Source organism: Hyaena hyaena, unplaced genomic scaffold (assembly GCF_003009895.1).
Source record: "Hyaena hyaena isolate Hyena2069 unplaced genomic scaffold, ASM300989v1 scaffold_474, whole genome shotgun sequence".
In the NCBI taxonomy this organism is placed as follows: Eukaryota; Metazoa; Chordata; class Mammalia; order Carnivora; family Hyaenidae; genus Hyaena; species Hyaena hyaena.
Window position 1 is genome coordinate 1,286,634 of NW_024081104.1, and position 69,804 is coordinate 1,356,437.

At 48.5% G+C, this 69,804-nt stretch overlaps 3 protein-coding genes across 6 annotated transcripts; 1 reads left to right on the forward strand and 2 right to left on the reverse strand.

The window, feature by feature from the left end:
- Window positions 1–26,879: 26,879 nt before the first annotated feature.
- COMMD5 (COMM domain containing 5) lies at window positions 26,880–29,121 on the forward strand. Of its 2 annotated transcripts, none has more exons than XM_039254013.1 (2): window positions 26,880–26,959; window positions 28,200–29,121. In XM_039254013.1, the coding sequence occupies exon 2, from the start codon at window positions 28,253–28,255 to the stop codon at window positions 28,925–28,927; it is 675 nt and encodes a 224-aa protein (XP_039109944.1). In that variant the 5' UTR covers window positions 26,880–26,959; window positions 28,200–28,252; the 3' UTR covers window positions 28,928–29,121. The 2 variants fall into 2 exon arrangements, with proteins under 2 accessions (XP_039109944.1, XP_039109945.1); XM_039254014.1 differs by having other exon boundaries at window positions 26,892–26,959; window positions 28,206–29,121.
- Window positions 29,122–34,993: 5,872 nt separating this feature from the next.
- Window positions 34,994–49,552, reverse strand: ZNF7 (zinc finger protein 7). Of its 3 annotated transcripts, none has more exons than XM_039254118.1 (5): window positions 49,078–49,552; window positions 47,672–47,714; window positions 47,171–47,297; window positions 42,982–43,098; window positions 34,994–39,142 (listed from the first exon to the last, which is right to left on the reverse strand). In XM_039254118.1, the coding sequence occupies exons 2-5, from the start codon at window positions 47,696–47,698 to the stop codon at window positions 37,344–37,346; spliced, it is 2,070 nt and encodes a 689-aa protein (XP_039110049.1). In that variant the 5' UTR covers window positions 47,699–47,714; window positions 49,078–49,552; the 3' UTR covers window positions 34,994–37,343. The 3 variants fall into 3 exon arrangements, with proteins under 3 accessions (XP_039110049.1, XP_039110050.1, XP_039110051.1); XM_039254119.1 differs by lacking the exon at window positions 49,078–49,552 and adding an exon at window positions 48,674–48,890; XM_039254120.1 differs by lacking the exon at window positions 42,982–43,098.
- Window positions 49,553–56,427: 6,875 nt separating this feature from the next.
- ZNF517 (zinc finger protein 517) lies at window positions 56,428–62,382 on the reverse strand. Its single transcript, XM_039254107.1, is given in 9 exon segments — window positions 56,428–56,771; window positions 56,774–57,010; window positions 57,013–57,480; window positions 58,253–58,354; window positions 58,357–58,365; window positions 58,651–58,777; window positions 59,194–59,346; window positions 59,460–59,583; window positions 61,762–62,382. Coding segments are annotated over 8 exon segments (1,458 nt in total). The 5' UTR covers window positions 59,493–59,583; window positions 61,762–62,382; the 3' UTR covers window positions 56,428–56,442.
- Between the last annotated feature and the right edge of the window lie 7,422 nt (window positions 62,383–69,804).

The window sequence follows — 69,804 nt, forward strand, 5'->3', positions numbered from 1 at the left end:
TTAACTGAGGAACAAGGGGGAGAAGAAGGGGGGAAATGGGAGGCAAACCATGAGAGACTCTTGAATGCTGACAAAAACTGAGGACTGATGGATGTGGGGGGGAGGAGGGATGGGCATGGAGGAGGGCACTTGTGGAGATGAGCACTGGGGGTTATGTGGAAACTAATTTGACAATAAACTATTTGTAAAAAAAAAAAATTCTGGGTTTTATGTGAAAGACTACATAGTGAATTGTAACTACACTGTGAAACTTAAGTATGTAAATTGTAATCTTTAGGGAAATCACTATAAAAATGCAAACAGATAACTTAAAAAGCAAACAGGCAAAATGGAATTCTAAAAAATATTCAAATAACCCAAATAAAGGCAAGAAAGCACTGAGGAACACAAAACAGATAAGTGTAAAGTAAGAAATGTTATTCACAAATGCCTTTCTGAATTGTTTCAATAATTACACTAAATATTAATAGACTAAGCACTCCACATAAAAGACAAGAATTGTCAAGATGGGCTTAAAATTGTTTTTTAAAAAAGGACCCATCTGCATGCTAAGAGACTGACTTAAAGTACAGACCCAGCTAGGTTAGATTACAAGGTTGGGAAAAGATATGTATGGGGCACCTGGGTGGCTCAGGTCATGCTCTCATGGTTTGTGAGTGTGAGCCCCACATCAGGCTCTGCTGTCAGTGCAGAGCCTGGTTCAGATCCTCTACACCCCCTGTCCACTCTCTGCTCCTCCCCTGCAAGCACTTTCTCTCTCAAAAATAAATAAAACGTTAAAAACAAAAAAGACATACTGGGGCACCTGGGTGGTTCAGCTGGTTAAACATCCAACTGTGGCTGAGATAATGATCTTACAGTTCATGAGTTTGAGCCCCGCATCAGGCTCTCTGCTGTCACCCAGAGCCACTTGGGATCTTCTGTCCCCCCCTTTCTCTTCCCCTCTCTCACTGGCTCTCTCTGTCAAAATAAATGAATAAACTTAAAAAAAAAAAACAAAAGACCATGGGGCATGTGGGTGGCTCAGTTGGTTGAGCGTCCAACTTTGGCTCAGGTAATGATCTCACAGTTCGTGGGTTTGAGCTCTGCATCGGGCTCTGTGCTGACAGCCAGCTCAGAGCCTGGAGCCTGTTTTGGATTCTGTGTCTCCCTCTGTCTCTGACCCTCCCCTGCTCATGCTCTCTCTCTCACAGAAATAAATAAAACATTAAAAATTTTTTAAAAAAATAAAATAAACTTCATTTTTAAAAAAAGACCTACTATGCTAACAGTAAGCATAAGAAAGCTGGAGATGCTATGTTAGCATCCAATAAAATATATTTCAAAACAAAATGTATTATCAGAGATAAAGAGGGACACTTGGTGATGATAATCATAAATGTGAATGAGCCAGATAACAAAGCTTCAAAATACATTAAGCAAACAAAAATAATAAAGGGGGGAACAGATAATTTTACAATTATATTTCAATATTTTAACATGCCTCTCTCAGCAACTGAAAGAACTAGACAAAAACTCAGCTAAGACACAGAAGATGTGAACACCATCAATACCTTCTCTTAATTGATCTGTACATAGTCCCGTAACAGAAGAATACCCATTCTTTTAAAGTTCACAGGGTAGATTTACCAGGATAGACCAAATTTGGGGTCATATAACAAGAGTAAATAAGTATAAAAAGAATGAAATCAAGCTTCTGCACAGCAAAGGAAACAACCCAGAAAATAATAGGCAACCAACGGAATGGGAAAAGATAGTTGCAAACGACATATCAGATAAGGGGTTAATATCCAGAATCTATAAGGAACTCACCAAACTACACGCCCGAAAAACAAACAACCCAGTGAAGAAATAGGCAGAAGATATGAACAGACACTTCTCCAAAGAGGACATCCAGATGGCCAACAGACACATGAAACGATGCTCAGCATCCCTCCTCATCAGGGAAATACAAATCAAAACCACACTGAGATACCACCTCACGCCAGTCAGAGTGGCTAAAATGAGCAAATCAGAGAACTCTAGATGCTGGCGAGGATGTGGAGAAACGGGCACCCTCCTACACTGTTGGTGGGAATGTAAACTGGTACAGCCCCTCTGGAAAACAGTGTGGAGGTTCCTCAGGAAACTAACAATAGAACTCCCTTATGACCCAGCAATAGCACTGCTAGGAATTTACCCAAGGGATACAGAAATGCTGAGGCATAGGAGCACATGTACCCCAATGTTCATAGCAGCACTCTCCACAATAGCTAAAACATGGAAAGAGCCTAAGTGTCCATCAACAGATGAATGGATCAAGAAGATGTGGTTTATCTATACCATGGAATACTACATGGCAATGAGAAACAATGAAATCTGGCCATGTGTAGCAACATGGATGGACCTTGAGGGTGTTATGCTGAGCGAAATAAGTCAGGCAGAGAAGGACAAATACCATATGTTTGCACGTATAGGAGGATTAGGAGGAACTTGACGGAGGAACAAGGGGGAGAAGAAGGGCGGAAATGGTGGGGGAAAGGGAGAGAGGCAAACCATGAGAGACTCTTGAATGCTGACAAAAACTGAGGACTGATGGATGTGGGGGGGAGGGGGGGTGGGCATGGAGGAGGGCACTTTGTGGATGAGCACTGAGTGTTATGTGGAAACTAATTTGACAATAAACTATTTGTAAAAAAATAAATAAATAAATAAAATAAAATAAAGTACAAAAAAAAAAAAAAAGAATGAAATCATACAGAGTATGTTTTTGACCACAACAGAATTAAATTAAAATTAATAACAATAAGGTAACTAGGAAAACATTAGCTATTTGGAAATTAAATACATGTCCAAATAATCAGTAGGTCAAAGAAGGAATCACAAGAAAAAGTAGATAATATTTTGAACTAAAAGATAATGGGGGCGCCTGGGTGGCTTAGTCAGTTAAGCGTCCGACTTTCGCTTAGGTCATGATATAGCGGTTCGTGGTTTCGAGCCCCACGTCGGGCTCTGTGCTGACTGCCAGCCCAGAGCCTGGAGCCTGTTTCAGAGTCTGTGACTCCCTCTCTCTCTGACCCTCCCCTGCTCACCCTGTCTCTCTCTCTCTCCTATAAATAAATAAAAACATTTTTTAAAAAAGATAATGAAAATGCAACATAGTACATATTAAAAATTTGTGGGATGTATCTAAACCTGTGCTTAAAGAAAATGTGTAACTTTAAATGCCTATAAGAAATATCTCAAACCAATAATAAAGCTTCTACCTTTAGAAACTACTGGTTTCATACAACCAGTTTTGAATGTGGACAAATTTGGGGCATATTACTCATAACAGCCTTTCTGAATAAACTACTATAAGATAAACTCTACCCAGGGCACCTGAGTGGCTCACTCAGTCGTTTAAATGTTCAACTTTGGCTCAGATCATGATCTCAAGGTTTGTGAGTTCGAGCTCTGCATTGGGCTCTGTGCTGACAGCTCAGAACCTGGAGCTGCTTCAGAGTCTGTGTCTCCCTCTCTCTCTGCCCCTCCTCCCCCACTCGCATTCTGCTCACATGAGCTCTCTCTCTCTCAAAAAGAAATAAACATTAAAAAATAAAAAGATAACTCTATTCAACCAAGAGATGATGGAGAACATTTTTGGGAAAGGACTGGGAGAAACAAGTAATACACTTAACTATAGATCTAAGGCACTAACAAAGGTGGGAGTATGAGTTAGGGAATGTTCTTTGCCAGTCTTTCTAGTAAGCACCCTCCTTTCAGTAAGCCTCTTTCTGCTGCATTCCTTGAGATATGCCACTCAAAAGGCATAGAGTTTTAGCCTTTTTTTTTTCCTTATTAGAGGCAGCCAAGGAATGCTAGATTTTGTGTTCAGGATTGAGAGGTCCCGGGTCCAGTACCTGCTCTGTTTCAGAGTTGCTGGATCAGATGGTAACTCTATTTTTAATTTTTTGAGTAACTGCTTTCCATAGCAACTGCCCCATTTTATACTCCTACCAACAGTGCATAAGTGTTCAGATTCCTCCACATCCTTGTCAACATTTGTTCTTGTCCTTCCTTCCTTCTTTCCGTCCTCCATTCTCTCCTTCCTTCCTTCTCTCTTTCTCCTTCCTTCCTTCCTTCCTTCCTTCCTTCCTTCCTTCCTTCCTTCCTTCCTTCCTTCCTATTCTTCCTCCTTCTTCAAAAACCACACTAATGGGTGTGGGCCAGTATCTCAATGTGGTTTTGATTTGCATTCTCCTAATGATTAGTGATACCGCACATCTTTTCCTGTGCTTATGGGCCATTTGTACATCTTATTTGGAGTAAAGCCAATTCAAATCTTTTGCCTATTTACAAATCAGGTTGTCATGGATTTTTTTGTTGTTGTTTTCATTGTTTTAGGAGTCAACCATATAATCTGGATATTACTCCCTTGTCAGATCTATGATTTCTAAGTATAGCTCCCATTTTATGTGTTGCCATTTTACTATGCTGATAGTGTTTTTGATGCACAATTACAATTGTTTTTTCATGAAGTCAGATTTGTCTATTTTTTCATTTGTTGGCTGTTGCCTTTGTTGTCATATCCAAGAAATCTCCGGCAAATCCAATGGCATGAAGCTTTTGTCCTATGTTGTTTCTAAAAGTTTTATAGTTTTAGGTCTTACATTAAGGTCTTTGATCCATTCTGAGTTAATTTTTTTTTGTAAAGTTTATTTATTTTGAGAAAGAGGGAGAAAATGGGGGAGGTGCAGAGAGAGGGAGAGAATTCCAAGCAGGCTCTGCACTGACAGCACAGAGAGAGAGAGCACACGAACAGGGGAGGGACAGAGAGAAAGGGAGACAGGATCTAAAATGGGCTCTGCGCTCACAGCAGACCACCCAATGTCAGGCTCAAACTCAGGAAACACAAGATCATGACCCAAGCCAAAGTTGGGCGTTTAACCAACTGAGCCGCCCAGGAGCCCCTCCCCTGGGTGTTTTTAATCATGAAAAGTTATTGATTTTTATCAAATGCTTTTTCTGCCTCATAGTGATCATGTAGGTTTTTTTCTCCTTCATTCTTGTGATGTAGTGTATTACATTGATTGGTTTTTGTATGTTGAAACACCCTTGCATTCCAGGAATAAATCCCAATTGGTCATGGTATATAATAGTTTTAATATACTGCTGAATTCAGCTTGCTAGTATTTTATTGAGAGTTTTTGCATCATTGTTTATAAGGAATATTGATTTTTAGTTTCCTTGTAGTGTCTTGTCTGGCTTTGGTGTCCGGCTAATGCTGGTTTCAAAAAATGAGTTAGGAAGTGTTCTCTTCTCTTCAAACGTTTTGAAAAGTTTGAGAAGGACTGGTGTTATTTCTTCTTTAAATGTTCTATGGAATTCACCAGGGAAGGCCTGAGGTCCATGTTTTTCTTTGTTGGGAGATTTTTTTCTTGGTGTTTCAGTGTCTTTGGTAGTTATGAGATGTCAGAGTCCAGCTTTGGTCAGGTCCAGGGATCCCTGAAGGATGGATGGTGTCGGCAAGGGAGGAATGAGAGAGGCGCAAGATTCTTTCTGGTCACCAGCCAGGCCTCTCCACACTGTCTGAGACTCAACTTTATTTTATGATTTAGTGTTTGGGGTACAGCACATAAGTGGCAGTCTGATGATAAATTCTTTTATCAGTAAAAACTTTCCAGAACATTGATATGCAAAAGGTGGGGAACAGCCCAGAAGTGGCATTCTGATGATAAATCCCTTGATCAGTAAAGATTCTCCAGAACATTGTTATGTAAAAGTATGGGGAACAGCCCAGAGGTGGCATTAGCATAGTAAAGGCAAAAGTTAGTTCTTTGTGAACAGAGGTCAACAGCCAGCTCATCGCTTAATAGGAGCTATTAAGAAAAACAGGTATTTCAGGAACACAATCTTGCTCCCATAACCATAAAAGAAGAAGTTCCTACAGTAGGATCCTTCACAAAGTGCAATCAGCATATCAAGGCCAGAGTGAGTCACTCCTAATACCAATTAACAAGGTGACTTGGAGGTTGGTACTCAAGCAGAAACAACTGGGTGGGGGTGTATATAGGTCGCCATCTGACGGTAGGAGTCCGTGCAACTTACTTAACCTCACGAGGAGTTCTTTCTCAACCTGTGAGTTCAGAAAACGGCTCCCAATAATGAGGCCTATTCAGATTTTTTATTTCTTCATGAGTTAGTCTGAGTAGGTTTTGTGTTTCTAGGAATTTGTCCATTTTGTATAGGCTATCCAATTTATTGGAATACAGTTGTTCACAGTACTCTCCTATAATCCTTTTTATTTCTATATAATTAGTAGCAACGTCCTCATTTTCATTTCTGACTTTAGTAACTTGAGTCTTCTTTCTTTTTTCTTAGTCCATTTATGTAAAGATTTCTCACTTTTGGTCTTTCAAAGAACCAGGTTTAGATTTCATTGATTTTCTCTATTGTTTTTCTATTCTCTATATCATTTATCTCTGCTATAATCTTTATTATTTCCTTTCTTCTGCTAGTTTTGGGTTTAGTTTTTTTTTTTCTTTTCTAGTTCCTTAAGTTGTAAAGTTAGATTGTTGATTTGAGATTTTTCCTGTTTTTTAATATAAGCATTTATAGCAATATATTCTCCCTTAGCACATTTTTGCTGCATCTTATAAATTTGGTGTGTTGTGGTTTCATTTTTATTCATCCCTAAGTATTTTTCTAATATCCTGTGATTTCTTCTTTGATACATTGATGGTTTAACACTGTGTTGTTTGGGGTGCCCTGGTGGCTCATTGAGTTAAGCGTCTGAGTCTTGATTTTGGCTCAGTTCATGAAATCACTGTTTGTGGGTTCGAACCCCAGTTTGGGCTCTGCACTGACAGCACAGAGCCTACTTGGGATTCTCCCTTCCTCTCTTTCTGCCCTTCCCCCACTCATCCTCTTTTTCAAAATAAATAAACTTTAAAAACATAAATAAAAATGTGTGGATTTCAACAAATTTGTGAATTTCCCAATTTCCCTGCCTTTATTGATTTTTAAATTCATCCAAATGTGGTTGGAGAAGTTACTATGTATGAGATCTATTTTTTAAAAATCTATCAATACCTAATTTGTGGCTTAACTTGTGGTATGTCCTGGGAAGTGTCCCAAGTGCACTAGAGAAGAATGTGTGTGCTGTTGTTGGGTGCAGTGTTCTGTATGTGTTAGATCTAGTTAGATTACTGTGTTGTTCAAGGGTTCTTTCTTTATCTAACTTCTGCCTGGTTGTTTTATCCATTACTGAGAGTAGAGTATGGAGGACTATTTCTCCCTTTAATTCTGTTAATTTTATTTCATAATTTAATCCTGTTATAAAGTACATAAATTGTTTATAATTATTCTATGTTCTTGCTATATTGAAATTCTTATTAATACCTAATGTCCTTTGTCTTATAAACTTTTTTGATTTAAAGTCTATTTTGTCTGATATTAGTATAGCCATTTTTGTTCTCTTTGGTTATTTCCATGGAATGTCTTTTTTCATCCTTTCACTCTCAGCCTATTTGTATCTTTGGATCTAAGGTGAGTCTCTTGTAGACAGTATATAGTTGGATCATGTTTTTTAAATCCTTTCTGCCAATCTCTGTCTTTTGTTTGGAGAGTTTAATTCATGTATATTTAAAGTAATTACTGTTAAGAAGGAACTTATTTTGGTCATTTTGCTATTTGTTTTCCAGATGTCTTTTCGTTTCAACTTTTTCAAAGCTTTTATTTTTTTATAGTTTATTTAGTTTTGAAAGAGAGTGTGAGCATGAGCAAGGGAGGGGCAGAGAGGGGAACAAAGGATCTGAAGAGTGCTGACAGCAGCGAGCCCAATGTGGGACTTGAAACTACCAACCGTGAGATCATTTCCTGAGCTGGTTGGACGCTTAACCAACTGAGCCACACAGGCACCTCTATTTTTATTTATTCATTTATTTTTTAATGTTTATTTTTGAGAGACACAAAGAGAGTGTGAGCAGGGGAGGCGCAGAAAGAGGAGACACAGAATCTGAAGCAGGCTCCAGGCTCTGAGCTCAGCACAGAGCCCAATGCAGGGCTCCAACTCATGAACTGTGAGATCATGACCTGAGCTGAAGTCGGATGCTTAACCAACTGAACTACCCAGGTGCCCCTATTTTTTTATTTTTAATGTCTACTTATTTTTGAGAGACAGACCATGAGTGGAGCACAGGCCGTCAGAGAGGAGGACAGAGGATCTGAAGCGGGCTCTGCACCAACAGCAGTGAGCCTGATGTGAGGCTTAAACTCATGAACCATGAGGTCATGACCTGAGCTGAAACTGGACGCTCAACCGAGCCACTTGGCACCCCTCTAAATGCTTTGTACGTTTTGACGCTCATTTCATGCATTACTGTCTTTTTCGTGGATAGTTGATTTTTTGTAGCGAAATGTTTAAATGCCTTTCTCATTTCCTTTTGTGTATTTTTTATAGGTATTTTCTTTGTGATTACTATAGGGGTTACATTTAACATCCTAAAGTTATAACATTCTAATTTGAATTTATACAAGCTTATAAAAACTCTGCTCCTTTACAGCTCCATCCCAGCATTTCAGTTAATGATATGAGAAAACAAATGTGGAGTTAAAAACAAAAGTTACAAGAATACTTTTAGACTAAACTTTGTTTTTAAAAATGTATTTGTTATCTTAATCATGTAGAAAACAAAAAATGAAGTTGCAAACTATTGTTACAATAATACTAGAATTTATAATTGCCCCAAGTATTTATCATTACTGGGTTCTTTATTCTTTCATTTGGATTTGAGTTACTATCTAGTGTCCTTTCAAATCAATCGGCAGGACTTTGTTAGCATTTCTTGCAGGACAGCCCTAATAATAGCAAACTTCCTCAGCTTTTGTTTTTCTGAGCATATTTTAATTTATCCCTCACTTCTGAAGAACAGTTTGTCTAGATATAGGAGTCTTGGTTGACATTTTTCTTTTACCACCTGAATATATCAGCTCATTGCCTTCTGGCCTCCAAAGTTTCTGATGAGAAATCTGCTGATAATATTAAGGATCCATTTTATGTGATGAATTGCTTCTTTTTTGTTCCTTTCATGATTTTGTCTTTGTCTTTTGAAAGTTTTGGTTATAGGGGTGCTTGGGTGGCTGAGTTAAATGTCTGACTTCAGCTCAGGTCATGATCTCACAGTTCATGGGTCCAAACCCTATACTGGGCTCTGTGCTGACAGCTCAGACCCTAGAACCTGCTTTGGATCTTTTGTCTCCCTCTCTCCCTGCCCTTCCCCTGCGCTCTCTCTCTCTCTCTCAAAAATAAATAAAAACATTAAAATTTTTAAAAAAGAAAAGTTTGATTATAATGTATCTCTGTTTGGGTCTCTTTGAATTAATCTTATTTGGAGTTCACTGAGCTTGTTGAACGTCTATAGTCATGTCTTTCATCAAATTTGAGGAGTTTTCAACCATTATTTCTTCAAATATTCTCTTTGTCCTTCCTGTCTCTTTTCTCTTTCTGGGAATCCAACAGTGCATATGTTGGTCCTCTTGATGGTATCCCACAGATCCTTTAGGCTCTGGTAACTTTTCTTCAATCTCTTTTCTTTCTGTTTCTCAGACTCAAAAATTTCTATTTTCCTATCTTCAAGTTCACTGATTCTTCTGCATGTTCAAGTCTGTCTTTGAATCCCGCTAGTGAATTTTTCACGTTAGTTACTGAAAGAAGCCACTCCAGACCTTCTTTCTGCTTTTTAGTGTTCTCTTTATTTATATTTATTTGTTCATACATTCTGTTCTTCATTTTCTCCATGTCATCCTTCAGTTCTTTGAGCATCTTTTAGACAATTGTTTTAAAGTCTTTTTCCAGTAGATCCACAATTAGGTCTTTTTCAAGAACAGTTTCTGTTGATTTCTTTTTTCCTTTAAATGGGCCATACTTTCTTTTCTTTGTGTGCCTTGTGACTTTTTATTGAAAACTTGACATTTGAGGGGCACCTGGGTGGCTTAGTCGGTTAAGCATCCAACTTTCGCTTAGGTCATGATCTCACGGTTCGTGAGTTCGAGCCCTGCGTCGGGCTCTGTGCTGACTGCCAGCTCAGAGCCTGGAGGCTGTTTCGGTCTGTGACTCCTTCTCTCTCTGACCCGCCCCTGCTCACGCTGTCTCTGTCTCTCTCTCCTAGAAATAAATAAAAATATTTAAAAAAATAAATAAATGAAAACTTGACATTTGAATCTCATAATGTAATATCTCTGGACCAGAGTCTCCCATTTTGACAGATTTTGCTGTTTTTGGTTGACTGGTTTTCATATTTGTTCATTTTTTTAATTTTTACTTTTATTGTCTCCATGCCAAGGACTAGCCTAAGACTTAAACTTAGCAACTTTTCAGTTCTTTTCTGAGCCTTTTCCTGGGCTTGTGTGGTTACTTCTCATCCATACGCCCCATATACGCAGTTGCTTTTGAAAAGGAGAAAAAGTTAAGAGGAGAAAAACAAAAGGATTCTGGCTCTATAAATCCCCTGAAAGTTACATCAGCTGGAGGGGAAAGGATTGCAACAATGAGGGGAGGTGCAACAATGGCTACCCACCTCTTTCCGTACCTCCGAAATCAGAAGCAGCAACCTACTATCAACACACCGATCTCTAATATTTGGAGGAAAGGTACTTTTTTCCCAGTCTGGCTCCCACACAGCTGCATGTAAGTTGCTCCAGAAATGTACACAAGGCTGTCTGGCAAAGGGCTGGGAGTGGTGCATCCTAGCTGCTCCTGTACTAAGAGCTGAAATTGAGGTTAACCAAAATTTACTGTCCAAGCCTTCTGCCTGGAAGTTGCAAGCCTTCAATAGACTCCAGAGTTCCAAAATAGTTAATAGTACAACAGATTTGGCCAGTGCAATTATTGTTCAGGTAGGGAGACAGATTTCTACTTTCCCATTTCCCCCAAATTCTCCTCCGGCTTCTTGAAACATTCTATCCCCTTATCATCAGTAATACCACACTTCTCTGTTTTCTGCCAACCTCTCACTTTCTTCTGTTGGGTTCTCCTCCCTGCAAGGTCTGCCTTGGTTTTCCTCCTGATCTTACTCTACCTTTTCCCCCAAGAGAGCTTACTCTGTCCTATTTCTTTGATTACTATTTACACGTAAATTTACCTTTCTAAACTATTTTAACACCAGACCTTTCTTCTGAGTTCTGAACCTGTATAAGTAACTATCCACTAAACATACTCACTGGGGTCCAACATGGAGTGGAGGACAGAGCAATATGAACTGGGTGCCAGGACAGACTCTTGTGCAAATTTAATACATTAGTGCTAAACAAGCCTGATTCTTTGAAAGTTCTGGGGAGGAAGAATCGGGCCTTTCTTTCCATCACACTCCCTCAAGATGTGTGGCAGGAAAAGTGTGACATCTGTGGGGAATCATTAGCCAGGGGAGGGGCTATTGCCAGAAAATGAGAAGGTTCTGCCTTTTACTCACCAGACATGGTGGTACATCAAATATCTACATATCTAGTCTCCATGTACAAAATACCAGAATTCAGGCATCTGGAGAGGGAAAAAAGTACCTTAGTACTTAAAACACCAATTAGGGCCCATGGTTTTGGATCTATAGTTAAAAGGGCCTGCTAACTGCACTGAAATAACTGACCCACCAACTCACTGGCAGGCCTCCCTCTGCAAGGAGGCAGATCAGAAGGGTAAAGAAGCTTAAAAAGCCTGCACCATACATTACTGTTTCCTTCTCTAAACTCAGCTACTTTAATTCCTGCTCTGCAGAGATACGGTCACAGGGTGAGTAGAAGCCAGGATGTTCCTCTGAGGTAGCTTCTGGTAGAGTAGGCAGTTAATTAGATATGAGCTGGAGGCAAAGATGGTGATAAATAGATGACACATTAGAAGCCTGAGGGCACAACATCCTTACTTTGTAGCTTTTAACTTCCTGGCCTTACAGCTTCCAACACCCCAGGGCTGACAGACCAAGAGCCAAAGGGGCAGTACATTTGCTCTCCTCTCAACCTCTGCCTCAGGTAACCTATAGCTTCATTATAAAAGATTTACATTGTGGTTTCAAGCCCAACCCCACCCCTCATTCTCCCACCTCTCCACTCCCCATGGGGGAAGATGGCCATGGCAGTTCTGGCAAGAAACTGTTGGGTCAAAAATTCCCCCTCCAAACCAGTAGGAAGGGTCCTTCACATGATTAGAAATGACCTCAGTTGGAGATTGCCCTAGCTATGACCCATAACCTATGCAAACATAAAAAGAAAAGACACCCCTAACCTCTGTGCAGCTGCCACCTCTGGGCCTGTCTACTGTCTCACCTCCTTGAGTGTATTGTCCATAATAAACTGCTTTAGGGGCCTGGGTGGCTCAGTTGGTTAAACATCTGGCTTCAGCTCAGGTCATGATCTCACAGTTCATGGGTTTGAGCCTCGCACTGAGCTCTGTGCTGACACATCAGAGCCTGGAACCTGCTTCAGATTCTGTGTTTTCCTCTCTCTCTCTGGAAAGGGGCACCTGGGTGCCTCAGTCCGTTCAGTGACCAATTTCAGCTCAGGTCATGATATAGTGGTTCAAGAGTTCTAACCCCACATTGGCCTCTATGCTGATAGAGCCTGGAGCTTGCTTTGGATTCTGTGTCTCCCTGTCTCTGCTCCTCCTCTCCTCCTGCTGTCTCTCAAAAATAAACATTTTTTTTAATTAAAAAAAAAACAACCCTGTTTTATGCAAGATACTTTCTTTTGAGCTGTCTTTATTCAAGAAGGATTCTCATGTAAATCATGGGGAATCCAAGAACCAAGACCTCCATTCACACAACGCATATTCTACCACCGGTAACATTTCCTCTGCCTGAAAACTGAGGCCTGGCTCTAAGTGTATTTTAAGAAGACAATTACGGCAGTCGCATGGAGGACAGGCTGGAACTGAGACTCTCCCTTTCCCACCTTGGATGTGGGAGAGGAGGACAGCGTGGCTGAGGCCACATCAAAGTGGCAGCTCCTGGCTAGAGGAGGGTGAGCTAGTGGGGATGACACTCTCTCCCTGACCAAAGGCCCGCTTCTTGACTAGGCCTCAACCTTGGCCTGTAAGGACTGCAGACTTCCAGCACAATTTCATCCACTTCCCACACCAAGAGATTTAAACAGACTCTAGCATGGCTTCTTGCAACCAACCTAAGGCTGTGTCCCTAGGTTGACCCCAGTCCCTCTTAAAATGCCTACCTCAGACGTCTCAATGCTGCCAGAAGAATTCTTGTTTCAGTTTCAGGAGGGTCCCTTCCTCCCCCCGCTGCTGGGGCCTTGCTCCACCACCCGCCCGTGGAACTGTGCCGGTTCTGACGCTGGCTCAATCAATAAATGCTGAGTTCTGAACAGGTACTTGGGACGTGGGGTCTCCTGGGCAATAAGGGGAAGCGCTCAACCCTCCAGGCCTGGCCCGGAGTGTGGGACAGCTGGTGTGACGTGGGTGCCTGAGCAAGGTGACCCTGGTGCGGTTCTTCGGGGAGCTCGGCCGCGAGGCGGCGGCGGCGTGGCGCGTGTTCGGCAGGAGCCGGTGGGTGGAGCAGGGGCGTCCGGGCCAGCGGATGCGAGGTGACGGCTTCACGAGGGCAGAGGGAGGACCGAGCGGCCTGGCGAGGGAGGGGTGAGTGGCAGCCAGCGGCGCTCACACGAGAGTGCGTGTCTGCGTGTCTGAGCGCGAGTGCGGCCGAGAGCGACCACGGCGCGCAGGGGGCGGCGCGGATCCTCGCCGCTGCTGGGCTACGAGCGGCGGGGGCGGGCCTTCCGGCGGCGGGCGGCGGCCACGTGACACGCTTCCGGCCCATTGCGCCTCCTGGCCCCGCGGCGCCCTCCGCCACCGAGGTAGGTCCCGAGCGCCCGAGAGCCGCGTGACTGGAGACGGGCGACGGCGCGCGCGGGGCGGACCCGAGGACACGGGGGGGCCAGGCAGGCCATGGTGGTCCCCGAGCCGAGGGCGGCCGCGGGGCCCTTTGGCGGATCCGCCCTTCTCTGAGGGGTCAGGGCTGCGCCCACAGCCCGGCCTGGTGGGCCTGAGCGACGACAGCTCCTCCCAGACTGCAGAGGGGCCCGGGCCTAGCCTCGGAGAGGCCGGGGCAGCCTTGGGGCTCTGAGCACTTGGCGCGTCCCCCGCAGCCGGGGACGCTGGCGCCGGGCCTGGCTGTTGCGCTGCTGCTGGCCGGGTGAGGAGGCGCCGCAGGGCCCACCCCTTCTCTGATCCCCGCCTGCCGGGATGGTCTGGTGCCCGTCCGCCGGACACAATGTCGGAATTTGTTCAGCCAGCGAGGTTTTACTGAGGCGCTGTAGCCTAATGGCGAATGGCCAGTTCTAGGACCCCCTGCTTTGAGGGTTGTCGTGAAAATAAAATAAAGAGCTCACAGCCCAGGACAGTGCCTGCTGCACAGGACATGTTAGCGGCTGTTACATTCATCACTGGCACCTGTGTCCCTTCTGGCACCACTCGCTGTCTTCCCTGTTGCAGGAAAGGCAGCTCTGCCCTTTCACTTGTTTAGACTCAACACCCTGAAAGCAGCCTTTCTCACCTGGGGTTGGGAGAGATTAAATCCCTAGCACTTTGAAGGGTACATTGTGTACATGACAGCTTCTCTTCCAGACATCTGGAACAGCACTAATTATGCACATCCTCGGGAGCATTGAAAAAAAATAGCCACTCAAATCATTGTATCTGTTCTGTGCTGCAGATGAAGAGCACAGGCTGAGAAAGGCTGCTGGGACTGTGCCTGAAGGCCATCTTCTCACTGCTACCTGAGGTCTTTCGGCAGACCTTGCCTCCTGTCCACCCACGCTGAATTCTACATTTGCTGCTTACTCTTGGAGATGCATGAGGTTGGTGTTTTACTTATATCTGTGTCCCTCTGGGCCCAGGTTCGAGACTGTCGCACGAGGAACGTACTGACCACCGTGTGTGCTAGGAGGGTCTCTGCCAGCCCCGACCCCGTCGGATCCTCCCAGGCCTGGGACCACAGCTTTGCCTCATGTAAGTGCCCTTGGGGAAGTGAGAGGAGGCTGGGCTTGTGCTCCAGAGAAGCGGAGCTGGCACTGGAGTCTTGCCTCTGTGGGTCAGGGGAGGTGATGGGCCAGCGGAGGAGCTGCAGGCAGCAGCTGGGTTCATTCAGACTCCCAGTCCCTGCTGCTCCTGGACATCTGCCCATCACCACAGCCCGAGAGTGGACAATAGCAGCTGTACCCCAGGCTGGACCTCAGTGAGCTCTCCTTTTAACGGCCGCCTTCTACTCAGCCCAGAACTTCTCTGCCCATCAGATGCTTCCGGGGCTCAAGAGAGCCTCCTAGTTCACTAACCACGTGTGTGCTGTGTGCTAGGCCCTGTGCAGTAACTGAAGCTCTTCTCTCATGGAGTGTATAGTCTGCTGGCACTGAACATCCTAAACAAGAAGTGGCAAGAAAGGGGAGACTGGCAGCCAATGACAGTTAGCTGGCCTGGTCTGTGCGGCTCTTCTGAGGCCATAGCCAGGTGGGAACAGCAGGTATTTTACCTTTCATCCTGGGATCATAGGATGCCACTATGGAGTTCTCACAGAGAGTGCATTTTTCAAAAGCTCTCTGGCTGCTCTGTGGCACTGTCGAGCAGTTGGGAAAGAGATGCTAAGGGCCTGTTTTAACATGGTCACATGGGAGAGGAGAAGGAAGAAAGCCTCTAGTTCATGGGATGGGGACAAAAGAAGGAAAAGAACAAAGTTGATGGTGAAAGCCAGAAGTGAACCCAGGTGGTCTGGGCCCAGAGTAGCCATCTTGGCCATCACATCAGAGAACAAACAACAAATGTGAGAGTATTTGCACCTCATATAGAACTTGTACAAATCAATGAGAGAAAAAAAAAGTAGAAAATTTTCCAATAGAGAAAATGGGTGAAAACAAGGACATACACAAGAGGAAAGCCACATGGCCAGTAAACACTGGACAGCAGCAAATTTGGGGGAAGGAGGTGAATGGGTCAGTGTGATTTTATCCCAGCGATGGAAACATGAACTGACGTAACTGTTAGGAGAACGGCATGCATCTCCCCTGTGAATCAGAGCCCTGAACCTGCTTGTCCTTGAGTTTCTTGAACGTTCACAAGGACACCTGGGTAAAGGATGTCACTACAGCCATCTGTGGAAATGAGAACCCAGGGAGCAGGGGAGGCAGTGGCCCAGTACTAAGCTGCACGTATAAGGGCCACTCCTCTGCTTTAGCAACTTACCAGCTTAGAAAGAAGGGGCTCTGCTCACTTGTTAGAATTCTCGGCAGTGGAGTTTGGGGTTTATCATAGGCCTGTGGGGAGAGGGGTTTGGTCCTGGGCAGGAATAGGGTATTGGGGGATTGTGGCTGGAGTGCTGTCCATCAGCACCCTGATAGTAGCGTGCTTCCCTGACGTCGTTGCCACTCAACAGGACCAAGTCCACCGTCTTCTCATTCTGCATCCAGAAGAAGTGCCCACAGCATAGAGGGCACTGCTCCTCCCATGGAGATGGCAGTCCCACCCTGGAGGCCAGCCAGCAGGGCATAGAGTTCTAAAGAAGAAGGAGAAATTAAGTATATCTATATATGTGTTTATCTTTGAAAAAATAAACCTGGGGAGAATAGTCCAGAAACTGTTAAGATGACCATTAGAAGAGACCGGGCAGGTGAAAAGGGGAGGATGAGAGGGGCAGGACATGGCCTGGAATGAGCCTTTCGTGTTGCTGTGACTTTTGACCCCTGTGAGAGCTTCATATATTCAAATACAATTAAAATAAAAAGGGAAAAGGTAAGTCTAAATTGAACACAAAAAGGGGCGCCTGGGTGGCTCAGTTGGTAAAGCATCCGACTTTGGCCTACTTCATGATCTCACCATTCCTGAGTTCAAGCCCCACGTCAGGCTCTGTGCTGTCAGGCTCTGTGCTGACAGCTCAGAGCCTGGAGCCTGCTTCAGATTCTGTGCCTCCCTCTCTCTCTCTGCCCCTCCTCCGCTTGTGCTCTGTCTCTCTGTCTCTCTCTCTCAAAAATAAATTTTTTAAAATTTTGAACACAAAAAGAAATAAATGAGGTTAACTGTATTTTAAGTTGATTACATAGTCATAGAGGGAAAGAAAAGCACTATTTTAAGCAACTTTGAACAATGCCCTGACTGTACCTCCTTAATAGCATGTAAGGAAAAAATAGAGGGAACAGAGGACAGTAAACAGCACTGTGAGAAGCCATTAGACACACCCAGCGACTCATAAAAAGTCAGTGTCATGGAAATAAAAATAGTTGAAAAGTGGAGGACTGTTCTAGATTGAAAGACCTTAGCAAACAACTGGATGCAGTACTTAAACCATGATGATCAATTCCAGTTTGTAAAAATGTCTTTTCTAGACATTTTGGGAACAATTGGGGAAATTTAAGTTTGGGTTGACTGTTAAATGAGATTACAGAATAATTAATTTTCTCAGGTGTGGCTGTGTGGGGTGATGGTCTTATTCTTAGAAGATGCAGGCTGAGGTGTTTAGGGGGACGTGTCCTGACAGCTGCAGTGTTTTGCTCTTTATTTATAAAAGTGACTAAGTAACAACACAGAGGTCATTGCCATTGAAAGTAAAGTTTAGGGGCACCTGGGTGGCTTAGTCGGTTAAGCGTCCGACTTTCGCTTAGGTCATGATCTCGTGGTTTGTGGGTTTGAGTCCCACATCGGGCTCTGTGCTGACTGCCAGCTCAGAGCCTGGAGCCTGTTTCGGATTCTGTGTCTCCCTCTCTCTCTGACCCTCCCCTGCTCATGCTCGCTCTCTCTCTCTCTCTCTCAGAAATAAATAAAACATTAAATTTTTTTCTTTAAATAAAATATTAAAAAATAAATACAACTCAGATTTTATTCTGTATCAGCAAATTCATACTAGAAGAAAATCCAAAGGTGCCCTGAATGTGGGAAATATTTTAGTTGGTCTCAAATAAACCATTAATCATTATTTTTAAAAAAAAAAAAAGAAATATTTTAGTTGGGGCTCATGTCTTATTCAACATCAGTTACTTAACACTGGAGAGAAGCCCAATAAATGCAGTATGTGTAGGAAAGCCTTCACTCAAAGCTCTCAGCACATTCAGCAACAAAGAATTCAGACAGGGAGAGACCCTATGCATGTAGTGTATGGGGAAACCTTCAGCCAGAGCTCCCAACTTACACTACATCAGAGGATTCATTTATCCTGTAGCAAAATAGCACAAATGTAGTGAATGTAGAAAAGCTTTCAGTCAGAGTTCACTATTTACTCATGAGAGTGCACACTGGAGAAAGACTGTACAAATGTAATGAACGTAGAAAACCCTCAATTAGAGTTTGTATCTTATTCTATGTCAAAAAATTCACCCTGATGGAAAAAGCCCGGTTGATGCATTACATGTGAATACTACTCATGTTTCAAACTTCATTAAATGTCAAATTTATTCTAGAAAGGAGCTGCATGTACACAATGGATATGGGAAAGCCTGTAGTTGGGGACCACATGTTTTCTTAAAGCTACAATTCATACTGGAAAGAAATTAAACCAATGTCACCATCAGATACTACATGCTTAATGGATTGCCATTAATTTTGGAAATGTGGATAAGGCTTCAATTGAAGCTCTCAGCCATTTCGTGTCAGTCTTTACTTTCCTCAAAGTGTTGGAGAGGTCTCAGTAAAAATTTGTTTTTACACTTAGAGCATTCAAAATAGTGTAAATCTATTTGTATAAGCCTTGTCTTATTGACCATTAATGGAGATTCAAGTTAAGCAAGTCTAGGACACCCTCCTGGAGACACAACATGGAAATTGATACAATGTGAACTTCCTAACGTGTGACCTAAACACTGGTTGATGACTACCAATAGAATATCATATACCCCATAGGAGTGATTGGCAGGCCATTAGAAGCAGGCCCTGGACAATATGAAAAACTCTAACCAGGGGTAGGTGGGCTCAGTATTTCAGGAAAGTCCAAGAGAAAAGAAGCCCCAAGTGTTGTCAGAAGAGTCCTGTCATCATCAGGTGCAAATAAGGCCCTAAACGAGGAAGTCCCAGTGAGAAGAATGAGACTGGTCCCATCCAAGTGGACAGAGTAAAGGGTGACAAGAAAACAGGTTCCTGTGTTAGCCAACATGCTCTAGGAAGCAGGTGCCAAGATGAGATTAAACATGCAAGGATATTCCTAGGAGAAATATCTGTGTAAGACAAAACATGGAATCAGGACAATTCAGGTTTGATGCAAAGTGAAAAGAGAAGGATGGGCAGAAGCATTCCAGGGTACCAAGCAGTCTAAGGAAGAGTCAGCAAAGCTGTCAGGAAGTCCTTGAGCCAAAGTCAGCTGTCAAAGGAGTCTCAGTCTTCCCCCAGACAGTGCCTGATGTTCCTGCTGCAGTCAGTCATTGGCAGGAGCAACCTGTGGGAAGTATAGCCTCAGCACTGACTCAGCAAACTAATGTTTTGGCCTTAGTTCTGCTTCCTATAGTGGGAAGTCGGCGAGTGTTTTCTCATGGTCACCACAGTCCACCCCTTTTAATCTGTAGTTGAAGCTATCAGTTCAGAGATGCATGCTTTCCAATGGTTTTTCTTCCTGAGGTGAAATTCAGAAGTTCAGTGAGATGAACAGACTCCCAGCACCGAAGTTGATTTCAGGGTGAAAAGCTCTCACTCTCTCCTGTCCATTTTCCACTATAAAGTCCCCCTACCCTCTGTTACCAACATGGTAGGTAACACCTAGTGATTGGGTCATCTAGTGATGTGATGCAAAACATCATTTAGAAGGGTCTGAGCCCTTTCCATTTGCACCCTTCTTAGCTGAACAGCCATGTGTGTTTGTTTATAGTTATTATGGGGTAAGGGAGAACCAGGAGATACCAAAGCAGACAATCTGAGTCCACACGTATTCCTCCCTGCCTGCCTTTTATGACTGTTGTCCAGCCTCCTGGTAATCAGGATCCAATGTTTCCTGCTGGGGTGCTGACTCCTTTTCACCTATCCATCCAAATTGCCCTGGCAGCAACTATAGCTTGTTCAAGGGAGCCCTTGCTTCATCCTCTTGGAGACCAGGACCTCCAATTCTGCAAAGTTCAGAATTGTGGGTCTCAAGAAGTACAAACCCCTGGTGGGTAGTGGGGAGTTATGGTGAGTAGGACCACTCCTGCTTCAACCCTTAGATTCCCAGACCCATGTGTTCTTTATGTTGGAAGTACAACACCACAAAGAAGTATAATTTAATGCACCTGTCACAAAGGATAATGTTTTTCTCCAAGCTTGTGCTTGAACTGACCTATTAGAAGGCCAGTCCAGCATTCCCTGAGGCCACCTGCCTCTAGGTAATATGCTACAGGATACAATCGTATACAACTCGGGTCTCACATTTCCTTCATTGTAAATTGGGTCCCCTGTTTGGATACCATGCTATGTGAGATTCCATGCCTGTGGATGAAGCAAACTGTAAGCCCTGAGTGGTACTGGCTGAGGTTCTGCAGAAAAAGCATACTTATGCCTGGAATCAGTATCCATCTCTGTGAAAACAAACTGCTGGCCCTTCCAGGATGGAAGGGTCCTGCCTGATGTAGTCAACTTTGTTTCTCACATGCTGGACAGTCAGAAGAGGGCAGGTGTTAGATAGATAGGCCCTGTCACAGGGGGAGGGTCATACTGGGGGCCAATGTGGAGTCCATTTCTTTTACCACAGTTACTTCTTTCAGGTACCCAGTATATTGGCTCCAGGGTGGCTGATTATGAAGGCTGGCTAATACCCCAAGTTCTTTTGACTTCTTGGTTGTTTGGTGTCTCTTCTGTGGTGGATGCTTTCTGATGGGTGTTCGGCTGTAATACAAAAATCTGCATACTCCATGCCCCGTCCCATGTCCATACACATGTCTCTACCCCAGACCTCCTTGTTACCAATCCTCTTTTCCTTTCTAGGCCCCCAACCAGACAGCCAGGATACTGGCACTGCCAAGGAATCCGTATATTCTCACCACAAGCCACTTCTGTTTCAACACAAGGTGGATGAACAGGTGCACTGCTTGAAGCTCTACCCATTGAAATATCCTCCCTCCCACTGTCTTTCAAGGTCGCCCTGTGTGTGTCTGTAATGCAGCTGCTGCTGCCCATTCTTGACATGTACCAATGTACTGATCAGATCTATTTAGAAACCAAGTTCAGACCTTTCCTTCCTCCATTAGCTGGTCATGCAGAACCCTCCCATATGGCCGTAACTGTGAGCCTAGGGGGTGCTGGAAGATCAGGAGACTGTGCTATTTGCTTACTAAGCTTACTTGTGTCCCCTTGGCCCTACTTGGGCACCATCGTGGATGTACCTACCATTTCCACCTCACAATGGACTACTGCTGGGCCTCCCTAACTTTATGCCTTTTCAGGCCTTATAGACCTCACCTCATAATGGGAGGTGCATATGGACAGGTGGCTACTTGAAGTCCCGGGATAAGCATTTTTTCCCCTACGAGGGCCCAGGAATGTGCCAAGACCTGGTTATTAAATGGCATATAATTCTCTTCTGCAGGTGGCACTGCCATATATACTACTAAATCCCAAGACTCTTTCATTCTGCCATTCTCCCTATATTTTCCAAATGCCTGCATCATTGCACCTGTCACAGAATTTCCTCACTGGGTCATTTGGCCGGGTCACAACAAGTGACATGCTTAGCAATTGAGTCACCATTTTGCTCCAGGGACCACCTACTAACCAGGACAGTGTTCTCCTCACCAGCCAGACAGTGGGTGAACCAGTCCCAAATGTCCTCCTGACCACCCACTTATGGTTCATCTGTGTTAGTCTGGATCCTCCAAGAAGCAGACACCAAGACAGGATTTAACATGCAAAAGTTTTACTAGGGAAAGAGTTGGCATGAGAGAAAATAGGGAGTCAGGGAAGATTGGGAGAGCTATCAGACCACAATTCAAGTCCAGCCCAGAGAGACAAATTTGGGTAGAATCATCCCAGGCTTGTGCCATCTAAGCAAACTTATTGAGACCAAGTCAACCATCTTGGCATTCTGTGTGTTCCAGGAATGGGCCTGCCTTAGTATCCCTGCCATGCTCAGTAACTGGTGGGGACGAGCCCTGGGAGGTGTGGCCTCTGTACAAACATGTTAATAAGTTTCAGAGCTCAACCACTGAGCCCTTAATTAATGAGGTCTCTGTAATTGAAGATGTATTAGGAACATTCTCCTGGCAACCACAGCTGTCAAGCAAGATATCTGTTGCCTGTGTTGGGAGGAAGGAAAAGCACATGAGTTCAGGAAGTTGCTAATGAAAATATTTGCTAATGAAATTTTTGCTTCTTTTTTTCCTCTCAGTAGGAAAAAATAAAAGTCAGGGGGAGTAATTAGGGGTCTGTGCATGGACATGTTTGGGAAGTCACATGAAGTCCACGTGAGAATGACATGTCAGAGCAGGACAGTGTGGGTAGTGATGGCCATGCCACCCTCATACAAAGGCAGAGGGCAGACTGGGGAAGTAGGGGCAGCTCTACAAGTTAAGAACTCAATCCCCCTTCAGAGGCTAATTGCCAAGACCAGGTTGTCACCAGCACTTCTGACCAAATGGCTATACGTCTGAGGTTCCATGACCCCTCTTCAGGTTGGTAATTTGCTAGAGTGGCTCACAGAGCTCAAAAAAAACACTTTGTTTACCAGATTCCTCGTTTATTATGAAGAATATAGCCCAGGAACAGCTAGATGGAAGAGATGCACAGGGATAGGAATGGGAATAGGGCCCTCCATGCCCTCTCAAGGTGTGACACTCTCCTGCATCTCCATGTGTTCACCAAGCCCAGAGCTCACTGAACGCCATATTTTGGGGATTTTAATGGAGCCTTCATTACATGGGCATGGTCAACGATTTACTTATTTTCCATTTCTCCCCCCTTTGGAGGACAAGGTAGTAGGACTGAATATTGCACGCTTCAACTCAGACCCACTCAGGAGCACACTGAGAGTCACCTCATTAGAACAAAAGACACTCTTATAAACCAGGAAGTTCCAAGGCAGTTAAGGGTCTGTGGCAGACACTCCTATCACTCTGGAAATTATAAGGGGCAATTCCTCCAAAATAACACCAGCATTCTTCACAGAGCCAGAACAAACAATCCTAAAATTTGTATGAAACCAGAAAAGACACCAAATAGCCAAAGCAATCCTGAAAAAGAAAACCAAACCTAGAAGCATCAGAATTCCGGACTTCAAGCTGTATTACAAAACTGTAATCATCAAGACAGTATGGTACTGGCACAAAAACACACTCAGGCCAAAGGAACAGAATAGCAAACCCAGAAATGAACCCACAAACGTATGGCCAACTAATCTCTGACAAATCAGGAAAGAATATCCAGTGGAATAAAGACAGTTTCTTTAGCAGATGATTCCAGGGAAGCTGGATATGCAGAAAAAATGAGCGTCGACCACTTTCTTCCACCATACACAAAAATAAACTCAAAATTGATGAAAGACCTAAACATAAAACAGGAAGTCATCAAAATCCTCAAGGAGAAACCAGGCAAAAACCTCTTTGGCTTCGGCTGTGGCAACTACTCACTCAATACTTCTCCAGAGGCAAGGGAAACAAAAGCAAAAATGAACTATTGGGACATCATCAAAATTAAAAAGCTTCTGCACAGTGAAGGAAACAATCACCAAAACTAAAAGACAACCAACAGAATGGGAGAAGATATTTGCTAATGACTTATCAGATAAAGGGTTAGTATCTAAAATCTATAAAGAACTTATGAAACTCAACAACCCCCAACAAGAAGAAGAAGAAGAAGAAGAAGGAGAAGAAGAAGGTGAATTATTCAGTGAAGAAGAAGAAGAAGAAGAAGAAGAAGAAGAAGAAGAAGAAGAAGAAGAAGAAGAAGAATTATTATTATTCAGTGAAGAAATGGGCAAAAGACATGAATAAACACTTCTCCAAAGAAGACATCCAGATGACTAACAGACAAATGAAAAAAATGTTCAACATCACTCATCATCAGGGAATACAAATTAAAACCACAATGAAATACTGCCTCACATCAGTCAGGATGGCTTACATTAACTCAAGCAGCAACAGATGTTGGTGAGGATCTCTTCTGCACTGCTGGTGGGAATGCAAACTGGTGCAGCTACTCTGGAAAACAGTATGGAGGTTCCTCAAAAAGTTAAAAATAGAACTACCCTAGGACCCAGAAATTGCACTACTGGCTATTTATCCAAGGGGTACAAGTGTGGTATTTTGAAGGGGCACATGCACCCCAATGTTTATACCAGTGCTATCGACAACAGCCAAAGTATGGAAAGAGCCCAAACATCCACCGACAGATGAATGGATAAAGATGTGGTATATATATACAATGGAATATTACTTGGCAATCAAAATGAATGAAATATTGCCATTTGCAAAACATGGATGGAACTGGAGTGTATTATGCTCAGCAAAATTAGAGAAAGACAAATATCATCATATGACTTCACTCATATGAGGAATTTAAGATACAAAACAGATTAACATAAGGAAAGGGAAGCAAAAAATAATATAAAAACAAGGAGGTGGACAAAACATAAAAGAGGACAAACTGAAGGTAGACCTTAAAAATAAAACTATCTGTTATTTCATCAGCAATAATGTGTTTATTCAGGAATAGAGAATTGCAATTCAGGACGAGTAATCTATCCTAAGTGAAGTAAGTCAGTTAGAGAAAGACAGATATCATGTTTTTACTCATATGTGGAGCTTGAGAAACTTAACAGAAGACCATGGGGGAAGGGAAGGGGAAAAAATAGTTACAGAGAGGAAGGGAGGCAAACCATAAAAGACTCTTAAATACAGAGAACAAACTGAGGGTTGAAGGTGGCGGGGGAGAGGGGAAAATGGGTGATGGGCATTAAGGAGGGCACTTTTTGGGATGAGCACTGGGGGTTGTATGTAAGGATGAATCATGGGACTCTGCCCCCAAAACCAAGAGCACACTGTACACACTGTATGTTAGCCAACTTAACAATAAATTATATTTTAAAACATTAAAAATAAATAAAACCAAGTAAGTAAGGAAATAAATGAATAAAACCAAACCGCCGGTAAGTCCATTGAACAAAGGAGGAGGCTCTTCTAAGAGGAAAGGGGAGCTGGGAGGGGGCTGTTGTAAACTGAAAGTCTATTTTATTAAATTTGAGGCTGGAAGTGTAGTGGCTTCTCCTTGTCTGGGCTGCTGCTGAGCGTCTGGAAACCTTCCTTCCAGCAGGGAATGTAAAAGTTGGAAATCCTTCTGGTTGGAAATGCAAAGGGCAGGGAGGAGGGGTGTGGTGTCAGAGCGCCCCCTGCTGGCCTCTCGACTCCACTCTAAAAGATTTTCTTGCATTAATTTTTAAACCGATTAAACCCATTTTGCTGGAAAAATAACTGGCTGTCTTATTTTTTTTTTAATTTTTAATGTTATTTATTTTTGAGACAGAGAGAAACAGCATGAGTGGCGGAGGAGCAGAGAGAGAGGGGGGACACAAAATCTGAAGCAGGCTCCAGGTTCTGAGTCTGAGCTGTCAGCACAGAGCCTGATGCGGGGCTCAAACCCACAAACCGTGAGATCATGACCTGGGCCGAAGTCGGACGCTTACCCGACTGAGCCACCCAGGCGCCCTGTGGCTGTTTTACTTTTAAGGTCAATGTGAGTAATATAAATATTTCTAACTTTTTGAGATAATGCAAGACTCTTTTCTATTCCATTGCAACCAACAACTTAAAAGGGTTTCATTTTGCCCACATCCTTGCAAACACTTGTTTTTTTGTCTTAGTCAGTCTGGGCTGCTGTAACAAAGTACCATAGACTGGTTGGCTTATAAACAGAGATTTCTTTCTCACAGTTCTGGAGGCTGGAAGTCTAGGTCAGGGTGCCAGCATGGTTGGGTTACCGCAAACCCCTGCAACCCCTCTTCTGGCTGCAGATGGCCAACTTCTCATTGTGTCCTCACATAATGGTAGGAGCTAGTTTGCTCTGTGGCCTCTTCTTAAAGGGCACTAATCCTGCTTATGGGGGCCCCACCTTCATGACCTAATTCCCTCCCAAAGGGCCCATCTCCAAATTCCATCACACTGGGGCTAGGGTTTCAACATACAAATTTTGGGGAAACCTGAACATTCAGTCCATGCCTTGCCTTTTTTTTTTTTTTTAAGAGAGAAAGAGAAAACACACACACACACACACACACACGAGCAGGGACGGGGCCAAGAGCGACAGAGACCAAACCTGAAGCAGGCTCCAGGCTCTGCGGTGTCAGCACAGAGCCCCAGGTGGGGCTCAAACTGGTGATTTGAGAGATCATGAATCCAAGTCCAATGCCTCACTGACTGAGACACCGATGCGCCCCTGCTTATCTTTTGATTATCATCCTTCTAATGGTAGGAAATGGTACCTCCCTGTGGCTTCAATTTGCCTTTCTCTAATGACCAACAATGGCAAACATTTCTTCCCATGTTTATTAGCCATTTTATATCCTTGGTGAAATATCTATTCAAATCTTTTGCTCATTTTAATTGGGTTGTTGGCCTTCCTTTCATCGACTTTTAAAAATAACAGCTTTATTGAGACATAATTCCCACACCATACAGTTTACCCATTTAAGTGAACAACTGGACGGTTAGGCCCGTTCATATGGTTGTGCGGCCGTCACCGGCGCCGGGCGGGAAGATGCAGGCTGGCGCCGCTCAGGACCTTGGAGTGTGTGCCGCTGGCCCATCTCTTCCTGGGCCCTTCTGGTGGGTGAGGGTCCCTCCCCGGACACCAGCGGAGACGAGGACCCGTCGGTCCAAGAGGAGCCTTTGAAATTCTCGCATGAGGATGGCCGGAGGAGCACCTCGCAGGCTACGACGTCCTCAGCCTCAGCCGACTCCCGGATCACAGAGGGCCGGGTCCTCCCGAGGTCCTAGAGCTGCCCGGAAGTGTCTCTGGATCGCTTCCGGTGTGGCGGTGGTGCTCCTCTTCGCCTGGCCGTTGTGTGCGGGACTGCGCGTTCAGGTGCGGAGGAGTGGCGCGTGTTGGGGTGCGGGGAATGGGATCGCTCTTTCCGCGACGCGGCCCTTTAGCCGGCACTTCCGGGGAGCTCTGGAGGCAGCTGTGGTGCAGCTTGGGGCGGGGCCGATCCGCGCTGACTGGCTCGTGGGCGGCCACTCGGCCGTGCGACAGGTGGCCAGGGCCGCCGTGGGGGCACGACTCCAATCGGGCCGTCTCCGTCAGCTCCTTGCCTCGGTACCGGTGGCGCCGAGAGGGTCAGCGTGGGGCAGCACGCCAGCCTCCGGGAAGCAGGGCCTGAGCAGCGCGGCGGCCCGGGGCAGTGGAAGGCGGTTGCTGATAGTGACCAGGCGGTGGGAGAAGACCCCATGTTTTGTCAGCGGATGGTCGTTGACAGGCAGGGTGAGGGGAGGCCCGGCCTTCCCGGGAGAATAGGATACGATGAAGCCCTTAGAGGGCTTTCCGTGCCCCCCCCCCCCGGGTTCCCCCAGCGCTCCTCCGTGCCCCATCTCGCCCAGGGCCTGTTGGGAGCCTTGGGGACGGGATCTGTGTCCGGCCGAGCTCTGTTCAACCACTTGGAGCGGCTGAGATGGGCGGTGCACCCTCGTCCTGTATAAGCAGGTGTGTGGCTCGGCCACCTGAGATATGTCATGACGTTATACTATTCCTTGGAGTAATGGCACAGACCTTTCTCGAGGTACCTCAGCGCCTCCTGCCGGAGTGACTGAGTCTGGCTTCCCCAGTGCTGTGGAAACAGTGGGAGTTTTTGAGAGACGGGCCTGGGTTCTAGGCCTTGGACCGTTGTGTGTGAGCCTGGGTTTCCTTATAGACAAGGTGAGGATAACAACTGGTTCTTGCAGAGCTGGTTGTGACAGTTCAAAGTTGAGTGATCTTACTGTGGTCAGTGGCGGCGGCAGTGGCTGTATGTGTGTGTTCTCTGGACTTTTCTCCTCCTGCATTCTTTTCTCTGTTATATATTTGGAGATCTTGTGTATGGTCTCTTGTTTTCTGGTCATCCTCTCCTCCCCACCCTGTCTCCCTTCCCTGCCCACTCCTGGCTCTCCTCTTCCCTGGATTAAAGTGGGCCCCTCTGCCACCTGCTTTCAGGGAGCCTCCCATTACAGTGGCTGTCATCAGTGGTTCATTCTGTTAGCCTCTTCAAGGCAGAGACCATGTCAGTCCTCGATTGCTGGCCCAAAGGACATGGGAGTTACTGGGCTTCTCTTCTCGCCCCTGCCCTTGGCAGTTGCAGCTGGGACCTTTCCTCTGGGCTGCCTGATCAAAAGGGAGGAAACAGCAATGTCTGCCGCGGGGGCTGCAGCTCCATACCTGCATTACCCTGGTGACAGTCACAGCAGCCGGGTGAGTTTCCTGGGGACCCAGCTCCCCCCAGAAGTGGCAGCAATGCCCCGGCTCCTGGGGGACCTGGACAGGGGCACATTCAGAAAGTTGTTGAAGCTGGTGGTCAGCAGTCTGCAGGGAGAGGACTGTCGGGAGGCTGTGCAGCGCCTCAGGGCTAGTGCAGACCTGCCGGAGGAACGGCTGGGCGCCCTCCTAGCTGGCACAAACACACTGCTCCAGCAGGCCCTTCGGCTGCCTCCAGCCAGCCTGAAGCCTGACGCCTTCAAAGACCAGCTCCAGGAGCTCTGCATTCCCCAGGACCTGGTCATGGACTTGTCCAGCGTGGTGTTTGGGAGCCAGCGGCCTCTCCTCAACTCTGTGGCCAGGCAGCAGGGGACCTGGCTGCCCCATGTTGCCAGCTTGTGGTGGAGGGTGGACGTGGCGATCTCCACCAGTGCCCTGGCCCGCTCCCTGCAGCCGAGCGTCCTGATGCAGCTGAAGCTTTCAGACGGGTCAGCATACCGCTTCGAGGTCCCCACAGCCAAGTTCCAGGAGCTGCGGTACAGCGTGGCCCTAGTCCTGAAGGAGATGGCAGACCTGGAGAAGAGGTGTGAGCTCAGACTGCAGGACTGACCCGTGCTTACAGTCCCATTCCAGTCACTCGGGGGTAGCTGGCTCCAATAGACATCTCCAAAGTGAAGCCTGTCCTTCCAGGAAGCATTCTTCAGTGAGATGTTTGAATGTAATGATGTCATTCTCTGTTTAATTAAGAAAGACAACTTTGTCTTCCCTTTTTACTGGAAATAAAGCAACTATTAAAAAACATATGTTCTCCTGGGTGGGCATCAAACTGCTCACCCCTCCCCTGGCTGTTGCTCTTGCTGCTGGGTGAGGCCATGTGTGGTCCGGTTGTCACCTGGGGTCCAGGCCAAGGCCTTTGCAAGGGTACCATGGTCACTCACACTGGCGTTGTGTGGCGTCTGAGCTCTCTGCTCATTTGCTTTTGTGAACCTTATGTTTTAGGGGGGACAATTCATTCTCCTGCCTTAAATCCTTGACCTCATGGAGCCAACATTCTAGTGCTGAAGGGGAGACGTGAAATAGAGCAGGGTCCCAGTGAAGGGAGGCGGGGTTATCGAAGAGCTAGGCTGTTGTCTTAAATTGGGTCATGGGGTGGGCCTTCTTGAGGACATGGTGTAAGAGCAAAGATCTGAAGGAGGCAAGGGAGCAGAGCAGTCTGAGAAATAGGAGCTCTGGGTGAGGGGCAGCTAGTGGTGCATGACCCATGTAGCTGCAGCTGAGTGAGTGAGGGGGTGGGGAGAGGCGTGGAGGACAGGCCCCAGGGCCTCAATTCTGAGCAAAGTGGGTGTGATCTGACAACTGTTTTAATAACTTTTTTTCCAGTTTTTTGAGAGAGAGCACACAGGCACGCAGGGGAGGACAGAAGGAGAGAAAATCTTAAGCAGGCTCCACGTGAGATCATGACCTGAGCGGAACTCAGAAGTTGATGCTTAACTGGCTGAGCCACCCAGGTGCCCCTGACAGTTGTTGGTGTCCGGGGAGAGCGCAACAGGGGCCTCTCCCGGGACCCTCTAGGTGGATGTCTTGAGCAGCTCAGGTTGCCACACCAAATATCACAGGTTAAGTGGCTTAAACAGCAGAGTCGTATTTCCTCACAGTTCTAGAGGCTGGAAGTCAGAGACGAGAGTGTGAGGCCGATCTCCTGACAGCCAGCCTTTCCTCAGGAAGCATGCATGTGTGAGAGACCAGAGCTCCCTTCCTCTCACTGAGGACACCAGTCCTGCTGCATCAAGGCCCCACCCTTAGGACTTCAATTAACCTTAATCCCCTCCCTAAAGGCACCATCTCCATAAACAGTCATACTGGGGGTCAAGGTTTCAACAGCGACTTTGGCAGAGGGACACAATTCAGTCCTTAGCAGTGAGGGTGTGCAGGGTGGAGGGGAGCGGGATCTTTCCTGGGTGACTCTGTGGGAATGTGCAGGGCCCATGGCTACTTTGCACCTTTCAGCATAACCATCACCTCCCCCCCCAGGTAGGGGAACTTGGGGTCCTGCTCTTTGCATAGACATTTGCTGTAGGGCTGTGTTCCCCCTGCAGTGTCCCTGCCTCCATGGTCTGCTTTCTGCTAGGTGACTAGGTCACAAGTCTTGTGGAGGAACTTCCACTGCAAACAGCTAATGATCTTGGGTACCCATTGTCACCCTGCTGCTTTTGTGTTGGAACCCCTGCCCTTTCCTAGCACCCCCTTCCTGCCCCCCTGCTCTGTGCTAGCGTCCGTCAAGATCAGCAGTGCTTGCTCACTGCCATTTAGAGAACATTCCCACCATCTCCATTAATTGAGTCTTTTCCCCCTGAGTCAGGGTCACGGCAAGTTAGGTGTGCACCAAGGGCAGGAGAGGAGGCTGTATGGGAAGCTGATGACAAGGTGGGGTGACATACTCACAGGCTTTCAGAGGACGAGCCCCAAGGCGGGGCCCAGACTTGGCTAAACTGAGGGACACAGACTGTGTGTCTCATTCAGCATCAGCTGCTGTCCTTGGGCCCTGCTTCCTCGAGGATGGGAGCTGGACTGGGCCATCCAGGCTGCCACCTGGCTCACCCTGGAAGCATGTGCTTAAGTGCCATGTCTGCCCAACACCTTTCTTTGCTAGGTGTTTCTTTCATGACCATCAGACATGTTCAGGCAATATGTACTCATGATACATTTGGAAAAAATCAAAAAGTAAAAACAAAAAAACTTAAAAAAATAATTTAAAAGTCCTTTTGCCCATAGACAGCCATGGAAACTGTCTTCACCAAGCTTCATACTTATGCTGTGTATCTGTGTCTGTGTTAGCTCTGTTCATTTAAGCCCTCCTGAGTATGACAGGCGTGGCTAGGGGCTGCACAACCTCCCATTCCCCTTGGAAGATGTGCTGGATTTTACCTAGACACACACACCACAGGCTGGGTGGCCGAAACACCAATTTCCCACAGCTCTGGAGGCTGGGAGTCTGGGATCAGGATGCCGACAAGACTGGGGTAGGGCCCTCTTTGGGGCTGCAGACTTCTCGCTATGTCCTTGCCAGGTTAAGAGGGTGAGGGAGCTCTCTGGGGTCTCTGTAAGAGCACTAATCCCACTCTGAACCCATCCTAATCACCTCCCATAGGCCCCAAACCCTCAGAGCGTCACACTGGGCACTAGGGTTTCAATATATAGATTGTGGCTGGGTGGGTGGGTGAGGGAGGAGACAGACCATAGTAGCTTTTGTAAATTTTTTTTCTATTAAAAATCACGGTGATGTTAGTGGTAAAACCATTTTATATATTGAAACTGTTTAGAAGTGGGAACAGAGGAGGCAGAATATGAACATCTTAAAGCCCTTGATATTGCCAAACTGTGACCCAAAGCACAGCCTCTTCAACTGCCTCTCGTGGGCCAGTCCCTGGTGACGCATCAGTGAGCACCAAGAAATTACAGGTGTAACCACCAGGTGCTGATCCAAGTGCTCATGCCAGGCACCAGTCTAAGTACTTCTGTGTGTCAACATTAACTCACAAGTGTGAAGTTACCCCACTTCACAGGTGATAATGCACAGAGGTATGACACTTGCCTGCTGTCAAAACAGCCGGTGGGGGTGCTGTCAGCCTTCCCTCCCCACCTGGATGGGACTTCCCTGTAGTAGTGTCCCTGGTCTGCTGACTGGGTGAGTGACTGAGAAGGGCAAGGAGGATCACCGGGGGCGGGAGGGCTTCAAGAGGCTCTCCCTGCTGCTTCACGTGCCTTGAGTGGCTACTGGCCCCAGTATGAGGACACACATTTAGGGGTGAAAGCCATGGAGATTTAGGGGCTTCTGCTGTGCAGTTAGTGAAATTTGGCAGGTGCAACCAGGAATGGAGCCCTAGGGTCTGAGCCAGGCTCATCCCCCAGCAGGGTGCTCCACGCTCATGCCACCAAAGGGCCCTGTGGCTGGGGCCCCGTGGTCCTAAATCATACACCTACCTGAGCAGAAGAGAGGCACTTCCCAGGCTGCCCTGTTGTTGGCATACATGAGAAACACGCACAGCCCCTTCCCAAGAGGCCTCGCGGGGAGGACAGAGCTCTCACTTGGAGCCCACCTCAAGGCTCTCAGCAGTTCTTGCAGGTAGAGGACACTTCCACTCACGGAGAGGCCAGTGGAGGCTCAGAGTTACTGGAGTCAGATAGCAGGCAAGCGCCCAGATCTGCACACCCCTTCTCTGCCTGCGGGTCACAGAGGCCACCCCCTACCCCATCCTTGTGCACTGGACCGGGGTTACCTCTCTGCAGAACCCTGGAGGGCCTAAGGAGTCAGTAGACTCCGGAGGGCCCTCAGCCCTTTGGAGCCCAGCATCTGGTCACGTGCAATCTGCTCCTGCTGGGCTCCAGACACATGAGGGGTGGGGGGTAACATTGTGTCCACTCACCAGCCGCCTACTGGAAGGGACAGTCTGTGCTTTTGGTCTTTCAGCCAGTAATGGTGGGGTCAGAGCATTGCTTTCCATCCCTGGTAGACTGGACAAGGCAGCCCTGACCACACTGTCCCTCCCACAGCACCACAGCAAGGCAGCCCTTCCCTCCATTTTCCCTGCTGCTCCACAGACCCACTGTGGCAGGAGACGGCTGCGAGGGAACATGTCAGCTTTCCAGGTCACAAGGATTCTGTCAGCTCTACCAACGTTGCTTGCAAGCGGCCAGATGCTATGTAAATGAATGGGCACAATTATCTTCTTACTTTCTTACTGGCACTGAAAATTTAATTTCATAGGTCATGAAATCATCTTGTTTTCAATCATTTAAAAACCATTCTTGATCTCTGGGGACATACAAAACCAGGTGGCAGGTGGCTGGTGGCTCTGTTACACCTCCCTCAACCCAGCCAGGCTGGGGTGGGTGGATCTTGTGTGCCCAAAGGACTCGCCTAAGCTACAGAGCAACTGTCTACCCTCATCTGTGGTCGATCCCTACCACGGACAGGCCTTGAGTTCCACCTTTGTCTCCAGCCTGCACAGTCTTATACAGAGAATAGACATTTGCACTTGGAAAATTACCCTTTTCCATTTTCTTGATCTTATTTAGATCTCTGTGAAAAAAGATTTTTCAAAAATAATCTCTGCACTCAGCGTGGGGCTCAAACTCATGACCCCGACATCAAGATGTGCGTGCTCCACTGACTGAGCCAGCTGGGTGTGGAAACCCTTGATGCCAGTGTTATTTCCTTTCTTCCGAGTGTCTAACATCCCAGCCTCAAAGCTCCCCAAATACAGCATTTACTCGTTTGACAAAAATTTCCTAGGCTCAGAGTGCAAGCCACACACACTGTGTAAACTCACCTGGGCTCTGCACCCCCACACCTTTGTGAAGCTTCCAGGAAGCTCGGTGCTTCCAATCCAATTTCATAAAGCTTAACCTGATCGAGTAAAAAGTAACTTCAGGTCAAAATTACGGGTTTATTGCCTCCAAAAGAAAAATCCAAGGTATTTTAATATCTACGCTGAGATAGAGTTCTAGGTATTATTAGAAACATTTACTGTTGCATTTACTGAAGCCCAAATTGGGAAATAGTTTGAAAGAAAACAGAATTGGGGCGCCCGGGTGGCCTAGTCGGTTAAGCGTCCGACTTTCGCTCAGGTCACGATCTCGCGGTTCATGGGTTCGAGCCCCACGTCGGGCTCTGTGCTGACTGCCAGCTTAGAGCCTGGAGCCTGTTTCGGAGTCTGTGACTCCCTCTCTCTCTGACCCTCCCCTGCTCATGCTGTCTCTCTCTCTCTCTCTCCTAGAAATAAATAAAACATTAAAAAGAAAGAAAGAAAACAGAATATCCAAAACCTTGCAGTACCCTCCAGAAGGCCCTCCCCACTCCCTCTCTGCAGAAGGGCCACCTGCTCACATGACCTGCACAGATGCTCTTCATGGGTTCCAGGGATCCCAAGCCGCATGCATTTTAAGTGCTGAGGCAGCTTGCTTTCACGAAGTCTTGCCGGGCAGGCCAGTATCGCACATCTCTTTTACATGGATGCAGCTAGGGATTCCTCACCCTATACTTCTGCAGGGGAGGCTCTAGATTGGAATGTAGGATTTTAAGGTTGTTTCTATTGAATTCTTGGTTGTACTGGGACATTTAAATGAACAAACCACGCTAAGAGTTGAGAGGAAAAATAATTCCTCAAAGGTTGAAGGGCATCAAGTTTCTACCCGTTAATAAGGCAAGAGGGGCGCCTGGGTTGCTTAGTCGGTTAAGCGTCTGACTTTTGCTTAGGTCATGATCTCGCGGTTCGTGGGTTCGAGCCCTGCATCGGGCTCTGTGCTGACAGCCAGCTCAGAGCCTGGAGCCTGTTTCAGAGTCTGTATCCCCCTCTCTCTCTGACCCTCCCCTGCTCACGCTGTCTCTCTCTCTCTCTCCTAGAAATAAAAATATTTAAATTAAAAAAAAACAAAAAACAAAAAAAACAAGGCAAGACCAGCAAGTGTGAACTTGGCTCTTGAGTATAGGAGTGGCCAGAGCCAACCTGCACACAAAAGGGCCACCTCTCTTCCAATTAACTTTATTTGATCACACTGAAATTTGATTTCAATATAATTTTCAAATGTCACAAAAAATAGTCAGTTTTCCCATTTAAAAATGTAAAAAACCCTTCTTAGCTTTTAGGCCTTTTAAGAGGTAAACTGAGGAACATCAAATTTTTAAAGAGTTTATTTGCGCAAACACGGCCTGGAGCGAGGCAGGACCACGCTGAAACACCGGGGGCGCTGTGCCGGTCGGACATAAGGGGAGGGGTTTACAGAGAAGACGCAGGAGCAAAACTGGGAAACGGACTGGTTATGGCTTAAGCAGTTGCCTTATTCGGGAAGGTTCAGCTGACTGACTGTGATTAGGTGTTTCATTTTCTGGGAAAGCTTCATTTTCTCAGACAGGAGTGCATTTACAGGAATGGACTCCGGCTTAGATTTTAGTCTGCTTGTGTAGTTACCAAGGCATGAGAGCCACCCAGTCGAATGGCCTAGTGCGGATCTTCACAGGCTGCATCAACTCAGGGAGCAAACAGCATTTAGCCCACAGGCTATAATTTACCAGCCCCTGATCCAGAACCATGTCAATCCAAAGAGAGAATCCACGTGCTGAAGATTTAGGTTCCATCTTCTGGCCCTTCCCGGCTGGTTGCTGTTACAGGACAGAAAGCACCAAGCTCAGGCTGGAATCTGGAAGAGTTCATGTCACTTCCCACCCCTCTGTCCCACCGTTACCGAGAAGTGGCAGAGACAGGATTCCTTTCTGGGAGTGGCACATTCAGTGACCAAACTGCCTTCCTAAGGGTGGGCCCACAAAACCTCTTGCACTGACCCTTTTGGACACACTTCTGGGTGGAGTAGGTGCAGCTAGAGAGGTAGTTACAGCTACTGAAATGGGCACAATGATTTCACGGCATCCTGGCACCTGGGAGTGCAGGTACGGGCCAGGGGGACAATCTGCATCCCTAGAACCAGCACTGCGGTCCGAGAACACATCACACGTTGTGCCTGGCTGAGCGGCTGGGCTGACCTTGTTGTAGGGCTGAGATCCCATCCACATATTAGAAACACAAACACACAGACTTGACCATCCTGAACTCTACTGTTCCTAATGCCAGAAAATTGTGGAATCTCCCAATGCAAACACAGGGATTAGCCATCCCGTTTTCCACTTGATACAAATCCAGAACCTGCTGCTGGGCTATACCACACATGGCCATCGAGGCTGTGTCTCAGGGAACTACCTACAGGCTTAACCATGCCAAGTGATGGTGACCCAAATCAAGTGTTGCAATAAATCCTGAAGTGACTGACCTGTGTCCCTCTGGGTTACCTTTCTGTATGTGGGAGAAATGGGCCTCTCCATTGGGACAAGGGGGAAGGGTCTCTGGCCCAAATTTCACCCTTCCGATAACTGGCAATGACACCAAAGATCGGCAGGTCTTGAGTGAGTGGTTGTGGGTAGCGGCCAGTCTGAGTAAGACTTCTGGTCCCCTGGAACTTTATCACAGTTGGTGGATCCAGGATGCTGAGGGCAGGGCCACCATCAACACTGATTAGCCTCATTCTGCTGGTGAGCAGTCTGTCTCTACCTCCACCAGCCTCTGGGAAAAGGCAATGGGCTCACTTGCAGCTTGCAGACCCTCCCGGTTTTGCCAGTTTGTGTAGTAGGAGTTCTGAGGAGTCCAGGAAGCAGCCTGGCCCCCAGATGCATCCACTGGGCTCATGTGAGCTGTTTCCGCACTGCTGAGGCCAGGTCCACACTGGGTTCCTCGGGAGATGCTGGCTCGGGTCTCAGTGGGGTGGGGGCGGGGGGGAGCTCTCCCACACAGTCCAATTCTTACGATCACCCTATAACAATGCTCAGAGAAGCAGACAGACTCTGGATTTCATGGAGGACAGTGACACCCGAGTCACAGAGCAGGTCCCTGGGCACGGGTGCTATTCCTGGAGTGGCAGCGCTGATCCAAGCTCCTGTCTGAAGAGGCTGGTACCAGGGCCTCTGGCTGCATTCCCAGGTTGCAGCCTTGGAAGGCTGACTTGGAAGAAAAGGAGTCAGGTGAAGAAGGCAGGAGAAAGGAGCTCTAGGCAGCTTCCTCTGGGCTTCTGCCAGCACAAGCTAACACATCTTTCCTGCTGAAGGCAGTCTGAGGAGCTGGTGCTAAGGGAAGACACTTGGGGCAACTTCTAAGCTGTTCATCTGGCAGAGTTCACAGGCCTCTTCCCATGACTCTTCCTCATCCACAGGACCTGGGGCCTTTCTTCTGTGAACTCGAAAGTCTACATACATGCACCCTGACTTGAGGGACACAGACTTTGCTGAGTGGGACAAGGTCACACATTCCAGCAAAGAAATATCCACTTTGTATGAATTTGGACATTTTCTTTCTTACGGGAGCAATTCAGAATCTATCCCCACATTCTAAATTCATGTCAGTATAAATGATCCCATATAATATACGTAAGGTTAAGGCTGTAGGTTTATTCACATTTATACAGGTTTATAAAGACAGGTGGTCTATCCCATGTGAATTTTCTGATGCTGAGTCAGCCGTGAGCTCCGATTAAAAGCTTTGCCACATTCGTTACATTTGTAAGGTTTCTCTCCAGTGTGAATTCTCTGATGAATAATTAGATGTGAGCGCCACCTGAATATTTTCTCACATTCATTACATTTATGCAGTTTCTTTACAGTGCTGACTTTTCTACGGCTCACGTGGGCAGCAGCTTCCAGGGTATTCCCGTATTCGTGATACCACTGGGCACGGGTGTGGATCCTCTGGTGCTCGATAAGATAGGAACTCCGGCTGAAGGCTTTCCCACACTCACTACAGCCATAGGGCTTCACTCCTGCATGAATTATCTGGTGTTGGAAAAGGGTTGAGTTTTGACTGAAAGCTTTCCCACATTCCGTACACTTATAAGGTCTCTCCCCAGTGTGGACCCTTTGATGTATCGTGAGCTGTGTGCTCATACTGAAAGCTTTTCCACATTCGATGCACTCGTAGGGCTTCTCTCCCTTATGGATTCTCTGATGGTAAATGAGACTTGAGCTCTGGCTGAAGGCTTTTCCACAGTCACTACATTCATAGGGTTTCTCTCCGGTGTGAATTCTCTGGTGCTGAATTAGGTGTGAGCCCTGGACAAAGCCTTTCCCACACTCATCACACTTAAACGGTTTTTCTCCAGTGTGAGTTCTCTGGTGGCGAATAAGCCGTGAGCTACAACCAAAGGCTTTTGCACACTTATTGCATTTGTAAGGTTTCTCTCCGGTGTGGGTTAGCTGATGCTGACTCAGGCGAGACACCCACCTGAAGGCCTTCCCACACTCATCACACTTAAATGGTTTCTCTGTAGCATGGATTCTCTGATGTGGAACATGGCTGGGACTACCTGGGCTTCTTGGAAGTTGAAGTTTCTCCCCCGCGTGCATCCGCTGGTGCTGAGCCAGGGTTGAGCTCTGGCTGAAGGCCTTCCCACACTCCTGGCACTGGTAAGGCCTCTCTCCGGTGTGGGTCCTCTGGTGTCTGACCAGCTGAGACTGCTGGCTGAAGGCCTTCCCACACTCCCGACAGCCGTAGGGCCTCTCTCCTGTGTGGACCCTCTGGTGGTGGATGAGGCTGGAGCTCTGACCAAAGGCCTTTCCACACTCCTCACACCTGTAGGGCTTCTCTCCAGTATGAATTCTTTGATGCTGAATAAGTTTTGAGCTCAGACGAAAGGCTTTTCCACACTCAATGCATTTGAATGGCTTCTCTCCAGTGTGGATTCTCTGATGCTGATTAAGCTGTGAGCACAACCTGAAGACTTTCCCACATTCTTCACATTCGTACGGCTTCTCTCTGTGGCAGTTACTTCGAGATTTCCCCTGTAGGCAATCAGGTAATTTTTTTTTACATTCTGGACATCTGTTAGGTTTGTTCGGTGTATTAAGCTCCTGCGGCAGAGCAATGTCCGAAGTAGATCTGAAACTCCTGCCACACACGTCACAACTTCGGGCCGGCCATTCTGCACCACCTCCCTTACTTCTGTCAGGATGACAACCCAGTACGCCACTGCCCTCCCGCTCGCCACGTCCCTGGGCACCCTCCTTGGCGAAGGTCTTCTTGGGAGTCACAGTCCCAGTGTTCAAGCAGTTTTTCTGGAGGAGGGAGCTTGGCTTGCTCTCTGACCAGACCTCAGAATCAGAGGTATCTCTAAAGCCAGAATTCTGAGGAAAACCTTGTGGGGGACTTCTGACCAAGGCCACACAGGGTTCTGATTTTACAACATCCATGTCCTCACAGGCCTGCTCACTTGCAATCCCAACAGCAGAATCTGAAATAAACAGGAAATAAATGGTTCTTATCCCCTGTTTAGAGAAAGGACAAAAGACCAGGGGCAGGGGTGGGGGCTGCAGATCATCCCTGGGAACTGAGCTCCAGGACACAATGTATCAAGGAAGAGTATACCCGCAAGGAAAAACACTACCAGAAGTCAGGCTTTGGACAGCTCTCAAAATTTAGCTTTGTTAATACTTTGACTTCATGCATTCAACTACCGTGTGCTCCTGCGTGGGGGCTATGTCGGCGTGTGCTCCTGCGTGGGGACTATGTTCCTGTGGGGAACTGGTATGAGTGAAAATCCATAAAGAACCTTTGAGCTGGAGAGCCTGGCAAGTGTGGTAAGAGGCAGGTTGAGCCTGAGGCGCCAGAGGCTCCTGGGTCCAGAAAAGGTGGGATGAGGGGAGATAACGGGCAGGCTCCAAGGAAGATGAGGCTATACAGCTGGTGTGGGGTACACCTGGGGGGAGCCTGAGGGGATGGGTACTGAGCGGGACCCAAGACCTGAACTTGGCTTCTTCCAGCTGCTGCCAAGCCACCTTCTCTGATGCACACCTTACCATGTACGTCCATCACTAGCCAGCCCATCAGCTCCCAGGGCGCCACACCCCGTGGCCTATCCTGCCTTCTCATTCCTTGGGGTTCCAGACAGTCCACCTACCCAACCGGCCCCCACTAGGCCTTCCTGACATCTGCCTTCCTTCTGGACTCTCCAAATAGTGTCAGCCCCTCAACTACTCTGCAGTCCCAGAGAGCACCCTTGCTAAAGTCAGACCCCTCCTTGGTGTCCGTGATCACACCCAGGGTCATAACGAACATCACAACCAACTTCATAACCAGTACGATAACCACCGTTATAACCAGCCCATTTCTACCCCAGTGAAATTCTCCAGGGGCCCAGTTACAGGGCTTCTGGTGGCTCCTAACATCAGTGCCCTCTCCAGCTTGGCGATCCTAAGTTCTCAGTCAGTCCTAGGGTGCAGAAGAGGCGTCACACACTGAGCATCTTCTGTGCATAAGGAACACTTAGTCTTCGTGACAATCCAGTGAGGTCGGCAGTAGGTCAGAGAAGGAGCATGCGGTTCCCCAGTCACACAGCTAATTAGACAACCAGGAATGGACCCAGTTCTGTTCCCCCAACTCATGCCCCTTCAACCTCTCTGTGACCTTATAACACGGGGCATCTCCTGCCTGCCCCTGTGGCACAACCACACAACGTTGGCAAACCTGCTCTTTCAACAGGGCAGGAGTGGCCATTCGGTGCTGGCTCACTCCACCCTCTGCCCAGGCCTCCCTGGACTCTGCAGATGAGAGAGTGGACGCATACTGCTCTCCTCTGCCTCCTGCTGGAAAGCAAGAGGCCTCCAAGAGCACAGTGGAGATGCCCATAGCAGTGAGCCTAGGACCTCCCACTATACAGGAGGGAGAGACAACCCACGTGGTTAAGCAGCCACAAACCCACCCAACTCCCGTCTGGAGTCTCCCTCCATCTGACTTCCTGTAACCAAGTCTGTGAGGAGCCTCCTTACACACCAGGCTTCCCCTTGGGCTCAGCTAGCCACATGGTCCCTCCCCTCTTTGGGCCCATGTCACACTCGTACCCAGCATGGCCCATTTTTTTCCTGTCCCTACTTACTGGGGATGCCTTCTCTGCCCTGCCAAAGACCCTCTCCTGACCAGCCCAGGCAGGCTCCTCTGAGCCTTTCTCAACCAGGCCTATCCTCGGCCCATAAGGACAAAAGACTAATGTCGCTTCTTACAGCTCAAGGCTTCCTCCCTAGGATGACCCTAGCCCTCCTTAAGGTGTGTGTCTGAGAAAACTCAAGGCTGTTTATTCCAGCCACATCTGAGGGACAGGCTGTCTCCCGACCCCTGTGGGAGGGCAGGACCCAACTTCCACAAGCAGAGGTCAGCAGCCCAGATACGTGTCAGAGGGTCCGCTCCCTCCCACCTTTGTAATCCATCACTTGCCTGGCTCTGGCTGAACCCTGCTCACCCCTGGCCTGCTCCGGTCACGTCTGAACAAATGGAAGCCGAGTTCAAGTTCGCTGGGCTCCTTTCTCCTTTGCAGTTAATTACTATGGATTATAGAAATCTATCCTCACCACTTTAACTCGTGCCTAGCTGTGTTTATCTATGTAGGACACTGACCACAGGGCCCCTTGGCGACTCATAATTGAAGCTCAGAGTTCTCACCCTGCCCTAGAACTTGAAAGCCTTTCTACAAGATCTGGATAATCTGAGAAGATACAAGCACATGTTAAAAAACAGCCTCATTCTGGAAGTGGTTTTCCCTGACCTAGTGGCTCCAACTTACACAAAAAATATCCCGGGAAGAACCCAGATGACAGAGCAGCATGGAAGCCTCTTTTCTGTCTCATGTACATGAAATGTAGCCGGGGCAACAATAACCCAGCCCGCACACCTAGAAAACTGGTCTGAGGATGAACACAACGATCTGCACAACCTGAACCACAGAACTCAGCAGGTACGTGGCGCGGAGAGGTGAACTGGGGGAGAGACGAGACGTGGAGGGCAGGGAGCTGTTTTTGCTTGCGGGGTGAGGACAGAGACGGGGGTAGAGGACGGGAAAAGCACCCCCCAAAAAAGCAGCTGGAGAGAAAGTGGAACAAAGGTGGAAACAGCTGCAGGGACTGAACTAAGAAGGGAGAATGGAAGTGGTTTTCCCTGAGAGAAGAGATGTGTGTCCCAGCAGGCTGACAGACACTAAGGTCTCTTGTGCTGGGGACAACGTCTGTGGTGGTGGGTCAGGGGCGTGGCTCTGCACCCGCCTGCCATTCTGGGCCCCTCCTCAGCAACCTGCTGCACCAGCCAGGCACGGATAACATCTCTGGGTACTTACATTTTCCTGACGTTTACATCTGGGAGGCCACACCCCTGCCCGAGGTCCCAGGCTCGTGAGCAGGTCGACATCCACTGTGGGCAGGTTTTCTTTGCTGCTGCCTCGTCACCTCATCACATCTGCTGCCTATAAACCCATGGACCTACCCGATTCTGCCAGCTCCAGCAAGCTTTTCCACCATGGTACCCTCTTTGAAATCTTTCCTCCACCTTGGAAATATTTAATAGGAGCTGGGTTTTAACTGGGCTAGCCTACAGCTTTACCTCCTTCCCAAGAAGGATCAAAAAGGGGTCTAAACTGGAGGCGGGGGTCAAGGTTCCCAACACTCCTGCCCATACCCCCATACCTCAGGACATGAACCTGCTGAGGCCTCGATTTTGACCGTGTGCCTTCCAGAATTGTGAGACAATTAATCACTGTGGTTTTAGGCCTCAAGTTTGTGGTGCTTTGGTGCAGGAGCCCTGGGACCCAACACAGCCCTGAAGCCTGATTCGAGAGGGCGAGGTCACCCAGGACCCCAAGCAGTTCTGGAGGGAGCTGCTGGCGGGTGGGGGGCAGCTGTCTCCGGGATGACTGATGTTTGCCTGAGAGGTTGCTCAGGGCCGAGCTTAAGTGCTTCCCTTGGATTATTACCTTTGCACTTTGCTTAATAAGAACATCAGTAAAACTAGAAATTGAACAACATGTGCCTAAAAAGCAAAACCTGTCTTTGCTGTAACACGTAAGAGTTTCACGTCCCTGCTTTTCTGTAGTTCAGTCTCTGCCAATACAACCCCACGACTAGGCTACGGTTCTGTCAACGGGCCCACCTGTGGCCCCATGGTGCTCCCAGGCAGCCCAGCATGTCCTCTTGGCTGGTCCCTGGGGTCTGCCTTCAGCTTCTCACCCTCAACCCTTGCTGGGCACAGGTTCTCTGAACATCTCCTCACTCCTTTACCCAGAAGCCTCTCTGCCACAGGCCTAAGCCTCACCTGTAAGGGAGGTCCTTGCCACCTCTCTCCCCTCGACTCCCTTCAGGTCAAGGACCCATGGCTCCTGCCCCTGCTCCAACCGGGAGATCAGCTCAGGCTTGAAGACCAGGAATCCTGCTGTGGGGATGGCAGAGAAGGGGCCATGTCAGCATGGCTGAGGGTACATCCCAGGGCCCAGTGCTCTTGGTTTCCAGGCATAAAGAGGCAGGGGGCTGCTGGAGCACAGGCAGAGCCCCCAAAGGGAACCTCAGGGAGTAAGGGTCTGGACACAATGGCCCAGTGGCCCTTTCTGTCCAGATCTGTCCAGCTCCTGAATTTGGACAGTGAGAGATATGTGGACTCCCAGCCCATCCCCATCCACAGCAGGGCCAGGATCCTCAGGGGATCTACCACTAAAGAATCTGCAAAGAGCAGGCCAGCTCTAGCTTAGGGAGAAGGCAGCCAGGCACTGCCAGCACTTCCCTCAGCAGAAATGGCCTGTCCCTCAGTTCAGAGGGCAGCGACATTCCAGGAGGTAGGAGTAGCCAAGAAGCAAGATAGAAACAATAAAAATAAACCAACAAATGAACAGATTTTAATTCGGAAGGTGCCAAGCCCTCTAGTCAGGGCTTCCCTCCCCCAGGTTTCCAGCTGTGGGGGTGGAGAAGGGCAAGCAGAGAGAGCTTCCAGCGTAAAGGCCTCAGGTGCACACAGGACCCATGCTCAGCAGGAAACACATGCTCTCTCCAAGCACACACACAATGTCCGAGGTGAACAACCTTAGGCCAGCTGTGAAGGGAATCATGGTCCATAGGGCAATACGACACTGTGCCCCCAAACCAAAATATAGTTGAATGTGAAAGTAATGACAACACGGAGAGCAAAACTATTAGCTACTTGGGGCGCCTCGGTGGCTCAGTGTTGTACTTCGGCTCCGGTCATGATCTCACGGTTTGTGTGTTCGAGTCCCTGTGCTAGGCTCTGTGCTGACAGCTCAGAGCCTGGAGCTGCTTCAGATTCCGTGTCTCCTTCTCCTCTGTCCCTCCCCTGCTCATGCTCTGTTTCTCTCTCTCTCAAAAATAAATAAACATTTTTAAAAATTAAAAATTTTTTTTTTCAATGTTTATTTATTTCTGAGAAAGAACGCATGAGCAGGGGAGGGTCAGAGAGAGAGAGGGAGACACAAAATCTGAAGCAGGTTCCAGGTTCTGAGCTAGCTGTCAGCACAGAGCCCAATGTGGGGCTCGAACCCACAAACCGTGAGATCATGACCTGAGCCGAAGTTGAACGCTCAACCAACTGAGCCATCCAGGTGCCCCCCAAAATAAATAAACATTAAAAAAAAACAAAACAACAAAAATAATAAAAAGAAACATATTAAATCAATTTTGCTCATGAACAGGGATATAAAAATCTGAAATATAATACTTCCTAGCCGAGTCCAAAATAGTAGTTTATATGTAAAATATAATTCAAGTAGAGTTTACTCCAGAAATACAACAAAACATATTAATAAAATTTACTAGAGTAATAAGCTAAAAAAAATCATACAAATATTTCAATTGATGCAGAAACAGAATGTGAAATTAATATACTTATTTATGATTATGATTAACCAATTTCTTCTGATCTTAATTAAATGTATTCCCCTTTTAAGAAAAGTTTTTTTTGGGGGCGCCTGGGTGGCTCAGTCAGTTAAGCATCCAACTTAGGCTCAGGTCATGATCTCAAGGTTCGTGGGTTCAAGCCCTGCGTCGGGCTCTGTGCTGACAGCTAGCTCAGAGCCTGGAGCCTGTTTCTGATTCTGTGTCTCTCTTTCTCTCTCTGACCCTCTCCTGCTTATTCTGTCTGTCTGTCTGTCTCTCTCTCTCTCTCCCTCCCTCCCTCTCAGAAATAAGAAATAAAAGGTGTTTTGTTTTTTTTTTAATTCATTTTATAAGCAACCTCCACACCCAACGTGGGGCTGGAACTCACAATCCCAAGATGAAGAAGTTGCACGCTCCACTGACCAAGTCAGCCAGGTGCCCCCAAAAATATCCCTTTCAGATGTTTTCCTAATGTTTATTTTTGAGAGAGAACACAAGTGAGGGACAGGCAGAGATAGAGGGAGACAAAGAATCTAAAGTGCAAAGTTTGACATGGGGCCCAAACCCATGAACTGTTGAGATCATAACCTGAGCTGAAGTTGCACACTCAATCGACTGAATCACCCAAGTGCCCCTAAGAATTCCCTTTAAAATGAGGAACAAAGGGCCCCTGGGTGGCTCAGCTGGTTGAGCATCCAACTCCTGATTTCGGCTCAGATCATGATCTAAGGGTTGTGGCCTCAAGCTCCAAGTAGAGCTCCTTACTGAGTATGGAGCCTGCTTAAGATTCTCTTTCTCTTGAGCCTAAGTGTCCATCAAAAGATGAATGGATCAAGAAGATGTGGTTTATCTATACCATGGAATACCACATGGCAATGAGAAACAATGAAATCTGGTCACGTGTAGCAACATGGATGGACCTTGAGGGTGTTAGGCTGAGCGAAATAAGTCAGGCAGAGGACAAATATCATATGTTTGCACGTATAGGAGGATTAGGAGGAACTTGACGGAGGAACAAGGGGGAGAAGAAGGGGGGAAATGGTGGGGGAAAGGGAGAGAGGCAAACCATGAGAGACTCTTGAATGCTGACAAAAACTGAGGACTGATGGATGTGGGGGGAGGGGGGATGGGCATGGAGGAGGACACTTGCGGGGATGAGCACTGAGTGTTATGTGGAAACTAATTTGACAATAAACTATTTGTTAAAAAAAAAAAAAAAAAAGATTCTCTTTCTCTTTCTCTCTCTCTCCACCCTCCCCTTCCTGACTTGCACATGTTCACTCTCAAATTAAAAAAATAAAATATAAAATGAGGAACAAAACAGGCACACCTGCATCAGTCCTGTCTGACACGCCACTGTGGCTCTGGCCACAACTATAGCCTGGGGCACTGGGGGGACCCAGGGGGAACCCCTCCTTGCTCAGCTGCAGGGGACTCCTAGAACACAGCACCAGAGCAGCAGGAAGTTCAACCAAGTTGCCAAATACAAGCATTTCTGTAGAGCAGCTATAATCTGTTAAAATTATAGTTACATAAAAAAGATGCATTCACAAAGCAACCAAAAATAAAGCATTTAGAGGGTACCAGACCTCTCTGGAGAAAATCCCAGAACTCTAATAAATTACACAGAAGGTAAGTGGAATAAATAGAGACAGTTTCCATGGTCTTGGATGGGAACAGTTAATGAGGAAGAGGTTGGTTCTTCTCTTGTTAGTTCTAGAAATTCAAAGCATTCCCAATAAAAATTCCAGTTCCAAGTACTGAAAACCTCACTTAATATAAACTTATATGAAATAATTACCTTATGACGCTTGAGTAGGTAAATAAAGTTTTATAAGAGAATAAGAAGGGGAAGTTATCCTACCTGGTATTATGACACACTACAAGCCCAGCTCAGAAACACAATCACACACAGGAAAAAAGGTGGCTCCACAAATCAGTGGGAAAGGATGAGGCTGCTTAGGAGATGATGCTAGGAAACAGCTCCAGTGTATAAACAAAAATAAAACAAGGCTCCTATTTAACTCCCGACACAAATGTGGTGCCGAGATCTAAGCAAAAAAGATAAACCATAAAGTCCACAGGAGACTGTACAAACTGTCTCTATGACCTTGGAGGAGGAAAGAACTTTTAAATAAAATTCCAAAGCTACAATCCATAAGGCAAAAACTAATGAATCTGATTTCATTAAAATCTGACCTCATAAAGTTAATAAACACAGGGGTGCCTCACTCAGTCAGCTTTCTGACTTCAGCTCAGATCATGACCTCATGGTTCATGATTTCAAGTCCCACATCGGGCTCTGTTCTGACAGCTCGGAGCCTAGAGCCTGCTGCAAATTCTGTGTCTCCCTCTCTCTCTGCCCCCTACCTGCGCCCCCCCACCACCTGGATTCTCTTTCTCTCTAAAAAAAAAGGATTAAAAAAAATTTTTTTTTAAGTTAACAAACACAAGAGAACAGGAAAAAGTATTTACAATGCACAAAACTCACCATGACATCTCCCAGGGTCAGCTCTTGACCCACAAAGACCCACTGCCCCCACATCCACAGCTTCCGGCAAGGGCCCGGCCAGGCAGGTGCGGACCAATGATGCAGGGGGAGGGGTCCCAAGATGCAACCTCACCTAGTCCAGCCACACTGCTGTGGTTCTCCAGCATTACTTCCTTGTAGAGGGCTCTCTGGCCAGGGTCCAGGCACTGCCACTCCTCCCGCGAGAAGTGCACGGCCACATCACCAAACGTCACAGCCTCCTGAAAAGACACCCACCAGCACCCCAGGGAAACCTGGGTGCCAGCCCCACTCTGGTTCCACCTCACGGTGTGTCTCTGCCACAGGTACCACAGGGTTGGGCAAGCCGGTCACCAAACCCCTTTGGCTCTAAGGTCGAGGGGAGTGGGCAGTACGGAGGTGGGGGAAGCAGCCAGACCTACAAACCTCCCCCCACAAGAGCCTCAGCTGGGCCCCAGTCTGGGCAGAGGATGGGCTTGCCTGAGCTCGGGAATGGCCACAACTAGGGGCCAATGGAGGGTCTAGGCCGAGGCCCAGTAGGCACGGTAGGTTCTTAGAGGAAAAGGTAGGGGCCCTCACAGGGCAAGTGAGGGAACGGGGGCAGTCAGGCTCCTACCATGAGGCTCGGCGGGTGGGCATCCATGTGTCCTGGGTGAGACCTGTTGGCAGTTACGAAAGGGTCAGAGGTCAGGGTACTGGAGGACCACTAGCCCTGACTTCCCGGCTAACTGAGAGGGTGCGGCGTTCTTTCTCCAACCCTTTACCTCTAACCCAGATGTTCGTTAGCAAGGACATGAGGTGGAACCAGCACAGCCACAGCGCTGAAGGACCTTCCCCCGCCCCCCCAAAGCTTCGTCTGTCAGAGCGTGTGGTGGGTGGGAATCCACAGATAACACAAGGGGTGGCTGCCACACATGATGAGTGCTAGACTAAGCAACGGGGTTGCAGCAGTGCACGATGCTGGAGAACTATGCCATCATGAAGCACAGTCTAAAGACTTAACTACACAAACACAACATCACAACCACGATCATGCCCCAGTGCAAGAAAACTCTGAAAGCATTTAAACTAGGGAACTCTGTTTTAGGGTGATGGGTCACTTTCCAGAGAGCTAACTAGGCCAAGGGGATGGAGGTAGGGAGGGCACTAAAGGCAGCAGGGAAGGCATGTGCAAAGGGACCGAAGCAAGAAAGAATGGGCAGAACGAGTCCGTGGAGCTGCTTCCAAGCAGCAAGGGGAAGTGGTGGTGTGACCGAAGATGAGGCCCGCTGAGACCAGCCGTGGATTACAGGAAGAAAAGGAGCGGATTCAGGAACGCTCTCCCGCTCCCCAACAATCTACATAAACTTGCCCCCATCCCCAGGCTTTCCCCTAGGCAGCCTGAATGAGAAGTGGGCTTCCTAGGGGGAGCTTCTGGCTCAGAAAGTGGCTCGTGGACGAAGCTCCAGGCCACGAAAACAGTGAAGCTGAGCCAGGCAGTAGTGAGCACCGTCGGGTGGGCCCCCACCTGCGACGGGCCAAGAGTGAAGCTAGGAGCTCTGGATCCCAGGTCCCCAGTAATAAAGGACAGGCCCTGAGCGACGGTCAGAATTCAGAGAAAGCAAACACCCCACCCTACCCAAGACACGGCCCTTTTTTACCACTGTCTCTAATTTCGGTCTTCCACAGGCGGTGAATGAGGGGAAGGGCGCACTCGCGCTGTGGTTATTCAGAAAGGAAGAGGATCAGGGATCCCCCACGAGCAGGCCTACAACTGGTGGGAAGGCCGCGGGGTAGATCCCGCGCCGGGCCTGCGGGACTCGGCCAAACGCCACCTGCCTCCCTGGCCACGGTGGCCGCAGCTCGACCACCTCCCCCGCCAGGCGCCCATGGCTTCCCCAAGCCGCTCGCGACATCCGCACTTCCCAGCGGGGAGGCAGGGGATCGCGGGGCCCGCGGGGCCCGGCCAGCGGGCACTGCGCCCGACAGCGATGAGCCCGCAAGGCGCCCCGACCCGAGTCCGCGCCCGACGTGCCCACTCACCCTCCCCGTGCGCCGCCCGAGGCTCGAAACGCGGGACAAAACCGGAAACGGGCCTCGGACTCACGCCCCCTCTTCTTCTCCCGGAATTCCGGCCGGTCTGGGAGGCTCGGAGGCTCGGCCGTCTCGATGGTTCCCAGCCGCGCAGCCCCGGCGCAGGAGAAGGGGCGGGGCTGGGGTCGAGGGAGGGGTGGGCCCGGCGTCTCACAGCCGGGGATGGGGGAGGACTTGCCGGCCGAAGGGTGGAGAGGATCCTGGCGAAGCGGGTGGAGAGCCTGGGGTCGCCCGGGCCCGACCCCGCATACCTCTTATCGCCTCGGGGACCCCGGACCCCGCACCGGGTCTGTGCCCGGGCTTTTCTACAGAAGGCGGCTCCCGCTGGGCACGTTCCAGGCGCCGGACCGGAGACGCCCGGACTACGGGTGGAGTGGGCACGGGGAGGCGGCTAGCTGGGGAGGAGGGCAGAGGAGCCGAGTGGAGACCGCAGGTATTGTCTGGGTGGTTGGGGCACGTGGTCCGGGCCGCGGGCACCGCTGAAGCTGGGCGGGCGGTGCAGGGCACCCACAGCGGAAGACTGCTCCCCGGCTGCGGGAAGGGCGGGGCAGAGAATGCGCAGAACTTTTTCCGGGGAAGAGATCTAACACTCCACTTGTCGACGATCCAAATATCGGGGTCCCTGACAGCCGCGGTGAAATCTGGCGCAAACCCACAGAAGCAAACGGGCCGAGCCAGCCCTCCACCCCCACCCCCACCGTCCGGACTCCGAGGGTGAGTCCTAGGGAAAAGCGCGCCTTGCGGGGTTCTCCGGAAAGATCAGCTCCTTTCCCGAGCCTCTCGGTCCTAGCGCTCACACCCTGCAACACCGCCGCTCCGAACACAGCTTCACCAGTCCCACATCCTCTCTGGTTACGCACAGGGAGCATCTGTGCAAATGATGAATAAACGAGTGAATGGAGACTAGGGAAGGACATGCCTGCTTCCCAGCCGTCCTCCAGGACCTAATCCCCAACCTAGAGCTTCCAGAAAGAAACCCGGGTACGCTGAACACACTTCTGGTCCCACCTAGTGGGAGCTTTCCAACCAGAGAGTCTTCACACAGCACAATCCAAAACTGAGAGAGTCCTGGCCCGCCTGCTCAAGGTGGGTGGGTGGGCTCATGCCCAAGATGACAGAAAGGGCAAGGAAGGGGAAGCAGAGCTGACTGGTGGGTCTGCAGACCCTTAGGACAAAGCTATTTCAGCCAGCACGAGAGCCCGGTCCAGAGCATCCACCCAGCACACACCTGGGCAGTGTTGGGGGTGCAGATACAAAGGTGCTAAGGCCCTGAGGGTGGTTCCTGGGGGCAGGAGTGATGGGGATCTCTTCTATGCACTGCAGGCCATTCCAGGACCTCCATACCCCAGTCCCACCAATCCTCACTGAACCCAATGAACAAACCAACCAACTGTTCATAGCCAGAGACCTAAACACTATAAATGGTCAGTGTCCCTTCTCTGAGCCAGCTGAGTGCTTTCCAGCTGTTTCCAGCCTGGGGACAGGATTCCACATCATAAATGTAACTAGAGAAAAAGCCCACCTTAATCACTTAGAAGAAGATGGGTTTCCAAGGACGCTTTCTGTATCCTAGTAGGTAGGCCAGAGCAATAATGCTTTCAACAAACTGGAACAGAACTCCTCCACAGGCCATCGCCATCCTTGGTCATTCAGGAGTCTCATGATGTGCTACAATGTGCCTACGTCTTTTTTTAATCAGCTATGGTAAGACATGCAGACCCGGAAATTATTATTATGAAGGAAGACAATTATATTCAGGTCTCTAGTAGGGAGGGCACGACATGAAGGGCCATACTGGGAAGCACCAGCATAGGTCAGGAGGCAGGAGAGGAGGGGACAGTGTGGCCCAGAGCCTTTATTGGGGTTTCTGCAGGAAGGAATGGGCAATGTGGGGCAGGTACACTAAGTAAAATGAGGATCAGCTAGTTTGAGTAATTTCAGCAAGTTCTAGGGTAGAAGGGTGGTTTCTAATGATCTCATAAGTGGCTTTGGGATGAATTAGGGCAGGAACAGCTTTGGCGTGGGGTGTGAGTTTGATGAAGGAGATAGGTGGCAATGTGGGCTCTGGATTTGTTGGCTTGTATCAAAGCCTTGCTCTAAAGGGATCTTTGCTATTTCTAGTGAATGCCTTCTAGGTCTAGGCCTGCTTGGCCCAATAGCTGGTGGGAGGAACCAATAGACCCAAGGGCCCTGCACAAAAGCAATTTCCCGAATCCCCTGACCATGGAAGTGTTACCTGAGGAAGTCAGGAGCTGGGAATCCTGAAAGCAAAAAGGGAGCTGGAGGTGGGTGCCAAGAGGGCCCGAAGAGGTTGGTGACGGGGCCTGTGCCCAGCACAGAGACCTTGTCCCCACCCTCCTGTGCTCTGCATCTGCACCAGGCTCTTCCTAAGGCCCCATCTACTCCCTCTCCTGACTCCTTTTCTCCTACTCAGGCCCAAGTACCTCAAAGGCAGAGCCTGTGATGTTTCCATCCTGCATCTCTTCTGTGCTCAACAAGGACCACATGCTCAACGGAAACTTGTTTGAAAGACTGAGTAACCTCTGAGTCAGCCAACTTATTTTTCTTTAAAGGTACATAAAAACTGAAAAACAGGATTTTCAGAAATTATATGGATTTCCTTCACTCAGAACGGGAGTTCAAGGGGCGCCTGGGTGGCTCAGTCAGTTAAGTGTCTGACTTCAGCTCAGGTCATGATCTCACGGTTTGTGGGTTTGAGTCCCACATCGGGTTCTGTGCTCGCAGCTCAGAGCCTGAAGCCTGTTTCAGATTCTGTGTCTCCCTCTTTCTCTGACCCTCCCCTGCTCATGCTCTGTCTCTCTCTGTCTCAAAAATAAAAACTATTTTAAAAATTTAAAAAACGGGAGTTCAAGCTTAATCAGAATGGAATTGAAATATGGAAAAACATGGCTGATGTGGTACTCAGAGACGTGCCTTTTACAAAATTCACTCTACCAGATGTCACTGATACTCTTGGATTCTTTTTCAGAGGAAAGCTGCTTCCTGTTAGTGTCTGTTTGAATACTGCAGTTTAAAAAAAAAGGGCTCACACCCATTAGGATTGCTACCATCAAAACAACAAAACACAAGTGTTGACGAGGATGTGGAGAAAGGGAACCGTCGTGCACTGCTGCTCGGGGTGTAGAATGATGCAGCCACTGTAGAAAACAGTACAGAGGTTCATCAAAATATTAAACACAATTACTTTATGACCCAGCAATTCCACTTCTGGGTGAATACACAAAGGAACTGAAAGCAGGGTCTGGAAGAGATGTTTGTACACCCATGTTCACAGTGATATTAGTTACAATCGCCAAAAGGTGGAAGCAATGCAAGTGTCCATGGCAGATGAATGGCTACAGGGAATGTGGTCCATCCATACAATAGAATAGCAAATATTACTCAGCCTTTTAAATGGAAAGAAATGCTATCACATGCTACAACACTGATAAATTCAGACGACGTTATACTCTTGTGAAATAAGCAGTCACAAAAGGACAAATACTGTTTGACTCCACTTAGATGAGGTTCCTAGAGTTGTTCCAAACATAGGAACATAGTGTAGAATGGTAGCTACCAGGATCTGGGAGAAGGGAATGAAAAGAGGTCTCAAGATGGATGGTTGTGATGGGTCCACCATATGAATACACTGAATACCACCAAACTGTACACTTAAAATGGTTGAGATGGCAAATATTATGTATATTTTACCACAGTTTTTAAAAATAATTGGAAAAAATTCAGGGCTGAAAATTGGCTTTGTGCTTTGAAAAAGGGCACCTCTTCAAGTACATTCTTAGCTTACTTGGTGAGAAAACCACACTTTGCAAATACTTCAAGGATTTGCTAACAAGATCACCAGCTGATGCTTTTCCACAGGCTGGAGGCATGGGGAAACCTACGCTTGCTTGCTTGCTTGGTTATTTATTTATTTAGTTTGTTTATTTAGTTAGGGGGTGGGGAGAGAGAAAGACAGCTGGGCAGGGACAGTTTGGAGCCTGACACAGGGCTCCATCCCACAAACCAAGGTCATGACCTGAGCTGAAATCAAGAGCCGGAGGCTCAACCAACCAGCTAAGCCACCCAGGTGCCCCAACCTAAGCCTTTAAAGGCCTTTTAACTGATTACTCCAGACCTACCAGGGTACTTAAAATCAATTGATTCGGTGCTTTAATCACACCTGCAAGATCACTTCACAGCAGCCTGTGTCTTAGTGTCTAAGTACCAAGTAGGTGTGTGAGCTGCAAATGACCACCATTTCCTTCCTCCTGCACAGCCTGCCACTCAAGAATTCACCTGAAAAGGAAGGATGGACACAGTGTGGACATAGTGTATGTAGCCTGGCTACTTGACACACTAAAAGTCATTTCAAACACTAGAATAATCCTGTTTGTAAAAACACAGACACACGTATGCTGAATATTTGAAACACAAAGAAAAAAAGTCTGGAATGAACTACCCAGACTTAACAGGTGTTTGTCTGGGAGTATGGTGGGAGTGTGGGACAAGGGAAGAGCAGGGGCTTTTATTTTCTATTTTTGTACTGACACTTGTTTTTTTTTTACTGTAAATATGGAGTATTTCTGTAACTTAACTAAAGTAATGTTTTGTAAAATCCTGGGGTGGAGAAGGCCTTTCTAATCATAACAGGACAGATAGTTTTGGCCATAGGGAACATTTTTTTTTTTTTTAATTAAAAACCTTATAACTAGGGGCGCCTGGGTGGCTCAGTCGGTTAAGCGTCCGACTTTCGCTTAGGTCATGATCTCGCGGTTCGTGGGTTTGAGCCCCGCGTCGGGCTCTGTGCTGACTGCCAGCTCAGAGCCTGGAGCCTGTTTCAGTCTGTGACTCCCGCTCTCTCTGATCCTCCCCTGCTCGCTCGCTCTCTCTCTCTCTCTCTCTCTCCCCCCTAGAAATAAATAAAACATTAAAAAAAATTTAAAAAAAAACCTTATAACTAAAAGCAAATAAGGAACTGGGAGAAAATGTTTGTGACATATCACTTCCTGAGTTGTAGGAAGCAGCCTCCATCCCATCTCCACCCACCACCAAAAAACCTGTGGGTTGTAGCACAATTGAAGAAACAGATATTAAGGGAAAGGGATTGGAGCTCAACACAGAGGCTTACAAACCTAATAAAAACAGATACAAGGGCTTACAGGCAATTTACTCATGAAAAGGCCAGGAAATATAAACGAAAACAAGGGTGGCATTTTTCATGATTAATCAAATGATTAAAAACATCCCTCCACGGGGCGCCTGGGTGGCTCAGTCTGTTAAGCGTCCGACTTCAGCTCAGGTCATGATCTCATAGTTCATGGGTTCGAGCCCCACATTGGGCTCTGTGCTGACAGCTCAGAGCCAGGAGCCTGTCTTCAGATTCTGTGTCTCCCTCTCTCTCTCTGACCCTCCCCTGCTCATGCCATCTCTATCCCTCTCTCAAAAATAAATAAAACGTTAAAAAAAAATAAACCAACAAACATCCCTCCACAGCCCTACCCCTGATGGGGAAAGTCCACCTCAGCCACAAGGAAGGCACACGGACACAAGCAAATGTACACATGCCTGCTACGGGGCCAACAAATACAGTGAAGGTGTGGGGCAAGGACAGGTGTATGACAATGAGGGGTCTGCTACGGAAGCCATACGAGGAGGCAGATGCACAGGCAGCATCCAGTCAGCAGGGACGTGGTTCTAAGCAAAGTAAGCCCTGATTTGTAAAACGAATATCCATACATGTGTATTAGAAAGAGGCTGTCAGGGGTGGGGGGAGGGCACCTGGGTGGCTCACTTGGTTAAGCGTCCAACTTTGGCTCAGATCATGGTCTCACAGTTCGTGGGTTCAAGCCCCATGTCTAGCTCTGTGCTGACAGCTTGGAGCCTGGAACCTGTTTCAGACTGTCTCCCGGTCTCTCTCAACAATAACATTTAAAAAATTCTCTATTGGGGCGCCTGGGTGGCTCAGTTGGCTAAGCGTCCAACTTCGGCTCAGGTCATGATCTCATGGTCTGTGAGTTTGAGCCCCACATCAGGCTCTGTGCTGATAGCTCAGAGCCTGGAGTCTGTTTCGGATTTTGTACCTCCCTCTCTCTCTGCCCCTCCCCTGTTCTCTCTCAAAAAAAAAATTTTTTTAATTTATTAAATAATTTTTTTTTTAATTAAAAGAGGCTAAGGGGGTGCCTAGGTGGCTCAGTCGGTTAACTGTCCAACTCTTGTTCCCGGCTCAGGTCATGATCTCGTGATTCGTGGGGCCAAGCTCTGCTGAGAGCACAGAACCTGCTTAGGATTCTTTCTCCTCTCTCTGTGCTTCCCCAACTCATGCTCTAAGATAAATAAGCATTAGAATAAAAAAAAATTTTTTAAAGAGGCTAAGAAAACACACCAAACATCACAGTAGTGATCTCTGCAGTGAGACAAAGGGCAATTTTTTACATTTCTAAGTTTTTGCATTTCCCAAATGTCCTACAATAAATTTATATTTGGGGGGAAATGATTTTAAAAATTACACACTTACTGGTCAAACCTTCAGCTCTGCTTGGGGCTGGTTGCTTCCTTTCTGGCACAATTTTTATAAGATGCCGCAGAAGCTCCTCAGTGTTCTCAGGGCTCCTGGAGTGGGGAAGCTGATGAAAAGCGGTCACTAAGAGATGGCCTCCCTCACCAGTGGGCACCTGGGAAGCTTCTCCCCAGTGAACACCTTCTGTTGACAGGCCTGGCGAGGGATCACACTCAGCCTGGCTGGGGCTCTGGAGGTACTGCCTGGGAGCCTGCAGACCCCACTCCCCAGTCCTGCTTCAGCCACTACCCCTCCAGCTTTGCCCTGGCTCGTCAACAAGCCCATGGTCCACCTGAGAATTCCAAGCACCCCAATGCCAGGTGCTGTGTGGATTCTAGTCCTATGCCCCTCCTTCTCCCACTAGGTGGCTGGGTCCCCTGCAAACAGTTTGATTTTGCAGGATTTTGGTCAATCCTAATAACAAATGAACATCCAAAAAAAAAAAAAAGCCAACAGATTCCCCACCCCCAACCCGTCAATATCTGGAAAACAGGAGTGGAAAGAGAAAACCAACCCCACCCGCAATCCCCACTTGATGTATTGAAGCCTGCGTGCGCCTCCAGGCACAGACTTGGATGGTTCAAAAACGCTGCTCTCCTGTGGGCCTCTGGGCTCAAAGTCGTGGGGGGACCCCCTCTGGCCCGGCCTTCCTCACGGCCCCTCCCTCAGGCTGCTTCACCACCTTCTCGACGCCCTGCCGCACAGCCGAGCAGGGGGCACTGACAGCGTTCTGCCTTGGGGCCCCTCCTGGCATGGGTTCACCGCCTTTTATCAACTCCACAGGGAGCCCAGTGGGGCACCCGTCTGTGCTCCCCAGCGCCCCGCGAGCCCTCGGGTCCGTGGACTTTCTGGTGTTGGAGAAGGGCTGAGAGCCGGCGGCAGGCCCCGCCGCAGGCCCGGCACCGGTAGGGCCTCTCGCCGCTGTGGAGCCGGTAGTGCTCGCTCAGCGTGTAGCTCCCGCGGAAGGCCTTGCCGCACTCGGTGCAGGCGAAGGGCGTCTCCCTGGTGCGGGTCTTCCGGTGCAGGGGGAGGCTGGGCTTCCGGCTGAAGGCCCTGCCGCATTCCCCGCACGCGAACGGCTTCTCTGGTGCAGAAGCAGCAAGGACTTGTGTTTGAAGGGCTTCCGGCACACGGGGCACTCGAACAGCCTGGCGCCCGAGGCGGCCCTGCGTGCGGCGCCGCGCGGGGGCGCCCGGGCCCCGCCGTCCTCCCGGGGGCTGTCCCCGGCGTGCAGCCTGTGGTGTTTGAGGAGCGAGGCCCCGCGGATAAAGCGCTGCCCGCACCACTGCAGGCACGCGTAGGGCCTCTCCCCGCTGTGGATGCGGCGTGCTCGCTGAGGGTGAACCTGCGGCCGAAGGCCTTGCCGCACTCGCCGCACTCGTACGGCTTGTCCCGCGCGTGGACGCGGCGGTGCGCGCCCAGCTGGGTGCTCTGCCGGAAGGCCTTGCCGCACTCGCCGCACCGGAAGGGCTTCTCCTCCGTGCGGATCAGCTGGTGTCTCAGCAGGATGGAGCTCTGCTTGAAGGCCTTGCCGCAAGCACACCTGTGCGCTCTCTCCCCAACGGCCTCCGCAGGGCCCGAGCCTGGCTGTTTTGCCTCCAGGGCACCCAGGGATACGCTAAGTTCCCCACCGGGGCCGCTTGCCTGGGGGTCGCGGGGTCGTTTATCGGGCTCATCTTCAGGACGGCCATTCCTCTCCTCAGGGAGGCGCCCCCAAACTGTGCCCAATAGTCCCAACTGCTTAGAGGACACTCTCCTCAGAGAAGACTCCTTGACCCCAGCCTCCACCCTAGAATCTGGAAGAATAAACAGGAAATGGAAAGATGACCTCACCTCTATATTCACGAAAGGAACTCTGATTTGAAGACAGAATCCTTATATCAAAGAAGTAGGGAGGTTCGGGAACTTCTCACAACAAAGAAACCGTAAAATCAGGGTTTGTATAAGAGGATCCAAAGGAAGGTTAAGCACTGTGGGAGGTTACCTCAGGAGGGAAACTCATGACCAGGGAGGGGCATCAGGAGGAGAGGGGAGGGCACAGCTTGGCCCGAAGTACTGGGGCAGAGGTAGGGGGTGGGGGGTGGCAGTCTTGATGCAGGAGTAGGGCCTGCAGTGTGTGGGGTACTGCCATCCTGTGCTTCCCTCTTCCTCTGGGCACTCACCCACAGTTCATCCACTCGGTAGACATGTTAGGGTCCTGCCTATGCAGCCGCCATGGACGACAGGCCACCTCTCCTCCCTTTCTGCAGCCTCTGCAGCCCCAAGCTCAGCCCTTGGCATGTGAGCCACAGGATGCTGGGAGAATCAAAGCAGCTCAAGGGTCTTCCCTGCTGGGTCCTCTCACACTCCCTCCCCCCCAGATCTGCCCCGACACCTCAGAGCACCAGGAAGGATATTCATGCACTTGCGTTTCTTGTACAAGTTAGTCTTGGGTGACCTTGGATGACAAGCAAGGTATTTAGTAGGAAATCTGGCCATGCTGGGAGGAGCCAAATGTATAGTCTTCCAAGCACCAGGGAACTACAAGGAGCTGTGTGAAGGCCAGGCCTTGCTGTGCCTTGCACTTACCTGGGCACAGGTAGGCTATGGTCTCTGGCTCCTCAGCCACCTGCAGAATCAAAGCCCCTGGCTCCTCCCCTTGCTCCAAGAGGGAGATCAGCGCTGGTTTGCAACAAGAAAGCCTACATGCAGGGAGGAGAGCAGCACGCGTCAGGGAGCAGGAGGAAGGAAGGATGTCCGGCTGCCTGAGGCCTCAGAGGACACACACTTGGAGTGGGTAGGGAACACCTACTTTCCCAGGAGCAGGGCAACTGAGTGGCCATGGAGGGATGAGAGGGGACCCCTCCAACTTCCCCTCCAAACATGTGAGACTTCGAATTTAGAAAGGAACCAACTCCCCCAGGAGGCCGGTGGAAGAAGCAGGGTTGTGTCTGAGCCCAGCCCCAGGATGGACAGGGAAGCCTCACCCAGTGAGGCCACGTGCCCGTAGTTCTCCAGCATCACATCCCTGTACAGCGCCCTCTGGTCAGGGGCCAGGCAACTCCACTCTATTCTTGTGAAGTACACGGCCACGTCCTCAAACACAACGGCCTCCTGCAACCACAAACCCTGCTGTCTGGGGCTATCTGGCCAGGAGATGCGAAGACACGTCAGGGATATTCAGGCCACCTGTTCAGCCCCGGGAGTCAAGGCTTCTGTATGATCACTGCTGCATTCCCAAGGTCTGGCACGGGGCGGGAGGAAGGGGATACCTCAGCACTCCCAAGGAAAAGGAAAAGTGGAACAGTCCTGTTGCCAAAGCCATGGGAGAAGTGAGGGTCTCAACCTTGGCCTAGGTAGGGGCACCCTTGAGATGCTGGTGGCCGAGCCTCCACACCTGTGGGGAGAGTTCCTGTCCTGTTCTCTGGTTCTTTGCTCTTAGGAGAGAAGCCAAAGGCTGTGTGCACCAAGAAGGTCTGACCATTCACACCAGATGGAGGCAAGTGCTGGGGAGGGACAGGGATCCTGACCTTGCTGGCTGATCCTGGAAGCTCAGGGGCTGCAGAAGACCGTGGGCGGCCTACTTCTGCCCAAAGCCTCACGAAGGAGTTGACACAGCCATTGTGAGTCTTCAAAAGGAGGAGGCTGACCCTTGGATTACAGAATCCATCCCTGTGATCCACCTGCAGAAGTGGGAGCTACATGGGTAGGCCTGGGGCCCCCTGGGAAGGTCCTCAGGGCTGAAAAGCTGAGGATGGGGATGAAGGTAGCCAAAAGGCTCAAAGGGGACACTCACCTGGAGTCTGCGCGTCGCAAGTGGCACCGCCATTCCAAGGTCCCCTTCAGGGGAAAGGCAGGCGCTGGGGGCTGTGATTGTTGAGTAGAAAGAGCCCAGGCCTAAGGCCCATCCACCCCTGTCCCTGTTTCCCAAAAGGACCACCCAGATACAGAAAAGACAGGAAAGCATAAGACATGGGGCAAGGACATCCCGGTCAGCCCAGATGACCCCTCACATCCCAAAAAGCAGCAACCTGAGGCCTGCTCACCCACACCTGTGGAGGCCACAAGGCTCCACCTCTCACTCCTGATTTTCCCAGAAATGTCTTTTGGGACCATCCTACTTAAAATGCTACCCCCGGGTGTCGGGGTGGCTCAGTCAGGTAGGAGTATGACTCAGGTTATGAGCTCACAGTTCGTGAGTTCAAGCCCTGCGTCAGGCTCCATGCTGACAGAATGGAGAGTGAAGCCTGCTTGGGATTCTCTCTTCCTCTCTCTCTGCCCTTCCCCCACATGCATGTGTGCTCTCTCTCAAAATAAACTTTAAACAAATAAAATAAAATAAAATGCTACCTCCACCCCAGAATTCCTTCCCTATCCTCATTCCCTGTTTTATTTTCATCCACAGCACCTGTTGTCTGACATAATACAGTCAACTTACTTGCTTCTTATCCACCTACGCCCATGAGATGAGGCCTGCAGTCTGGTTATTCATGCTGTACCCCCAGGCTCTGGGGGAGGGCCCGATACACAGCATGTGCTCAGCAAGGATTTGTGGCATGAATGAGTGGTTCCATGACAGTGGGTGATTCTGCAGCCAGGAAAACCACGTTGTGGACACCAGAAAATGGTCTTACTACATTACTACATGAAATAAGCAGACTATAAGCAAAAAAATAAATCTGGCAGCACACACCACAGCCCATTAACCTTAGTTTCTTTCAAAGTAGTTCTTATTTTCCTTCTCATTTTTCTGAATTCTCTAAGACTTATTGCTTATTTTCAAATATGTGGTGCAGTTGGGGAAAAATTATTTAAAAACCAATAAATACAATTCTGCTCTGGCTAGGTGTTCAGAATAGACCCTGGTCTCTGTGTCCCTTCCTCAATGGACACTTGAGCTCCTGTGTTTGGGTGGAGGTACCTAGAGTACCCTTTTCTGCGGGGCTTGAGCCTCCTAAGTAGCTGCCTCTTTGTAAAGTGATGTCCCTTTTAGGCAACAGCAGAAATCCTGCGGTTATGATGCTATGAGGTGACATCTGGCAGGAAAGTCCTTTTAACATGTGAGAGTATAAGAGGCTACACCAGATGATCTGAGAGGCTTGGTGGGTCATCTGTGCCCAGACACACAAACGGCAAATGCAAAGAGCAGAGCCATACCACCACTAGACACCGCACCGGGCTCTCTGTCCAGGGCAGTCTGTGTGGACCATTGCTGCTGCCCCTGTTGACAGAGCTACTGTCCTCCTCAACCTCACAAGACAACCAGAGCATCTTATGAGGATGAGCATCTCAAGAGAAGACCTGGCTCTCAACTCAACATATACCCCTCTCCACAGTTAGGAGGGCATGTTGCCATGCTGGTCTGTTTGCTTATTTCTGGCGAATGCATGTCCTCAGCGAGGGGCCACCTGGGTAGAGGGGAAAAGACTTAATTTTAGTTCTACCTTTGGAACCAGGGAATAAGTTAATGTGAGAAAAACAGTGCTGAGTTGAAAACAGTGGAGCAGGGGATATAATAACAAAACAGATTAGGTTCCTGCTCAGAGTCCTGAGAGAGAAAATATGAAGCAGAAGGAGAGTGCTAACTTAGATGGGGGATCAGGGAAGACTTCTTGGCTGGGGGGAGGAGAGGGATGACATTCAATTGGGGCCTGGAGGACCAGCAAGAGTCATTCTTTCCCTCCAATTTAGAATAAAACTGTTCCTCCGGGGACTGGGGCACCTTGCTCCACTCCGTCACCTACCTCCTTGGGTACTACACTGCAGCCAAGCTGGCATTCTGTTACTCAAACTAGCCAAGGCCATTCTGGTGCACTTTCCTTTGCCTACAAGGGATTAGCAAGGACTGTCAGCTACCAGGTTTCAGTTCAAATGTTAACTTCTTGGAGAGAACTTCCCTGCCCACCTACAGCCACCCCTAACTTCTTATCTCTCACAAACCTATCCTCTTGGTTCATTTTCTTCATAGCCCTTGAAATGGATGGAGCCCAGCTGGGCATAGAGCTTGCTTAATTAACATTCTACTCCACCCCCTCTCGATTGCGGTCTCTCCCAAAAAACAAAAAACGAAACAAAGCAAAAACACCCAACTTTCTTACTTGTTTGTTGCCTCTACTGCATCAATGCCTCCCTTCTATTACAAACGGATGCTCCCTGAAGCCAGGAATGTTGCCCCTCACTGCAGTGTCGCCAGCACTAGAAGGGTCCTCAGGACGAGGTAAGTAATCCGAATGCCTGTGTCCCAATGAATGAGGGAAAGGGGGAAGAACCGCACAGGGTAAAGCGTGACAGCGAAAGGGCTGACAATTGGCTAGGAAACGAGGGTGCAGGGAGAGGCAGTATTTGGGGGTGGCCAGCCGGCAACAGCTGCTCCCCAGCGGGTGCACTCAGGCAGCTGCAGGCGTGAGGCCGCGGGGGACGCAGCCCGGACAGAACTGGTCCTCTCGAGTCTCCTACCCCTGCAGCTTCAGGTCTGCGCTGTCACCCAGGCTCTGGGGAGGCAAAGCTCGGGACCAGCCCGCGCTCTTGCCGCGCCAGCCGGAGGGAACGGGACCCCGGACCCTCCCTAAGGCCCAGAACCGAAGGAAAAGCGAGGGGGCGGCGCCGGCTATCAGCGCCCCCGCGGTGCTCCGCGCGGCCTCTGTGCAGACCACAGCCTCAGCCAGGCGGGGATCGGAGAGCCACACTCACCCCACTCCGGTCCCCGCCCCGCGGCCAGGCCTACTCACCCTGGGCCGCTCTCCGGGGCCGCGCGCGGGGGGCGCCGGGAGCAGTCGGGCCGGGCCGGGCCCGCCCCCGGAAACGGGCTCCAGCGCCGCTCTAGGAGGCTCGGAGGACCACGCTCCGAGGTGGGCGCCTCCTGGCTTCTGCGGCGCGCGCCTGGTGATGGAGAGGGCCGCCGAGGGCGGGGCGCTTTTCTGGACCGGATCCCGCGTGAACCCCCAAGTCAGCCGGGCGAGCCCACTGTGGGAGTCGGGGGTCCCGACGCAGGGTCCCCAAGCCTAAGAGCAGACGCGTCCACGCGAGACCTTGAGAAAGGCCAATAGAAAATTCGAGCATCATTCCAGGCAACCGGATTCTGAAGCAGCGACCTCTCCCTTTTAACTTTTTATTTTTACAGAATTACAAAATCAAGCAAGTTGCAAAGGCAGTGTGGAGAGGGCCTGTATATCCTTTCACCTTCTTCCCCTACAGTCTGAAAAAGCTTCTCTACGATTGTGTCTTTCAAATTTTTGTGACACAGTAAAAAAAAAAATGCTTTACAGTGTGACCCAGCACACGCACAAATCGCTGCTTAGGAGTAAATGGTTACATATATAATGATTTAAAAAGAATTTAAATAAACTACTCTTATGCAATGAAATCTCTTGTTTCTCTGTACATGTTTTCTTATTTTTTAAAAAAGGGCAAAAGCAGAGACCAACTTTTTGAAGAGGGACACAATAGCCGAAAATCTAGGAGGCAGCAAAGGAGGCATCTGTATTTTTATTTGGGGGCGGGGGGGGGAGAGCCTGGCTCAGTCGGTTAAGCGTGTGACTCAACTCAGGTCATGATCTCACGGTTGGTGAGTTCGAACACCGTGTAGGGCTCTGTGCTGAGAGCCTGGAGCCTGCTTCAGATTCTGTGTCTGCCTTGCTCTCTCTCTGCCCCTCCCCTGGTCACGCTGTCAATCAAAGTAAAAATAGGGGCGCCTGGGTGGCTCAGTTGGTTAAGTGTCAGTCCAGGTCATGATCTCGTGGTTCATGAGTTCGAACCCCACGTTGGGCTTTGTGCTGACAGTTCAGAGCCTGGAGCCTACTTCAGACTCTGTGTCTCCCTCTTTCTCTGCCCCTCTTCCGCTCATGCTCTGTCTCAAAAATAAATAAATGTTTAAAATTTTTTAAATTAAAATAAACATTAAAAACTATGTTTTATTTATTTATTTTTATTTATTTCTGAGAGAGAGGGAGACAGTGTGAGCAGGGGAGGGTCAGAGAGGGAGACACAGAATCTGAAGTAGGCTCCAGGCTCTGAGCTAGCTGTCAGCACAGAGCCTGTCGTGGGGCTCGAACCCATGAATCATGAGATCATGACCTGAGCCTAAGTCGGACGCTTAACCGACTGAGCCCCCCAGGCGCCCCAAAAAATTATGTTTTAGACAGAGTGCGAGTGGGGTAGGATCAGAGAGGGAGGGAGGCATAGAATCCGAAGCAGCTCCAGGCTCTGAGCGGTCAGCACAGAGCTCTGAGCCGAAATCTGCCACTTAACCAACTGACCTACCCAGGGGCCCCAAGAAAGGCAAGTAATTGCAAGTAATTGGCATTATACAAGCTACAGTATCTGAAAATAGGATATCAAATTTAGTTATGGTTAAATAGTTTCAACAAATATGCTTGGAAACTAAATAGCAACCTGCAAAATAACTCATGGGAGGAAGAGAAAATCATACCTGGAATTGAAAGAAAATGAAAATACTTTGTAGGATACTCACAAAGAAATTTATATGTATATACATACATATATATATAAAGATATACGGGCATACCTTGGAGATATTGGAAATTTGGTTCCAGACCACTGAGGTAAAGTGAATAATAGTAATAAAACAAATTAATTTATTGGTTTCCCAGTGTACATAAAAGTTATGTTTATGCAGTAGTCGATTAAGTGTGCAAGAGCATTATGTCTAAAAAAGCAACATACATACTTTAATTTTAAAATATTTTATTGCTAGGGGCACCTGGGCGGCTCAGTAGTTTGAATGTCTGACTCTCCATCTCATGGTTTGTGAGCAGGAGCCCCACATCAGGCTCTGCGCTGACAAAGCAGAGCCTGCTTGGCATTCTTTCTCTCCCTTCTCTCTGCTCCTCCCCTGCTCAAGCTTGCACTCTCCCTCTCAAAATAAATAAATAACTTTAAAAATAAAAACAAATATTGCTAAAAACTGTTAACCATCATCTGAACTTTGGGTAAGTCCTATCACTGACTACTATAATAAATAATAATGAAAAAGTTTAAAATATTTCAAGAATTACACAAAATGTGACAGAGACACAAGGGAGCAAATGGTGTTGGAAAAAGGACACCAACAGACTTGCTTAATTCACGGTTGCCACAGACTTTTAATTTGTAAAAAAAAAAAAAAAAAAAAAAAAAACCTGTATCTGCGAAACGTAGTAAAATGAGATACGCCTGTTTACATACACTTATAACCTTTCAGTGCATATATTCAGATAATGAAAGCATGCATGAAAGAACTGACTCTTCTTTTCACTTAAATTTTGTTTGGTTTGTCTCAACATGTATATTTTCCTTCATTTTTGTTTTGCTTTGGATATTTATATATAAGAATTATCCTTTACTCCAATTTTATCCCAGGTATTAACTGGGGCCCCCTTTTCTACTTGGAGATACAGAGTTGGACCCCACCCCTTTTCCGCAGCTTTTGGAGGTCCAAAGATATCCCAAGAATTTTTACCTGTTTTCATGCACACTTTCTTAAAAGTACAATATTTTTTGCCGGAGACTGAAACTGCACAGGTCAGCCCTGATGGCAAGGCCCAGGGAAGAGACTGCAATGCAGTCAGAAGAACCCCCGGAAGAATTCTTCTTCTCTACTTTGTCTGTACCTTTTACTCTCACTTCTGCTGTGAGTCTATTCTAGGGTTAATATGAAACCAGAATCATCCAAAGTTCCCCCCTTCCTCCAAAATGGAATGTACCTAAATATCATGTCTGCCCCCTCAATCAGATGTTGTCTAATAAATATTGTAGCAATTAGCAAAATTGGAGACAGTCCAGTATGCATTGGGTCTATGAGAGACCTAGAATTCATTTTCCTTGTATGAGTCTAATTGCCAGTAAGAATACATATTACGCCATAAGCAGAGACAAAAACAAGACTTACTAGTTGTGGAGGACTTTCTCAAAAAAGTGTTAGAGAAATAATTGCCTGCTGACCTCAAGCCTGTAAGGCAACTTATGGATTGTTCTCGTCAAAGAATGAGATTGGTAAATGCAGAGACCAAATTCTAGTTGATCCACGTAAAACATTTCCATACGTCATCTATGATAAATGTTGACATTGTTCTTTCTTAGTAAGGGGTTGTGAGAGTCTGTTACCTACAACTGCGGGTACAGGTATATCCTGTTTTTGCACGCCCACTGAACTTAAACAATTAAAGGGCACCGTGATCTCATGTATTCTGGCAATATACTTCACTTATCCTTAGATACCAAGACAAACGTAGTAAAGAAAATGTAAAACTTAGTTATGACTACCTGGTTAAATTTTATTGGTTGAAGTGGAAATTACGTACCATGAAATCACTGTTGCCAAGAAAACTTAGAAATGTTAAGTCCCATGACTGTACTCAAAAAATGTAAATTGTTTAAGCATGATTGTTTGAATTTGCCATATAAAAACCCTAAGCTGAAAAATAAATTTGAGCAGTCCACCTGAAGAGGCTGGCTCCGTGTCTTCTTTCGCCGATGCCAACCATCACTCTCCAGGCCAACCCTGGCTTGCAGAGGCTGGTCCTCTGCAATTTTTAAAAGTAGAATACATAGAAAGGAGTGACAAATACCTTCAGCACACTGCCCGGTGAATTTTCACACCCTGAACACCCTGTGAAGCTAGCATCCATGTCAACAAGCTGATTCTGTCTGGGGACCTCAAAGCCTCCTCGGGCTCTCTTCTGGTTGCTCTCAAAACACGTCTCCTATTGGTGCCTAAATGTGTTCACTCTGACTTCTTTAGCCCTGATGGCTTTTGTAGGTGTGCTTCATGTATCTTGTGTATATTCACTCAACTCTCACAATAACCCTGCGAAAGACAGTATTATTGTTCCTATATGAAAGAATAGTGTCCCCTATGAAAGAATAGAAGTGTAGTGTTGTTATTTGCCTGGGGGCAGTTGATATGGAGGTGGGGAGCCAAGTGGAACAAGACAGAAGAGTCATGGTCATGCATGTTTATACTAAATTACTCTTGTGTGTACCTGACAAAAATATTTTAAAAACAACTTTAAAAGAAAATTAAGAACTTCTAAGAATAAAGTTTGCAATGCTGGGAAGAGGTACCCTTGGATGGTACAGGAAGGGGGGAAGGGTGCCTATCTGGGGGTAGAGGCAAATGGGCCCCTCTTGAAAGCTTGAGAACCCCATGCCCAGTGTGGCTGTCCCTAGAGAGCCCCCATCTTTAGGTGACCCAGATTTGTGGAGTCCCTGCTGTGTGCCAGGCTTGGTGGCCTCTCACATGGAGATTGACATTCAGGCTATTGAGATGGGGCCAAGTCAGAGGTCTCTGGACTTTGAAGGCGGAGGACACCAGCCAGGACCCCCCTCTCTGCAAGGACAGATGCACTGAGCATGAGGCAGGGGCACAATAAATATCAGGCAAGCGTCTGTACCTCAGAGAGCCCCAGAACTGGTTACCCTCCCTTAAGTCCATGCTTGCCATCTCCAGGTAGGCCTTCAGGAGGAAGCATCCAAGCAGGCAAGCCCCCTGCCTCCCTCCCCCAGAACAGCACTTCTTGAGGCTTCCCTGGGCCCAGAACCCCCAATGAGGCCTCACAGCTGGCAGACATCCCCTGGAAATCTTGGGCTGGCAATACTGACCATCCCCCTATGGCAAGGCTCTGAACACACGTCCTGCAGTAGGCCTGGTTAGCCACCTTCTGGCTGCATTGAGCTCTAGGGTAAAGAGAAAGAGGGGGGCCCTCCCCACCATATCTCATCTGAGAGACCTATGTGACCTTCTTAGGGACCCTATGGCCTGAGTGTCCAAGTACTGTCCCCAACTCCCTGCACCTTTCTGGTCCTCTGAGCCTATCCTGGGCTGCTCTCAAAACCCCTCACTCTGCCCAAGGAGGCCCAGGTGCCCCTTGACGAAGTTTTTTTGGGGTGATAATGGGGTTCATGGGGTAAGGAACTGACAGCCAAGAAAGAATTCTTGAAATGTCATTAGTGGAAAAAGGTGATTTTATTAAAGTATGGGGATAGGACCTATGTGCAGAAAGGGACCAGACTAGTTATATACTATGGAGCTGGGGGTGGGGGGCGGGGTGGGAAGGCAAAGTCCAGGGGAACTTCCCAATGAGATCTGCATATGGTAAAGAATTCTCACAGGATACTGGGGGCCTAGCTATTGTCAAACTAAGGCTCTTTTCCCTTCTAGCAAAGCATTAGACTAAGGCAGTAGGAAGTTCATGGAGAAACATTTTACTCTGCCTGCCTCAAGTATTTGCCAATGGGCTCCAGCTTATAAGGAAATTTAATTTCATCTGCCATTCCCTTCTGCCTTTGTTTCCCACATCACCCTTCAGCCCCTTGCCCTGCCAGGGCTGTGCTGCCTCCTGAGCCCCCATCCCTGCCAACCCATTTGTTGCCTCCCTTGGGGCCTCACCAGTACCCTCTGCTTCTCTGCTTCAGCTTATGGCCACATGCCCCCCCATCCTCCTTTCTTCTTACTTTCTTGCCACCACCCCTCCAAGGCCTACCTGCCTTCACTGGTACCAGCAAACACCCTACTGCAAAGTCCTGAGTGCAAGCCTCTGTCCATTGGGACCTCTGCCCTCACTTCCCTTACCTTGCTACCTCTCCCTCCACTGGTCTCACCTCCACACCCACAGCCCTAGTCAAGAAGCTCTACCTGGACCAGCACGTGGGCAGTTCTCACTCAGACAGGGGTCCCATCCCCCAGGTCTTAAACTCCAGGCACCCTCTCCTGAAGGCGCCTCCCACTCCTCAGGGGTGTGACTCCGGGAAGCCCTCACTCACAGCATCCCCCCGGGCTGGGGCTCCCTGCTCTGGCAGACTTGATCTTTAACCCAGCTCACGCTCCCAGGGTCCCCTACCAGCTGTTCCCTTTCTCAGCTCCAACCGCACCCACCCCTCCCCATAGGGTTCTGAACAGGGTCATCGTGTTCCTTCACGTCAGGGTCACTTATCCAGTCCTCCTTCCCTTTCCTCCCATTGGCAAGTGACATGGTTCACCCTCTTCTCCCCCTTCTCAAGCCCCCAGTTTCGCCTTCTCCATTTCCTGGCCTCGCGTCCCCTCCTCCACCTGCCTGGGAGAGAGTGATGTAGGGGGCAGGAGGGCGACACTCCTCCTCCCTGGGGGTCCGACCATCCCAACTAAGACTCCCGCACCTCTACTGTCGCCCAGTCTCTCTGGCAACCTCCTCGACCCCCGCCAACCATGCCGTGCCCTGGTCGTCCAAGCAAAGACCAGGATGCCCCTGTCTCTCTCCCCAAGGCCCACCTCCAGGTACGCCCATTCTAACCTTTCCGATAAACCTATCAGCGCAGAGTCGCAGCGTCCCCGGAGCAGCCGCAGTGGCGGTGGTTGAACATTTGCTCTTTAGTGTACACCCCCGTCTTCTATAAACCACCACGTTCCTGCAAACGGCCCACCCATTTTATTTTTTTCCTTTTTTAAAAATTAATTAATTAATAAATTTTTACAAATAGTTTATTGTCAAGCTGGTTTCATATAACACCCAGTGCTCATCCCCACAAGTGCCCTCCTCCATGCCCATCTCCCCCCTGCCCCCCCCACCCCCATCAGCCCTCAGTTTGTTCTCAGTATTCAAGAGTCTCTCATGGTTTGCCTCTCTCCCTCTCCCCCACTATTTCCTCCCTTCTTCTCCCCCTTGGTCCTCCGTTAAATTCCTCCTAACCCTCCTGTACGTGCAAACATATGATATTTGTTCTCTGCCTGACTTATTTCGCTCAGCATAACACCCTCAAGGTCCATCCATGTTGTTACACGTGGTCAGATTTCACTCTTTCTCGTTGCCATGTAGTATTCCGGTCCACCCATTTTAAAAGGGGGCTCACAACCCTACAAGAATGGACCTCACCCTAGAAAGGGGTCCTTGCCCTACAAAAAAGCTAATAACCTCAGGCCGAGAGAGCAGTCCTCCTATTCCGCGCCCGGAGTAAGTCGCTCTATCGGGGGGGGGGGGGTACCTAACCCTGGAAAGTCACTCAACCCCTCAGTGGGTCTCCTCGGCCGCTTAGTGGGCAACGCTCGCCCTCCGGGAGACTTCTTTGATGTCCGGACTTCCCTCCAGCCTCTTCCCGGGCCCCGCCCACACGGACCCGGCTGCAGATCGGGTCATCTGTGACCTCAGGGACCCTGGGCTCCGCGGGACCTG

What these genes read in the sequence shown, in the direction of transcription:
- ZNF7 (XM_039254118.1), bottom strand. Translation starts at nt 47,698, where the DNA reads ATGGATGCCCACCCGCCGAGCCTCATG. An exon ending in CCCACCCGCCGAGCCTCATG is followed by an intron (nt 47,298 to 47,671) that starts GTAGGAGCCTGA and finishes GTGTCTTTTCAG; the next exon opens with GAGGCTGTGACGTTTGGTGA. An exon ending in CAGCAGTGTGGCTGGACTAG is followed by an intron (nt 43,099 to 47,170) that starts GTGAGGTTGCAT and finishes CCATCCCCACAG; the next exon opens with CAGGATTCCTGGTCTTCAAG.
- COMMD5 (XM_039254013.1), top strand. Translation starts at nt 28,253, where the DNA reads ATGTCTGCCGCGGGGGCTGCAGCTCCATACCTGCATTACCCTGGTGAC.